A 72,089-nucleotide genomic window follows, 5' to 3' on the forward strand; every position below is an offset into this window, starting at 1 on the left:
ACCACCACCACAATCTTCCATCCATCAGACCACAACTACCACCACCACCACAGTCTTCTCTCCATCACATCACAACAATACCATCACCAAAATTAGCCGCACCACCACACCACCACTGTCTTTGCTTCACCACACCACCACCACCACCATCCTAGTCGCCACCCCACCACCACCCCACCACAGTCTTTGCTTCACCACACCACCACCACCATCCTAACCACACCACCACAGTCTTTGCTTCACCACACCACCACCATCATCCTAGCCACACCACCACCACATTCACCACAACCACCACCACACAATCAAACCACCTATGAATGACCAGTGAGCGTTAATCAGAAAGCAACTGTGTACGCATTTAAAACCCTACATGTGTACGAATTCACTGTGTGCGTATTTCTTCGGTCACATACACTCCTTCAGTTTGTCCTTAACCCATTCAGTACGATGACCTGTGTTTGTGTGCGTTTTTATGTCCTTTTTACGCTAACTTGGCCTAAAATTGCCATCCCTCCATCTTGAATACTGAGTTGTGGCAATAGATTAACACTAGAATATGAGCACTAGTCACGAAGAAGTGCTGTGGGATGGATGTCTGTTTTGATGAAGATGATGGTGACTGATGGTGAAGGTGATTTTGATGACAGTGGTGAAGATGATGATTTTGATGATGATGATGATGATCTGTCTATCTATAGCCAGACGCCATAATCCCGTAAGGGGTGGCCGTTTGAGTTAGTTGTTTTACGGGGAGGGGCATTAACCCTCCGCCATAGCTGACATGTAGGGAACACATATGGGTTGGTTATATGGTTACCACCCAACGTTGTAAATGATTTCCTGGCTTACAGAAAACCATTAGGCTTGTCACTCAATGTTAAGCCACCTGAAAAGGAAAGAAGAGTAATAAAAAGTGACAGGAAAGATGGGAGAAATAGGAAGAGAGGACAGACAGAAAAAGAATGATGAAGGTAAAGGAGGAAGTAGGCAGCACTACATCAAGTGAGTGGATGATGGTGATGAAAAACACAAGCATACTATCAAATGAAATTGTTAAAAATATACCATACCATCATTTCAACTTTCGTCCCTGTATCATATTCCCTAATGTATGTTTAGTGGCGAATTATTTTTTTTTGTAATGCAAGAAAGAAGGAACCAAAGGCCAGGATGCGTTTATAAATCCACCTCCATTGTATATACAGAGTGTTATGTCTATTATTATGACCCTCCTTTTTTTCCTGACCGTGTGTTGTAATTTGTGTTTGTTTGTGTGTGTGTGTGTGTGTGTGTGTGTGTGTGTGTACATTGACTTTATTTGTACATACAGTGTACTAATGGCTGCTTTATTACCATGTCTATTGTGCCTGCTTTCTTTACCGTTCTCCTTTACGTGTTATTATACCTATCTATCTGTATATCTGTCCACCTATCTATTTATCTACCTACCTATCTATCTATCTATAGCCAGACGCCTTAATCCCATCAGGGGTGGCCACAAACAAATCACCTCCATGTCGCCCTGTCCCCTACCATTTAGCTGCCCTCCCCCCAGCTCACACCCCCTTCTTTCATATACCTCTCCACTCCATCCCTCCATCTCATCCTTGGCCTCCCCCTCCCTCTTCCCCCCTCCGCTCACATACACTCTCCTCGTCAGTCTCTCACTCCAGCTATGGTCCCTAACACCTCTTCCTGAGCGATTTAATTTTAGATACGGCTGGTTAAAATCATACGTTATTTATGGAGAGAGTGGCGATAGGGAAGGATTTATGTAACACAGAACAGGGGAGTAAGGTGTAATAAGCAAAATAAATCGCTTAGGGGAATATTTTGCGACACCTTCCTATGCAGTCTGAGAGAGAGAGAGAGAGAGAGAGAGAGAGAGAGAGAGAGAGAGAGAGAGAGAGAATACTAGGTGAGATAGGATTCTGGTTCGTGATAGCAGGGATGTAGTAGTAGTTGTAGTAGTAGTAGTAAAAGTAGTTTGGTAGTAGCAGAAGTAATAGTGGCAGTTGTAGTATAGTGGTAGAAGTAGTAGTAATAATAGTAGTCGTAGCAGGAGTAGTCGTGGTAGTTGTATAGTAGACGTAGTAGTAGTCGCAGCTGTAGTAAAGTGATAATAGTGGTAGTACTAATAGCAGTAGTAGTAGTGGTAATATGTAGTAGTAGTACTAGTAAAAGTAGTCATAGTAGTAGTAGAAGTAGTCGTAGATGTAGTAAAAGTAATAGTGACAGCAGTAGTAGGTCCTTCCAAAATTGAATATAATTGCAAGTTTAAAATATATGATAAAATAAAAATCACTCAGTCAGTTTATAAAAAAAAAGAAAGAAAAAAAAAGAAGGTGAAAATTAATACCGTAATTTTTTTTATATATTGATATCTAAGGAGGAAGAGTGTCACCCCCCTTTTTGTGTTGATGCCTGGTGGTGTAGTGGCCGGAACACGCCACTGGGATACTCTTTTCACCTTAACTTGGCCTAAAATTGCCTTCTCTGCATCTTCGTATACTCGTTTTACTCTAACTTGGCCTAAAATTGCCATCTCTCCATCTTGGTATACTCCTTTCACTTTAACTTGGCCTAAAATTGCCATCTCTCCATCTTGAATGCTGATGACAATAGATTAACACTAGAAATTATGCTTGTCACGAAGAAGTGCTGTGGAGAGTGTAGGGAATATGATGCTATACTCTTTTCACTCTAACTTGGCCTAAAATTGCCATCTCTCCATCTTGAATGCTGATGACAATAGATTAGCACTAGAAATTATGCTAGTCACGAATAAGTGCTGTGGAAAGGATATAAGGATGTAATATGGTTGTCTAGCCTTGGCATATGAGGTGATTGAGAAGGAGAGTGAGACTGGGAACACACACACACACACATACACTCTCTCTCTCTCTCTCTCTCTCTCTCTCTCTCTCTCTCTCTCTCACGTCCCCAAGATATCAAAAATACCCATCCATAGCTCTCTCAACCCTACGTGTGTGTGTGTGAAAAAAAAAAAAAAAAAAAAATATATATATATATATATATATATATATATATATATATATATATATATAGAAATATATGAATGACAGTGAGTGAGACAAACTTCCTGTATTATTTGTGATACATAAAGGGATATTACAGTATTAAATAAAATAATGAATGAGATTTATCCTGTATTCATTTCTTCGTATCCTCACATCAACTTTGAATAAGATGTGTATTCATTTTTTCCCGTATCTTTATAACTTACGAAAAATGCGTTGTTGTTTTCATTTTCATATTTTTCCTTTTCAAATTTGAATGTGTTGTATATTCACTTTTTTTTCGTATCTTGGCTATAAGTTACGAAAAATGTGTTGTTTTTTTCGTATCTTGGCTATAAGTTACGAAAAATGTGTTTTTTTTCGTATCTTGACCATAACTTACGAAAAATGTGGTTTTGTTTTTTTCGTTTCATATATTTTCTTTTGAACTTGGAATGTGTTGTATATTCATTTTTTTTTTTTTTTCGTATGACTAACTTTCAATTTTTTTTTTTTTTTCTTTTTATTACAACTGCCCGAGTCCACTGATCGAGGGATGATGATGAGGAGGTACCAAGGACAAGTAGTGCCTCAAAAGTTCTTACGACCCATTCCAAGGAGATACCATGAGTGAGGATGAGGTTGGCTAGGTAGATGGAAGAGGAAGAGGACTAACAGAGAAGAGGAAGAGGAAGAATTAAGAGGAGGTTGGCGCTGAGGGAGGAAGAGGAGGAAATAGAAGAAGAAGAGGGGGAGGAAGAGGAAGAATTAAGAGGAGGTTGGCGCTGAGGGAGGAGGAAGAAGAAGAGAAGGAGGAAGAGGAAGAATTAAAAGGAAGTTAGCAGTGAGGGAAGAGGAAGAAGAAGAGGAGGAAGAGGAAGAATTAGGAGGTTGGCACTGAGGGAAGAGGAGGAGGAGGAAGAAGAGGAAAAGGAAGAGGAGGTTGATGTTGAGGGAGAAGAGGAAGAATTAAGGGGAAGTTGGCACTGAGAGAGGAGGAGGAAGAGGAAAAAGATGAAGTCGAGGAGGAGGAAGAGGAAGAAGATGAAGTCGAGGAGGAGGAAGAGGAAGAATTACGAGGAGGTTGTCACTGAGGGAGGAGGAAGAAGAGGAAGAATTGAGGAAGTTGGCACTGAGGGAGGAGGAGGAAGAGGAAGACGAGAAGAGGAAGAATTAAGAGGAGATTGGCACTAAGGGAGGAGGGGGAAGAGGAAGAAGAGGCGGAGGAAGAGGAAGAATTAGGTTGGCACTGAGGAGGAGGAAGAAGAAAAGGAAAAGAGGAGGAAGAGGAAGAATTGAGAGGAGGTTGGCACTGAGGGAGAAGGAAGAAGAGGAAGATGAAGACGAGGAGGAGGAAGAGGAAGAATTAAGAGGTTGGCGCTGAGGGAGGAGGAGGAGGAAAATGAAGACGAGGAAGAAGAAGATGAAGATGAGGAGGAGGAAGATGAATCATTAAGAGGAAGTTGGCGCTGAGGAAGAGGTGTTTTTTTCTACAGCGTTGGATAGACTTTTCAAACTTTAGGGGATACTATAGCCTTAATCAAACCCTTCACGTAGATAAAGATGAAGGAGAGGGTCGCCTTCACGTGGTGGCACTGATATAAATGGGTGGCTCCACTTCCTGGCTATGCAAACGTCCTTCATCTTCGTATCCCCCGAAAGGAAGCTAGTAGACTGCAAGAGAAGAGAAACTTTACTCCGCAGTCTACTGGGTTTACATTATGCCAAGCTAAACTGACAGGAGTGTAGCCAGTGTAAGATAAAGACTAATTCCTGTACCTAGCAAGACAGCAATGAGTTTTCCATCTCGAACTAAGAACCCAGCTCCGAATCAGATCTCGAGAGGGGAAGGATAGAGGGGTTCTGTGGATATTATTTCAGTGATAGGGGTGTTTAAACAGCTTCCCCGTCTTGACATAAGCATAGGTAAGTAAGGATATTGTTCATCAGTCTTTTGATAATTACGAGTTCTCTCCACCCTGCACGCCCACCCACTCATGTGCTGTGCCCAACCCATTCCATCCATCCATGCACCATCCCACTACACACCCGACCACCAAGCTCCACCAATGCGACCATTTGCAAGTACACACACACACACACACACACACACAAAGGACCCTTCGTCAAGACAATGTACATTCTCTCACCGTCCCCGGTGTGCCAAAAATTCATGGCCCCAAGAGTACATTACTTCACTTTTAGCTAAAGGGCAGGAGTTTTCATCATTCTCTCTCTCTCTCGTGTGTGTGTGTGTGTGTGTGTGAGAGAGAGAGAGAGAGAGAGAGAGATAATGTCACGATAGTCCTGTTTTCCCCAGTCCCTCGTTACGTACAACTTAAAGTCGACTGACCCCGGCTTAAAACCCAAGGGGAAAGTTACCTAATAACTTGCTCGATTTCATTTGTTGTACTACCATTATGCATTCGTCATATCGCCTTACTTTTTTACTTCTAAAAAACAGGAGAAAGTCGTGTAGCTTTCATGTAACTTTCTCATCCATCACCGCGACGCGACAAATATAATTTATAAACTTTCACAAGATAAATACCCAAGAGACCCACCTCTCTAGGCTATAAATTTCGAAACTTGTTTGTAAAAGTGTTTCAATAGTAATGTATTTGGTCGATTCTAAGTACTAAGCTATTTGAACTTATGTCTAGTAGTTCATTGTGTTTGTGGCGATGCTTTTATGTCATTTCCTGCTCTTCGTAGTGTTTATGTCAAATTTCTCGGGAAGTGAGGAGTGATGTGTCAGGGAAGCTGGTGATTTATGCTATGGTGATGTAAACTCGTCACTCCTGCTCCATGGTGATATGTAAACGAGAATATACCACAGCCCCGGGATGAACTACTAAATAGTCTTGTGAGGCCACCACTCCACCACCGCCACTGACACGCCCATTCGGTAAGCTTTCACTAAAATATTCCACCAGTCTGCCAAGTTTATCGTGTATCCTTCTCGGTGTATAAGAATCTGTAGCCTGTAGGATTTATGTAGAAGTCTAGCATGTGGGATATATGTATAGTTTCTAAATATTCTACAACATAGCTTATCAACACAGGGAAGAGAGTGTATTTTTTAGCTTTCACGATGTATAAACGTCTGTAACGTGTAGGATGTATGTGATCAGAGTGTGTAGGATGTATGTACAGTTTCTAAATATATTGCAGACTTATGGCAGGACTCTATAAGGAAGGGTTTGGATCTGTAACAACATGGCATATTAACACAAGCTACAAAGTGTATTTAGGTTTGTAAAATGGCCGGGGTATGGTAGATATGTAGAGTATGGCTCTCCTTATTTACGTGGGTTGGTTGGCTAGGCTTGATTTGAGTGATTTTCAGCTCATAAGTTGGAAGGATGCTATGGTTAGGTAATCAGATTTGCATCAGTGTTAATTATCTTGCATATGCAAAAAGAATTATGTAGTTTTCAAGAGGAATGTCTTAAAAGGAAAGCTGAAAGTGATGAAATGTAGCTATAGAAGCAAATTTTCCATGTTTTAAGGGAAATAACTTTGCTTGGTTAGGTTAGGTTGGTCTTGTGGGGTTTGGTTAGATGTGGAACCATATATTTATACAGAGTTCTCAGTGATATATGGAAAATTCTGTACAATCATATTTTGTAACAACCTAATTCTAAACTGTATTCTCTTTCTAGTGGTGTGTCTTTGGGAGCACTTCTTTAATCTTTTAGCTGTGTGTCTAAGCAAGGCAGTCACTTCAGCTTTAATAGCATAGGTCAGCTAGGCAATTGTATGGAGAGCCGCCATTAGGTGACCAAGGCCAACGAATGCAAGCATGTTGGAGCTTTTATAAATGATATAACATGGTCAGTGGTTACTTGAATGTTTTTTATTTTAGAGAAAGTAATAAGATGACAATTTCCAGGTACCAGTAGTCAAGATGAAGGCAATAATCGATACCGTTGAGTGCCAGAGGGACTCACCTAGATTTCGGTAAGTATAATATGTCCGTAGAATATGCTGCATAGATGGATACCATACTGTTTATATATATATATATATATATATATTTTCATGGGAAAGTTTAAGGAAATAAGCTTATGTATAATCTATCTATTTATCTATTGCCAGACGCCTCAATCCCGTTCGGGGTGGCCACAAACAAATCACCTCCACGTTGCCCTGTTCCCCGCTATTTCACTGCCTCAGTCCCAACTCACACCCCTCTCTCTCATATACCTCTCCACTCCATCCCTCCAGCATATAGTTAAAAAGCACTGTGTTAACCTTCCTTCATTACAGAACTAGTGTGTCCATAAGTTGAAATATTATGAAACGTATTTTAGGTGGTAGGTGATGGTGATGTCATCCACTCATTTGATGTAGTGCTGCCTACTTCTTCCTTCACCTCTTTATCATTTTTTTTCTGTGTCTACCCTCCTCTCCTCCAGTTTCTCTTATTATTCCTGTCACTTTTTATTACTCATCTTTCCATTTCCGGTGGCATTACATTGAGTGACAAGCCTAATGGTTTCCTGTAAATCCGGAAACCTTTTGCAACACTGGGTGGTAACCATATAACCAATCCACTCGTGTTGCTTACATGTCAACAAGTAGATTGGTGGAGGGTTAGTGCCCCTCCTAGTAAAACAACTAACTCAAAGACAAACGGCCACCCCTTATGGGATTATGGCATCTGGTTATAAATAGATAGATTTTATTTGTAACAGTACCATATCATATTTTTTTCCTTTATAAATGAACACAGGCTATGTTGCACCAGAACCCCTTTATTTTGTCATTGATCTATTACAACTCAGCATTGAAGATGAAGATAAGGCAGTTTTAGGCTGTTAGTAAAGTAAGTGCCAGTATAGTAATGTCTGTGTGATACCAGTGAATTAATTACTTTAAATTGATTATTCATCCAACACTGCACAGTTACCATTGATGACATTTTGTTGGTTTCAGGCAAGTGTTGGAGGAAAACGAGAAGGATCTGGATATATTAGAAGTGAAGCTGGAGAAGGTATAGTAAAAGTTGTGTTCTAATCAGTTTTACCCAAATCTACGCTCGTAAATTAAGTCCTTTGTACCTTGATGTAAAAATAATGATGCTTAATTGTGTGTGTGTGTGTGTACATTGTCAGGTAGTGAAGAACTGTAACCAGATGATGATAAAAGTGATATTGATGATAATGTTGATGACGATGATGATGATTATGCATGTTGGTCAAATGGTGTGCGTTTTTTATACCTTGTCAGGTGGTGAAGCAATGCAACCAGATGGTGGCAGCGGGAAAGCAGTTCAACCAGGAGCAGGAGTGAGTAGATGCTTGTCCAGCCTTCACTGTTTTGTTTTTTTTCTTTTTTTTATAATCACTGTCTTGCTTAGCATCATCACTCATGTTAGTGCTATAAGATGTTTTGTGATAGAACTGACTTGATCACCAGGTATAAGCAACCACATAAATTGGACCATAATCACCATATACTGGTCAGTTATATTAATGTGTGAGTATGCAATTGAGTATGGTTCGGTACATTTGCGTTTGTGTCCACAGGCAGTTGATCCACACACTGTGGGACCTGGCTGGGTATTTCCAGTGTGACACCAACGTACAGTCTGCCTTGAACCGCATGCTGGCCGCGCTGGGAGAGGCAGCAAAGCACCATGCCATACTTGTTGACCAGGCTGCCAGGGCGGTCACCAAGAACCTCTCCTCATTTATCAAAAGGTGCAGTATTATGAGAGACTGACTGGAAGAGTGTGAGTGAAGTGGTGGGAGAGAGGAGGGGCAGATCAAGGATGAGATGAGGGATGGAGTGATACATGAGAGAGGGAGGTGCAAGTTGGGGGGAGGGCAGCAACATGGCAGGGGACAGTTGCATGGTATGAAGATGTGTCTGGCTTTAGATAGCTAGATGGATAGTCATGTAGTGTGAAGATTAAACCAAAAAAGACACAAGCCAGAATGAAGGGGTGAAACAACTCTCCTCCCCATCTTTCAGTGAGCTGCGTACAGTGAAGGACTTCCGCCACTTCTTCGAGAAAGTGAGCGGTGAAATGGACAGTGTGCTGCAGCGAGCCTCGGGTGTGTCGCGCTCCCGGCACCAGGACGCCCAGGAAATGACGAACTTGGTGATTGCCACGCGCCGCGCCTTCCGCCACACCACCCTAGACTACGTTCACGCTCTGTCCGTAGCACAGGGCAAGAAGCGGCATGAAGTGGTTGATGCGGTGAGTCGATCTCGATCTGTGTGTGTGAGTGTCTGGGTCTGGGTGTGTTTGTGTGTGGGTGTGGGTATTTGTATGTGTGTGGGTGTGTGTGTCTGTGTCTGTGTTTATTTCTATGAGCAGTGATATGAGGATGTTGACGATAACAAGAACAACACTACTCAATTTACAGCTCTTGAAACTTTATCTTACTTCCCCCATTTATATGCTTGTCCCTCAGCTGCTCTCGTACTTGAAGGCCTACAGCACCTTCTATCACCAAGGCACTGACCTCTGCGATGATCTCAAGCCATCACTGGACAGGATCAGCCAAGAGGTATTGTATTTTTCCTCTCCATTAACACCTGTATTCCTGTGTTGATGTGGGTGTGATTGAAAGTGATTGGAGAAATACTCTGAGATGGTTTGGTCATGTGGAGAGGATGGAGAATGAAAGACTGACTGGAAGAGTATGTGAGTGAGGTCCAGCCAAGAGATATTGTATTTTCCCTCTCTGTTAACACCTTTTGACTCTGTCGGATACGTTTATGTGAAGCTACAGGACGTGGTGAATGTTTTTGGTGTATCCAATAGAGCCAAGATTCCGGGGACTTGAATGATGAGTGAATGGATGCGTGGCTTATTGGATTGAGCAAATTTGGGCTGTCTGGACATTGTTACTCCTCACCCTGCCCTGAGGTGGGAGAGGAGGTCCGGATGATGATGATGATTAACACCTGTATTCCTGTGTTGATGTGGGTGTGATTGAAAGTGATAGGAGAAATACTCTGAGATGGTTTGGTCATGTGGAGAGGATGGAGAATGAAAGACTGACTAGTATGTGAGTGAGGAGAAGAGGGAGACCAAGGATGAAATGGAGAAATATATAAGTTGCTACTATAGCTTAACATCCTTCCCATAGCACTTTATTACTAGCACCATATTCAAGTGCTAACCTCTTGTTACAAATCAGCACTCATGACAGAGAGTTAGTAGTTCTAGCCAAGTTAGAGTGAAATGAGTATAGTGAATGGGATAAAAAGCTCTACATCCTTCCCTTAGCACTTCATTAGTGGCACCATATTCAAGTGCTGATATCTTGTTACAACTCAGCATTTATGACAGAGAGATAGCAGTTCTAGGCCAAGTTAGAGTGAAATGAGTATAGTGAATGGGATAAAAATGAGTACAGTATAGTGAGTGGGATGAAAATGAGTATAGTGAATGGGATAAAAATGAGTATAGTGAATGGGGTAGAAATGAGTATAGTGAAGGGGATAAAGAGGCATCATCATCATTGCACTGTAAAGGTTGATGCTAAGTTGTGGGATGCAGGTGGGTATGATGCGACAGGAGGTGAACGAGTTGGAGAAGAGTCTTGAGAACAGGCACACCGACGTGACTGACAAGGACCTTCTGGTGGGCCTGGATTACAGTGACGCCAGCCGCCCCGTCACCATGCAGGGCTACCTCTTTAAGCGCACCACCAATGCCTTCAAGACCTGGAATAGACGCTACTTCACACTCCAGAATAACCAGCTCGTGTACAGGAAGCGTTCGGGTGAGGCTGCTTATGTTTGAGTTCCTGTATTTGTCATGTATTGTATGGGGATTGTATGGTGTGTGAATGAGTGTCTAGTTTGAGTACCGTACCTGTATTTATCATGTATGAGGATTGTATGATGTGTGAATGAGTGTCTGTTTGAGTATGGCACCTGTATTTATCATGTATGGGGATTGTATGGTGTGTGAATGAGTGTCTAGTTTGAGTACTGTACCTGTATTTATCATGTATGGGGATTGTATGATGTGTGAATGAGTGTCTGTTTGAGTACAGCACCTGTATTTATCATGTATGGGGATTGTATGGTGTGTGAATGAGTGTCTGAATACCGTACCTGTATTTATCATGTATTGTACAGTATGGTGTGTGAGTGAGTGTCTGGAGTATTTCATTAGACATGCTGTTGATAGTTTCCAGGGGCACAGTCAGGGGGGGAATCGGAGGGGCCTGGGACCTCCCCACTTATGAATAGAATAAGCGGAATGGGAAGGTAGTTATGTATCTTTATTCTTTCATTCAGATATTAATGATTGTTTCCTGGGATGCCTCTTGAACTATTGAATACTATTTTTTTTTTCTATTATATTTCATTCCAACCTGCAGTGTGGCAACCAAAATTCAGCCCAACCCTTCCCCCAACAATAATATCCTGGCAGCCCCTCTGATAGTGGCCTTTACTCCATACCTTCTCTCTCGTTTCCCTTACCTCATCCTTTCCTTAGGTGGGGAAAAAAGGATAGATGATGATGAGTGACAGTGGAGGGATAAAAGTTCTAGTAATTCTTTTTCTGATGCCATTCTTCTTCGTGATTGAAGGACTTATTGAAAGGAGTGGTTTTCCTTCCTCATTTCCGTTCATTATATCTTGTTTGTGTCCAGTGAGTTGTATTTATAAGTTATTTTGTTTTAATTCTTTTAGCTATTTAATACATAATCTCATAAAGGGTGGCCACAAACAAATCACCTCCATGTCACCTTGTCCTCTGTCATTTTGCTGTCCTCCCTCTCCAACTCACACCTCCCTCTCTCATGGATCTCTCCACTCCATCCCTCCATCTCATCCTTCATCCCCTCCAACTCACACCTCCCTCTCTCATGTATCTCTCCACTCCATCCCTCCATCTCATCCTTGGTCTCCCCTTCAACCTCACTCACATACACTCTTCTAGTTAGTCTTTCATTCTCCATCTCAAACAGGATATAATTATCAAGAGACAGGAAGATTTCTTTTAATTTTGGTTTTTATTTTTCATCATTATCATCATCATCATCATCATCATCATCATCATCATCATCATCATCATCATCATCAACAAGTATTCTTTTCCTGCCTAATTTTTTTTCTCTTTTTTTTCCCCTCATTTTCATTTTTGTGTCCATCATCATCATCGTCATCATCATCATCATCATCATCATCATCATCATCATCATCATCATCATCATCATCATCATCATCATCATCATCATCATCATCATCATCATCATCATCATCATCATCATCATCATCATCATCATCATCATCATCATCATCATCATCATCATCATCATCATCATCATCATCACCACCACCACCACCACCACCACCACCACCACCACCACCACCACCACCACCACCACCATCACACTTGCATAGCCTGAGTGTTAAGCTGATACAACTCAAATTAAATCATCCATATTATTATTGGCAAGAAAATAGAACTTTATTGTATGGAGGGGGGCAGGCTGTGGAAGACTTTATTTTTGTGGGTATTCTTCCTTTATTGATGTATTTTAGTTGTTTGGTTTTCAGTTTAAATGTGTGTGTGTGTGTGTGTGTGTGTGTGTGTGTGAATGTGTGTGTGTGTGTGTGTGTGTGGTTTTGGGAAGAGTACGATACACAGTGAAAGGACCAGGTATATTCAGCATATTATTTTCTCAAGAGTTCCCCAGGTGATTCTCAAAGACAGTCTTGTGTGGCATGAGTTTGAAGTTATCAGAGAGCAATGGATTTTTTTTATACTCATTTTCTGTGTATATTTCTCCATTTCCTTATTTTTTTATTTATTTTTACCTTTTTTATGCATCCTACTCTGGGCATAGGCTTAACGGATCATCACCCAGAGCCCAGTAGTCCTCCTATGTACCATACACCTTCACTTTCCACCACTTCGACGCTAACACCCACTGTGCATAGGGAAAACATACTAGGGTTGTTTCATACAGGACTGGTGTATTGGTATTATTGGGGTTGTAATGGCATGTTGGCAGGTCGTATGGTAGATCAGTGAAGTTTGCTGTTAAAATTCAAATCTTTAAATTGTTCTCTGCTCCAGCTGGGATTTGAACTCACATCCACTTGAACAGGAGAGCACATCCCTACCAACTCAGCCACAACCTTCCACAGTGGGACTTTTAACCCTCAAAATTTAGGAAGAGGGGGAGACTGAGGATGGGATTGAGTGGAGAGATATAAGAGAGGGGATGTGTGTTGGAAGGGGAGACCAAGGATGAGATTTAGGGATGGAGAGGATAGGTATATGTGAGAAGAGGGCAGTGTGAGTTGGTGGGGGAGACTGAGGATGAAATGGAGGGATGGAGTGGAGAGATGTGAGAGAGGGGATTTGTTTTGGAGGGGTAGTCCAAGGATGAGATGGAGGGATGGAGTGGAGAGGTATATAAGGAGAGGGCAGTGTGAGTTGGAGGGGGAGACTGTGGATGCAATGGAGGGATGGAGTGGAGAGTTATATGGGAGAGTGGGTGTGAGTTGGAGGGGGGACAGACAAATGGCAGAGGACAATGTTGGATGATTTGTTTGTGGCCACCCCTTACAGGATTCAGGCATCTGGCAATAAACAGATAGATAGACGTAATATAAGGTACTAAACTATGCTCTTCTTTGGTACTGTTGCTCCCAGGGTATAAGGCAAATAGAAATTACCAATATTTAACTTACTGGTGGTGGAAGGTATCTAGAATTAATATTATGCTTTGTACTGTAAATGGTAGACGATATTCTCAGGGCTGCACTAAGCTGTGTTTATAAATACTAGTTTCATCCTTACTGCTATACCCTTTTTACTCTAACTTGGCCTAGAATTGCCATCTCTCCATCTTGAATGCCAAGTTTCAAGAAGATATTAATAGGAGAATATGAGATTAACAGAAGAATGGGATGGAAGTCACAAAGAGGTGGTGTGGACGGGATGTAGAGTCATAGCATTGCCTTTTTCAGCCACTTAGCTTTGTGAAATAAACTACAAGAGGAGGAAATTCTGGGCCAAGTTAAGGTGAAAGGACTATGGTGTTGGTGAGAGGGGTGGATGTTGAGGGAAAGGAGGTCGGTATAGCAGTGCAGTGCCTTACTAACCTCACTGACAGCACTCACACACAAACACAAACACTGCCTAATTTTGTATCATCATTATTGGCAGAGTCTATTTTCATCTGCTTTTATTATACAGGGTTGTCTGTAAATAGCACTCAACTTGAAATTCACATGGCAGTATCTAATATGCTGTGGGAATGGCTCAGTTGGCTGGTGTGGGTGTGGTACTGGGAGTAGGAGATGAATAAAGGATGTAGAGTAGATACGGGTAATGCAACTGAGCTATCCCCACACCACTCAAGAAAATGCCCAGTGGAGAGGAAGTAGAGCATTATATATAGACCACTGTATTTTAAGTACATGTGAGTATTATAGAACCAGGCTTTGAAAAGTTATGAATTAAATATTACTTTTGTCAAATATCTTAGGGTTATGTACATTAATTTTAGTTTTTCTTACATCCTCCTCCCCCAAGGTTATCGAAAGTCATTCAGGAACTCGGGAGGAAGTAATCTACTCAATAGCAGCTTGACGCAATCGCACGGAGGTCTGTTTAACCCCCACTCATGTACAGCTCCCGTTTGTGTCCTGGGGTTTGGCAGTGTATGCTGGCTGTGTTAAACCCTGGACATAAGCAAGGGGACAGTCACTAGCACAATTCTGTCTAACCTCCACTCATGTACAGCTCCCGTTTGTGTCCTAAGGTTTTGCTGTATATTCTTGCTGGCTCTGTTAAACCTGGGACATAGACAAGGGGACAATCACTGGCACAATTCTCCCCCATTCTTGTACAGCTCTATATCTTTTTTACTTTAATTTGGCCTAAAACTGCTACCTCTCCATCTTGAATGCCTACTTGCAAGAACAGATTAACACTAGAACATGATGCTAGTCATGAAGGAGTGGAAAAGGAAGGATGCAGAGCCGTAGTATTGTCTTTCTGCCAGTTAGGTACATGAAATACGCTGCAGATGGAGGAAAATTTTGGGCCAAGTTAGAGTAAAAGGAGTATAGTTTCAGTCCTAAGGTTTAGCTGTATATTCTGGCTGTGTTAAACCTGGGACATAGACGAGGGGACAGTCACAGAGCACGTACAGTAGTCACTTGCCTTGCTTCACATCTCCACTTGTCTGCACCGGGGAGCATCATAACATTTTTAACCCCTTCACCACACACACACTTCATTGCCTTATTCTTGCTGCCTCCAGATGACAATTGAGGGAAGACCTTGAGGTAGAGTATATGAAGGCTCTATATAAATCTCTCCATGAATTTTCTCCCACATTGAATAAGATCATCGAGAGAGCAAGCATTAGCACAGAAATATCTCATCAAAATCAAGGGCTTTAATCTGTATTCTCATGAGTTTAGGGGGTGAATTGCCACCTCTTCCTTATTCCTATATTTCTATATTTATTTACAATTTGGCATCACAGCAGCCAAAAAAGCAAAGCAAAATCAAGAAATAAATAGTCCTAAATTCTTATTGATCACAGAATGAGTGATTGTTTAACGAGGATGTGCTATGTAAATTATGTAATTGGACCGGTGCAATTAAATTTGTCTGAAAGTAGCAGAAATAAATGAAGAAATACATCATGTGCAAGTAGCAGTAAAAAATGTGTTAAGTGGAAGTAGCATGAAATATAAATAAAAAAATACATCACTAGCAAAAATAAGCTAAAAAATACTGGTATGTCATATGGAAGTAGCAGAAAAAATAGTAGTAGTAGTAATAATAATAATAATAATAATAATAATAATAATAATAATAGTGATAAGTAAAAAAATTAAAAAAATACCACCTGTATCAGAAAGTTTATATATTTTCTTAATGCTGTCAGTGTTTTAAATATTTGAATATGCATGAGAGTAAGAATGTTTGTATTATTTATAACATGCTGAATTAATAAGGAAGAGCTGACAAGTAGCCTCCTTTGCTTAACTTATTGTCCTTTTTATTCCATTTAATTAATTAATTTATTTATTATGTATTGCCTCCAAAAGATTTTATTTATTTAAGGGGAGAATAGAGAATTAAAATTGTCAGATGGGAGTCTTAACTGAATATGGAAAAAGTATGTACTGTAATTATGTTAAGAGAATACAGTGCAACCCTTTGTCCACACACACACACACACACACAGCACAGCACCACACCACACCACACCACAATGCACACACACACACACACACACACACACACACACACACACACACACACACACACACACACACACACACACCACACCACACCACACACACACACACACACACACACACACACACACACACACACACACACCACTCTTGCATTATCCTCCATGTAAACTGTGTAGACTAGCCTGATATGTGCTGCCGTCATCCATAAATAGAGATGTGAAATTTGTACATGTGAACCTTGTAAATTGCATTGTGTATGTGGAGTATGAGATAGAAGTGTTGGGTGGGGCAGCCAGCGAGGAAAGGAGGGTGTAATTTTGCTCCTGTTGACTGCGTATTGGGTATTTCGGCATGCGTTCCGATTTTACCAAGTCCAAAACGTCCCCTAGAATATAGCTGATGTTACGCCTGGGTCCGCAGTGTTCTCTGTTATCATGTTTGTGTTTTGTCTTGGAGGGAACAGCCTTACAAGCTTCCAGGCTTTGTTTCCTTCTTCCTCGCATTAAAAAAAAAATAATAATGAAAATAAGAATACCTTTGACCCATGGATTGCGCAATTACCTTTTTTTATCCCACCCCGTGGTTCTGCAAAAAATGAAGGATTTTTTTTATTTTTTTTTTATAAACTTCAAGATAAACATCCAGGGCATCATCTTGTGAAAAGAAAAAAAATCTCTCTCTCTCTGTCTTTGTGTAGGGCCATGCATAAGTTTACGTATGGGAGTAGTGAAAAAAAAAAATGTTTATTATAAATTTGAAGGTAAACATCCAGGGCATCATCTGGTGAAAAGAAAAAAAATCTCTCTCTCCGTCTTTGCGTAGCGCCGTACATAAGTTTCCGTCGGGGTCGAGTTGTTTACGGTGATGCACGGCCAGCACAGCCTGAGCTGTGGCTCGCAACACGACGCTACCCAGCCTGAGCTGTGGCTCACAATCCACGGGTTAAGTAGACGGTCAGTTTTTACACAATCTGAATCTTCTTAAATACATCCCGCAATGATCAGCATTCCATCTAGATCCCTAATTGGACACTTGAGAGTTTTAGGCTACAGGGAAGGTTAACTACAGAATTTATTAAAGTCAGTAATTTCAACTTCGTATGGCTCCAAACGCACATGTGGCTAATCATCCCTGTCAGCCACATTAGGGTCGTTAAGGCAGACAGTCGTTGCAAAGTCCCAGCCATTCCGAAAATTTGTCTCACCACCATCTTGTTCCCTATTTGTAATACTTGGGTGCTGGAGAGGTAGGCCTTCAAGTGGTGGCACTGGTATAACTGGGCTCTGGAGTTGCCTGATTATACAGACATCCTACAACTGGGCTGTGGAGCTGCCTGATTATACAAATGTCTTATAACTGGGCTGTGGAGCTGCCTGAATATACAAATGTCCTATAACTGGGCTGTGGAGGTAGCGTATTATACAAACGTCCTATAACTGGGCTGTGGAGTTACCGGATTATACAAATGTCCTATAACTGGACCGTGGAGCCGCGCTGTCCAGTCACCTATCAAGACTATATGATCTATCAAGGCCTAGTTCGGGGAATTCAGTCCATTCCATATGATAAGAGATAGCCATTATTAGTACAGTGCTGTTTTATTATTGTTATTATTATTATTATTATAATTATTTATATTGTTACTACTACTACCACCACTACTACTACTACTACTACTAGCACCACCATTATTGTTACTACTACTACAGTATTAGTTATTATTATTACCACCATTATTGTTATTACTACTGTTACAGTTAATATTATTACATATATTATCATTATGATGATGATGATGATGATGATGGGACTCTCCATGGTGCATGCTTCTGATGTACATAATTTGGCTGCTGGCATGTGTTGGGTAGTGATGCACTCCATTCACCTTAGCTTGGCTTGGAATTTTGTCTGTTTGCAGTTCATTTCAGGAAGGCAGTACAGTGGCTCTGCACCCTTTCCATAGCATTTCTTTGTGACTAGTGTTATATTCTAGTGTTAATCTGTTGGTACAGCATGGCAGAAAAACTGTACTATGGCTCTACACCCATTCCATAGCACTTCTTCATGACTAGCACCATATTTTAGTCTTAATCTATGGGTACTCCTTGGCAGAAAGACAATACTATGGCTCTTCACCCTTTCCATATATATAAATTTTTTTTAAACTATACACAATGAAAAAATACTGTAAAAATAGCCAACAGTATCATAAACCGTATGTGCAGTAGTGTCTTGTATTATTGTAGTAGTATATCGTCTGGTGTTATACTTGTTAAATAATACACTTCATCTTCAAATACACGAGAGAGGGGGGTGTAAACTGGGGGGAGGGCAGGGAAATGGCAGGGGACAAGGTGGAATGGAGGTGATTCGTTTATGGCCACCCATTATGGAATTGAGGCATCTGGCTGTAGATAGATAAATGGAGAGAGATCTTCAAATATGCATCATTTGTGTGAGGGCTAATGATACCAACACCCTCCTGTTACAAGGAAAAATAATTTGGAAAGACAAGAGTTTTTTGGAAATTGGTTGTTTGGATTTGGAAGGCTGTACTACACTATTATACCTGACATTAAGAGCTTAGTATAGCCTGTTTATGGATTACTGTTTACGTTATTCACATATACAGGACTACTCCTTTTACTCTAACTTGGTCTAAAATTTCCATCTCCCCATCTTCAGTGCTGACTTGTAGCAATAGATTGACACTAGAATATGATGTCAGGCTTGAAGAAGTGCTATGGAGAGGAGGGAAAGCCATAGCAGCGTCTTTTTCAGCCTCTAAGCTATGCGATGTAAACTGTAAAAAGCCAGAACTCCGTGCCAAGTTAAGATGAAAGGACTGGGGGGATAACTACAGTATAGCCTTCATTAACCCATTCACTATATGGATATACTTTTAAAGCTGTATAAAGTAATGTATAATATCAGGAATGCAACAGGTTATTCATTGCAGTGAAGTAGTATATACTGTACAGTGTTCCCCATGTATAACCCTCCACTTACATTCTGCTGGGTGATATCTCATGTTTTGTGGGGATGGCTAGTGTTATCAGTATCCATCCTGCATCATTTATTCATTTCCAACCCCCACTGCCACACCCACACCCACACCAGCAGGCAGGGTTACCAGTGTCTATCCTACATCGTTTATTCATTTCCTACCCCCACTGCCACACCCATACCAGCATCAGTGTTATCATCCATCTTGCATTAGTTATTCATTTTCCCACTGCCACACCCACACTTGCACCAGCAGACAGGGTTATCAGTGTCTACCCTGCATCGTTTATTAATTTCCTACTCCCACCACCACACCCATGCCCACACTAGCCAACTGAGCCTTCTCCATGACACATAAGTTATTGCCACATTAGTTTCTATACTCCATTTACCCTAACTTGTCCTAAAATTTCCATCTATCCATTGTGAACATTGAGTTATAGAATAGGCTAACACTAGAGCGTGGTGCTAGTCACAAAGAAGTGCTATGGAAGGGGTGTAGAGCCATGGTATTGCCATTTTCTTCCACTAAGCTACAAAAGGACAAATATTAGGCCAAGTTGAGATAAAAAACTATAGTGGAGTGCAGTCTATGGGCATCCTGTATTTAACAAGGCTTCACTTTATGCTGTATTGTTTCTAGTAAAGCAGACACCTTATTTTATGGTACTTTATTTTGTGACTCGTGGCTCAACAACGTTCTGTATATATAATCTTCCGCAGACCACATGCTTATGCCATATCGTGTTAAATTCTGTGTCTGGGAGATGCATTATTTAGTGTAGTACATATATAGCCAAGTATTGTGACTAAGATTTCTAGTACACGAAGGTCCATATTATTTTCGTGTAAGGAAGCTCCCTAACACTTCTTCTTTAGTGATTTATTTATAGATGTGGCTGGTTAATATCCTTTTGTAGGTTTTTTATGCAGAGTATGGTGATGTTTGAAGGATTTTTGTAACAGAATAGGACAGTAAGGGGTAATAAGCAAAATAAATCACATAGGAACAGGTGTTAGGGAGCTACAATAACCAGTGATAATGTGGACCAAAGTCTTCAATATAGTTTGCATTTATTGACATTATTTTCTGCTTTTAATACACAGTAGGTGGTGGAGAGGGATGCCTTCATGTGGTGACACTGATACTGATGCTGTTATACACAAACATCCCTCAGCTCCACCATCCACCCACAAGAAGGATGATGGACTGCAGAAGAACGACAAACTCAGCCTGTAGTCCACTGGGTTTATGTTTCAGATGAACCTGGGACCACAACAACACACAATAACTTCAAGATAAAAACTGTTGAAAAAAATCTGTTCTTTTTAGAGTAGTGACAGGATAATGGTGACTGATTTTACTGTATTGCTTTAGTTATGAAAAGGATGATGATGATGATGATGATGATGATGAGACATGGTGATGATGTGGCTCTCGTATGACTGTAACTTGATGTGTGTTCAGGGGAGGAAGTGACCGTGATGGAGGAGGACCTGCGTTTGTGTACCGTCAAGCCGGCCATGGAGATCGACCGACGCTTCTGCTTTGAGGTTGTCTCGCCCATGAAGTGAGTTGCCACCTTGGTCATTTTGTGGAGAATAATATTAACTCTTTCATGGGTTCTTGTATGCAGCATGTGTTAGGAGTGAAATGCTGTATGGTAGTGAGACCTGGGCAGTAAAGGAATAGGATGTTCATACAGAAGTAAATGGATCTTGAATTTGGCTCTTTGTTTTTGTTTTGAGGGAAAAATTATTGTAGGCTTCTTATCTTTAGTTCCTTCTTCCTTGCAAGAAAAAAAAAAAAAGAGAGAGAGAGAGAGAGAGAGAGAAATCTGATGGAGTATTATGTTGTACAGGTGCCACATGCTGCAGGCTGAGAGTGAGGAGAGCTATGAGTCGTGGATCAACTCACTGCAGCGTGGTATTGGCCAGGCACTGCAGCTGGGTTCCCACTCACCCTCCCTGGACTCCTACACCTCCCCTGGCCAAGACTCCTCCGGCTCCCCTTTCCCCTCCTCCGCCCCCTCCCCTGGCATGGCCCCCACCACACCAGGGGACTCCTCCACTAACTCCTCCCCCGCCACACCACCCCATCAACAGACAGGCCCTCCCAAGGCTCAGTAAGTAGTACATAGTGTTTGCTCCTTATGAAACTAATTGTATTATTATTATTGCTATTTTTTTATAAAGCATTTTCTGTACAGTAGTCATACCCTCCACCCTATCCCATTAATTGACTGGCCTTCTCAGGGTTCAGTACTGTAATTGTTTCTGAATATATTGTCCTTTTCATACAGAATACTGTATAGTACAATAGGTTTTCATTGTATAAGTTGTATTTTGGGACATTCCTTGCCTCCAGCCTCTTCCCCAGCCTGGGTCCCACAGCACCAGGGGGAAGGCCATGACTGAGCAGGTAGAGTTGTGTTCTGATCCAGTGGACACGGTTTTGAATCCCAGCCGGGGCAGGGAACAGTTTAAGGATTAGAATTCCATTGACGCAAACTTTACTGATCTACTCTAAGACCCGCCGACATAAACACCCCCCCGCTAATACCAGTACACCGGTACTGTATGAGACAACCCAAGCATATATTCAGCAGTATGGGTGGTGGGTGTTAGCAGCAGAGTGATGACGTGTGGAAGTGTGTGGTGTGTAGGTGGACTGCTGAACCTCAGGAAATGGGTTGTAATGACTATGCCCCAAGTCACACACACAAAAAAAAAACAAGGGGGAAAAAAAAAAAAATGCCAGCCCCGTGATAAGTGTTTGGCACCACTTATAAAAATTCAACCACAGACAGATTTTCCATACTACACTACAGGCGTATGTGAACAGAATTGAAAAAGAAAAAACACATTAATGTACGTGCCAACGTTTGTACATGTTGTGGTGTAAGTAAGGATTATGAAGGGCTGGAAGATGTGTGAGTGATTATGTTTTTCACTTCTCTGGATATGCTGTAGATTGTTCAGCCCCTTGCTCTGTATCCTGTAGTTAGGTAGGGCTGGGATGGTGATGATGAGGATGACGATGACGATTACGATGATTATGATGATGATGATGATGATAGTTCTCCCACATGCTCTGAATCCTGTAGTTCGGTAGGGCAGGGATGGCGATGATGATGATGACAATGACGATGATGATTCTCCCACTTGTTCTGAATCCTATAGGTGGGTACAAGGGTTGAGATGATGACAGTAATTCCTGTTGTTCCTTGATACGCAGGCTGTGGCAGGAGATCATGGGCATCCCAGGGAATGACCAGTGCTGTGATTGTGGCGCCAATAACCCACGCTGGGCCTCCATCAACTTAGGAATTACCCTCTGTATAGGTAGGATGCAATTACTCTCTCACTCTGTCGGTATGCTAATGCCCAGGATAATGTGATGAATGTTTACAGAATACTTAGGAGAATATCCTGTAGTGGATGTTTGTAGAATACCAGTACTGAAGACAATGTATTTGGTGGATGTTTACTTTCATCTGAAATGCTCACTCTCATCTTAAATATCAGGACCAACTTGCCCAGCTCCGGGCTCCTACGCTTCTCATGGGGCAACATAGGATTGGATGATGGATGGATGGATGGATTTACTGAATGCCTGGTTAATGTGTTGATGTTTACAGAATGCTCGGGAATCCATCGCAGCCTGGGTGTGCATTACTCTAAGGTGCGTTCTCTGACCCTTGATGCGTGGGAGCCGGAGGTGGCAAAGGTGATGAGGGAGTTGGGGAATACGACTGTCAATGCCATCTACCTGGCCACTCACTCACCAGGCTCCACCACACCACCCCCAGCCAAAGCCGACAGCCAAAGGTACAATATAGTCGCCTAATCACTGTCCCATTCTCCATCTTCTTCCCTTCCACATCTTTCACATACACTCTCATTCTCCATCCTCTTCCCGTCCACCTCACTCACATACCCTCTTCACATCACTCATTCTCCATCCTCTTCCCCTCCACCTCGCTCACATACCCTCTTCACATCACTCATTCTCCATCCTCTTCCCCTCCACCTCACTCACATGCCCTCATCTAATCACTCTCTCATTCTCCATCCTCCCCACGTGTCCTGACTACTTCTGCCTAACCACAACCACTTTTCTGGCCATAGGAATGTGCGAGAGGATTGGATAAAAGCCAAGTATGTGGAGCGGAAGTATGTGAAACCACTACTGGCCACACACGCCGGGTCACCTTCTCCATCTCAAGAGGTGTGTTGTGGGCTGTTTGTAACGGTATGTTATTGATTTTAGAGATTGAAGGTGGTGTGTGGGTGTGATTTTTTTCTCCCCTGTTCAAAGTATTTGCATTTATATGAGCCTGACAAAGACCCCTAACCCCTTCCAGTTCAGTTGATGGTAAGATGCAGTCATACTAGAGGGTTGATTTGACTAGTAACTAAGGAGATTCATGCCTGCCTTAGTTTTGTCAGAGGAAAGCAAGTTAACCAGACTAAAGTGTTTGGTGTTGTGTTTAATGCTGGTTCGTGCAGGGTGATGGAGGGAGGCGATGGAGTGTGAGCAGGAGGCGACGCTACACACACAGGCGGAGGAGCACCAAGACCCAGCCTCCCAGTGCCATCAGTGAATCTCAGAAGGACAGTCAGACTACGTAAGCATTTAACGTTTCTCCAGCTGAGTGCAGAAGAGGCCAGTGTCCAAAAATCCCAGTTTTGAGTTTGATCCATAGAACATCATCTCAAGTTGGTGAGAGAGTTCAAATGCCTGGGCACAGTGGTAGCAAAGAGAGGAAAATGTGCAAAAGAAGTGGGAAAGTAGAGTGACATTAAGGAGGAAGGTAGCTGGTGCAATGAAGGCCTTGCAAACAGAGGCTTGAGTGTTGCAGCTGCATGAGGCTTACTTGAAGGAGCATTAGTGCCAACTTTAATATATGGATGTGAGACTATGGTGTGGCATGAACATGAAAAGTCAAGAGAGAGCAGTGGAGATGGGACTGCTGAGGAATGTATGTGGAGTACAGAGAGTGGATAGGATATGAAATAATGTGATTCGTGAAAGATGTGGAGTGAGGAAGTCTGTGGACGCCAGAATCGAAGAGAGTGTACTGAGATGGTATGGTCATGTGGAGAGAATGGATAACAACAGTGGTGAAAAAGGTATATCTGAGCAAATTTGAAGGAGGGAGGAGGTGAGGTAGGCCAAGGAGAAGGTGGAGGGACATGGTGGATGAGTGTGTGAGGAAGAGAGGTTTGGAAGTCGGTGAGGCTAGGGAACTGACAAGAGATCGAGCTGGCTGGATGAATGTTGTGAGAAGAAGTGCATGATCAGGGATTTGGCACCCCTTTTTAATGTGACAGTGTCCGGATTGACTCTGTCGGATATGTTTAAGTGAAGCTACAGAATGTGGTGAAAGTTTTTTGGCGTATCGGATAGAGCCAGGATTCCGGGGGCTTGATTGATGAGTGAATGGAAGCGTGACCCATTGGAGTGGGCAGATTTGGGCTGTCTGGACATTGTTACTTCTCACCCTGCCCTAGGGTGGGAAAGGAGGTCCGGATGATGATGATGATGATTATTATGATTTTTAAACTTTGGGAAAATGCTTGTCTGTATAGCCAGTACAGTAAGAAGCATGAGGGTAATAAGGTGAAGTGTTATTAGTGACTGTGTGTGTGTGTGTGTTTGTGTGTAGGTGCGGTGATGGCAGTGGTGGGTCGAGTGATGTGTTACTCCTGGACGTCACAATGCCTTCCCCAACCCCCAACGCTGCAGACGCCCCCACACCTGCTGAAGACCTCGCTGGAGCCAGTGACGACAACTCTACAGACACGGAGGAACCCACAAGTCATGGTAACTTTTATATCTATCTACTGTCTGTCTATCTCTGTACTGTATTTATCTATCTATTTATCCATCTGTCTATCTGTGTGTTTATTGCCAGACATACATCTTCATCTTGTAAGTGTCACCCTGTCCTCCACCATTTGGCTACCCTTCCTCCAACTCAGACACGTCCTCTTTCATATATCACTCCACTCCATCCCTCCATCTCATCATTGGTCTCCCCCTCCACCTCACATACACTCTTATACTCAGTCCCTCATTCTCCATCCTCTCTATATGACCAAACCATCTCAAAGTATTTTTCTTAAACCTTTGAGTCACATCCCCATTAACAGTTCTATCTACCTGTCTATTGCCAGATGCCTTAATCCCATAAGGGGTGGCCACAAACAAATCGCCTCCATGTTGCCCTGTTTGCCACCATTTCACTGCCCTGTTCCCAGCTCACACCCCCTCTCTCATAGACCTCTCCACTCCATCCCTCCATCTCATCCTTGGCCTCCCCCTCCCTCTCATCCTTGGCCTCCCTCTCCCTCTCCCCCCCTCCAACCTCTCCACTCCATCCCTCCATCTCATCCTTGGCCTCCCCCTCCCTCTCATCCTTGGCCTCCCCCTCCCTCTCCCCCCCTCCACCTCACTCACATACACTCTCCTCGTCAGTCTCACTCTTATCAGCACTTAAAGTATATATATATTTTTTCAGTAACAGAAGAGCCGGTGTCCAGTTTAACTCCCGACGTGGTGCTGTTTCGTGCGAGTGAAGCCCATAACCTGCCAATGATGAGTCACAGTCTTGCTCTTGGTGCGAACAAAAACTGGCACAACCCCTCACACATGGGACGCACACCACTACACCAGGCTGTTACTAGTGTGAGTATGTCAGGGTGGCTTTCCTCTCTCCCCTGTGTGTGTGTGTGTGTGTGTGTGTTTAAAAAAGTGTCGCATTCTGTTGTATCATTTTTGCTTGGCCATAGGGATTGGACTGTTAAAACTATATGCAAAGTGGGAAACATTTAGAGAGAGAGAGAGAGAGAGAGTCTGATATCCGATCTTCGTTGACAGGGGTCGGTGATGGCGGTACAGTATTTGCTGATCAACGGAGCCCGGGTTAACGAACAAGACAACAATGGCCGCACTCCACTCCACCTCGCGTCACTCCAGTCAAACATTGGCCAGGTGAGATGAGTGTTGCTGGGACCCTATTGAGAGGATCAGTAGTGTAGAGGGAGAGCAGTGGAGATTGAGTGAGAGGAGCATGTGGAGTTACAGTGGAGAGACAGACAGACGCTTGAAGATGTGAAGGAGCATTGTGGTGTGGAAGGATCAGTGGTGAAGAGTGAGAGCAGTGGAAATTGAATGAGAGGAGCATGTGGAGTTACAGTGGAGAGACAGACAGATGCTTGAAGATGTGAAGGAGCATTGTGGTGTGGAAGGATCAGTGGTGAAGAGTGGTGAAGAGTGAGAGCAGTGGAAATTGAATGAGAGGAGCATGTGGAGTTACAGTGGAGAGACAGACAGACACTTGAAGATGTGAAGGAGCATTGTGGTGTGGAAGGATCAGTGGTGAAGAGTGAGAGCAGTGGAAATTGAGAGAGAGGAGCATGTGGAGTTACAATGGAGAGACAGACAGACAATTGAAGATGTGAAGGAGCATTATGGTGTTGGTGTGATTGAAAGTGAGAAATACTTTGAGATTGTTTGGCCATGTGGAGAGGATGGGAAATGAGAGACTGACTAGAAGAGTGTATGTGAGTGAGGTGGTGGGAGAGAAGGAGGAGACAGGATAATATGGAGGGATGGAGTGAAGAGATATATGAGGGAATGGGGTTGTGAGTTGCAGGGATGGCAGCCAAATGGAAAAGAACAGGGCAACATGGAGGTGATTTGTTTGTGGCCACCCCTTGCAGGATTAAGGTATCCGATGATAGGTAGATAGGATAAAATTAGTGTAACTGGAGTGAAGGGGTTAAATAATACGACGCCTTTGCCTGCCTCCCCAGGTTTGTCTGCTGCTGAAGCACCGAGTGGACCTCAACTTAGAAGACAAGGATGGTCACAAGGCGATTGACCTGGCCTTGGAGAGCAGTGAGCCGGATGTGGTGACACTGTGAGTACTTTTTTTTTTTTTTTATGCAAGGAAATGGGAGACAGAAACTGAGAGATGGCAGTGTTAAGCCAAGTAGAGCAAAAAAGGCAGTATTTTATTTTTTTATTTATTTTTATTTTTTAAATGCAAGGAAGAAGAAACTAAAGGCCAGGATCCCGCAGACTGTTCCTTCCAAGAAAAAAAAAATACAAAAGAGAGTTTGATGTCTTGCTTTTTGGAGGATCATGAACACTTTACTCCATACTCTCTAACGTGGGCTAAAACAGCCATCTTTCCATCATGAATACCGAGTTGTAACAGTAGATGAATGCTGGAATATGATGCTTGGCACAGGAGTGTTATGGAAAGCATGTAGAGCTGTGACTACAGTTCTTTGCCCTCAATTTGGCCCAGATTTTCATCCATTTTGCAGCCTATTTCACGTAGATCAGTGGCATAAAAGGCAGTGCTGTGGCCCTACACCCTTTCCATAGCACTTCATGACTTGTTTAATTTTCTGGTGTTAATCAATCATTAATGTTCAGGATGGAGAAGTGGCAGTTTTAGGCCAAGTTAGAGTGGAAGGAGTATAGTCAAAATTTAGAGTGGAAGGAGTATAGTCAAAAGTTAGAGTGGAAGGAGTATAGTCACAAGCTGTATTAACCAGTCAGAAGCCACACACACATGATGGGTGGAGTTAAGAGGTACATGAGGTGGGGGGGTGAGCTGAAGGGAGGACAACCTTATAGCAGAGGACAGGGCAGTTTGGAGGCACTTTGTGTGTGGCCACCCTGTATGGGTTTAAGGCATCTGGCAGTGGATAGACAGATCATGTAATGTGAAATTCTGTAGTATGTTTTTGCTTGACGATAACAACAACAGTGATGATGCCGATGATGATGATGATGATGATTATGAACTGTTTACCCCTAGGCTGCGTGTGGCGAGCTTGAGTGAGCACATTGACCGTGACGGTGGTGGGGAGGACAACAACATGCTGACAGACATCCTGCGCGACTTCCAGGAGAAGATGGTGAACCAGGGACACAACCGCTCCCGCCACAACGACGAGGCGCCCAGCTGAGTTGCCGGTGATTTTAGGCCGAGAGTTTTAGTATGTCTGTGTGAGAGGGACAGGGTGGCTTGTTGTCACTCACCTATGTTTGTATTCTCATTGGTTAAAACATAGGCTCCCATTCTCATTGGTTTGTATATTGTCATTGACTATAGCATATATTCTCATTGGTTAGAACACACACAGGGTCCCGTTTTGCAAGTGGGATATGTTAATGGAGGTTTGCATGGATAACAGAAACTTGTAAAATGGATTTAAAAAGAACAGGATTGCAAAACTTGTGTAACAGCTAAAATAAAATGGATGGTGGAACTCATATAGTGGAGTACATAACTTGTGGGAAAAATAAGGTTAACTGACTCTGCTTCCATCACCAAATTTGGGTCTAAAATGCCCAATCTTGTATCATCAATTCCCATAACGTGAATGCTCTTAGGACCTGTCTGTATTATTGGTTAAAATATATTCTCACTGGTTAAAACTTCGCTCACATCCTCAGCAGTTAAAACATACATACTCATTGATATAAACACATAGAGTATTCTGATTGGTTAACCCCTAGGCTGCAGCGGCCCTAAACATTTCCTGTGTCTTTGGTGCAGGATAACCGGTTTAAGTGAATGTTTTTTCATCATGTGCTTTGACCCACTTATACTAAAATGTCAGGACCAACTTGCCTAGGCCTGGGTTCCTATGCTCCTCATGGGGCAACATAGGATTAGATTATGGATGGATGGATTTACCTAACCAGACATGATAACATTTTAGTCAAAGTTTACACTCCACACTGATGATTCGCAACCCACACATCAAACATAAGCATGCAATAGGCGCGAAAAATGACCCAAAAGTTCACAGTATTTCATGCGTCTCTTCCAGATTGTACGACAGACTGCCAATTGACGTTTCTGGGATTCTATACGCAGCCGAGGGGTTAAAACATATAGTCTCCTTATATAACATGTAGACAATATCCTCATCAGTTTAAATATGCGTTCAAATTCTCGTAATCAGTTTGCTGTTGGATTTTCTCTCATCTTGCTGTTGTACTCAGCTTAGGGAGGATTTGTAGGATTGATTTGGACTCCTAGTGGATTTATAGACCATGATTTATGGTAATTTTCCCCAACATTCAGTCGCATATATATCTCAACCTTGCTTCTTCTGCTGATGTATATATGTGCATTTTTTTTTTTTTTTTTTTTTTCATATATGTCTCTTTCTCTTATCTGCGTATTTTGATCATGTATTTCTCTGCTAATATCTTTACGTACAATTTTCTGTGTGTGTGTGTGTGTGTGTGTGTGTGTGTGTGTGTGTGTGTGTGTGTGTGTGTGTGTGTGTGAAGTCTCTCATTTGTATTTTTTCATATTCTTCCACAAGCTTTTAAATCTTTTTGTCACAGATTACAATACTTTTTTATGTTCTCCCATGTGTATATCCATCTATCCATCAATCTATAGCCAGATGCTTTAATCCCATAAAGGGTGGCCACAAACAAATCGCCTCCATGTCACCCTGTACCCTGCTGAAAGTACTGTACATGTAAGCATCACATTCTTTCATTTCCATTTTAGTTTCTTCTATCTTTTTTCCCTTTTTTTATTCTGCATTCCTAATTGTTGGTACTAGACAGCATATAATACTCAAGTAAGTCCACATTGCCTGTCTATCTATCTAACTATCTATCTATCTATCTATTTATTGCCTGACACCTCAGATTTGTAGGGGTCTTCGTTTTGCTATCTCAAGTGGATGTTATTAAGTGTAAAGCGAGAATTGTGTAACATATACAAACCTGCTCTTTTTAACTCTCTCCTGATTTTTTTTTTTCCCTTTCAAGTTGACTAAAATTGTCCAGCAGCAGCAAGAACAAGTTAGCTCTAGATCCAGTCCATAGCACTTCTTCATGACTAGCATCATATTATAGAGTTATTTCATGGCTTTTATCCATTTCTGCAGCACAGCATACATGATGGAGATGGCAATTTTAGACCAGATGAGAGTGAAAGGAGTATTGCTGGTGAGTGAAGCTGACTGGAGTGGAGAGTCAAGTATTGTTCCTATAGGTTGTATCAAAGTATTATAAAGACTAAGGATTGTACTGGTATAACTTACAGGGTGACGTGGAGGGGATCAGTATGGCCACCCCTTATGGGAAGAAGGAGTCTGGCAATAGATAAACAGATAAGATAGTTTGTAGAAGGCATCTGGCAATAGATATATGAACAGATAGATAGTTTGTAGTGGAGCCTTTATACGGGCGACCCTGTGTATACTGTAAATGTAAACTGACCGGAGTGTGCTAAACTCTGTGCCTCTGTATACTCTATGCCTCTCAGTATAGCCTATTGCTTGTTGTGTGTAGACTCAATGTGGGATTTACTCGTGTGGATTCATTGGGACTTTACAGCACCTCTTGGGATTAGATTTTGCGAGAGAGGGAGAGGGAGGGAAAGAGAGAGAGGGAGGGAAAGAGAGGGAGACTTTCCAATACATTTATAGTGATTACAGCTTAACATGCCTGTCTCCTCTTCTCCTTCTCCCCCCTCCTCAATAAATGAATAACTAAATAAATCAATAAATAGGTGCTGGGGCCTCATAATCCCACAATATCCCTGTGTTACCATACTGTTTATATATATGCCTTTCAGACTATGCAAGAGGGTTGTATATGTGGTATTTAATAATCAGAAGGGTAGGGGGTCCTGTGAGTGGCTGTGTGGGTGATATACGACCTCAGTTTTACGAGATTCCACGAACAGAAGTGACCTAGAACAACTGTGACCTAGAACAACAGTGACCTAAAATATGTGACCTAGAACAGCACTGGCCTAGAACAACATTGACCTAAAATAGCAGTGACATAAAATAAGTGACCTAGAACAGAAGTGACCTAAAATAGCAGAGACCTAGAACAGCAGTGACCTAAAATAAGTGACCTAGAACAGCAGTGACCTAAACTAGCAGTGACCTAGAACAAATGACCTCTAGAACAGCAGTGACCTAGAATAGCAGTGACCTAAAATAAGTGACCTAGAAATGCAGTGACCCATCAGCCAGTTACCATACTAGAGTTATTTGCTCATTGGAGGGTAACTAACTTATTTTTCACACTGTATGGAGCAAAACCAAGTGGATAGTTTGTATTAATTTTTCTTGTGGCCACGAAACGATTTTATTCAGTGTAGGAAAGGCCTCACGTGTCAAAGGGATGTGATACTTGTTCATCTAGTTCAGCCTAGTTCCAAGCTGGTCCTAAACTCTATATAAGTTAGAAAATGTCTGGAATACAATGAAAAAAATGTTATACCCACAGTGAATAGGTTAAGAAACAGGAATATGCCCCCTCGTAAGTGTCAAACGGCTTGTGTGAATGATCGTTAAGTCATTCAGTAGTATGGAGTGGTTATCTGTACGATCATTAAGTCATTCAGTAGTTTGGAGCTTTTATCTGTACTCAGCCAGGCCTTATTCATTCCCATCATAACTTTATTGGGCCATTGTGTCTTTTAGTAGGCCAGGATCCCTATAAAGTAATTCCTATCAGTGTCCTTTATTGGGCAAGAGACATATAAAGTCATCATGTAGATTTCAGAGCTGTCAGGTATCTTTACTCAGCCAAGTCTTACTCGTTCCTGTTCGTGTGCTTTATTGGGCCAACTTTCCTTTATTGGGCCAGTGTCCTTTATTAGGCTAGGATCCACATAAAGTAACACCTCCTTTATCGGGCCAAGAGCCATATAAACTCATCATTTAGTAGTTCAGAGCTATCAAGTTTCTTTACTCAACCAGGTCTTACTCATTCATGTTCGTGTGGTTTATTGGGCCAAGATCCATATAAATTAATTCCTTCTTTATTAGCCCAAGATCCATAAACATTTGTAATCAGTTCTGCCATAGCTGGGATTTGCCTTTAGAAGAATAAGAGGGGAATATTCTGTAAAACTGGCTCCAGGTATTTCAAGACACGTTTACCAAGGTCGTTGAGCCAGGATTCCGGGGGCTTGAATGGTGAGGGAATGGAAGCGTGGCCCATTGGCTTGGGCAAATTTAGGCTGTCTGGACATTGCCACTCCTCACCCTGCCCTAAGGTGGGAAAAGAGGTCCGGATGAAGATGATGATGATGTTTACCAAGGTTGTGGCAACCAACATCTTGCCGTATATGATTGAAGAGTGGCTGGTTGTTGATTGGTGTGTTGGAAATGACTTAGGCTTCATTAGAGGCTTGTGTTGTTTATTTGTCATCCTGCAAACCGCACATCTGACTCTGCACAGTATATATTCAGTGATGCCACAGCCTTGGTCAGTCTGTCTAAAAGTACCTGGTGTCAGTTCGTATTATGTGTATCATTTATAAAGACTCCAACACACTTGTATGCATCTGCCCTGGTCACCTAATGACGGCTGTCCTTGCTGCTGTGCTCCCTAATCAGTCAGTTGTACCATCTTTCCGTGTCCCTTCTGAAAATGAATCATGAGAATATTCTTTGCCCTGGCGGCTTTCCATGCTGCTTAATCTCTGGCAGTCTCCCTATTCAGTCAGTTGTATCGTTCTTTCCTTGTCCTAGAAAGACGAATCATAGCTATGGCAAGGCGATGACAGCAGGTCTGTTGTGAATATCCTTCCCATACTTTTATATTGCCGTGGTTTCACTTAATGCATTGTTAAGTCATCTTAGGTGTTAATTTACCAGGACACAGTCAGGCTTGTCATAGATGCACTGCACTGCCGGCCGCTTCCACAGTTGATTTCTCTGCATTACAAATAAATGAATAAAATAATCATCCCATCTGTGGTAAATTCTTGGGAAGTATGGAGCACTCCTAGGACTGAAAGGCAATCATCATATTATTGTTTACATTAATGGTTAGTAAGCTCATCAGCATCATTACCAAAGGTGACAATGAATGGAGGAACAGAGGAGTGAATTTCCATTGGTTGAAACAGAGGAGTGATGTGTCATTTCTCAGCATCTTAACACAAATCACTGTGGGAGCGGCCATGTTGTATCCTATAATGCTTATATACTCGTGGTTGATTACACACAGGGAAATGCTGTCCTCAGACATGCTCAAAGGTGTTCTGCATTCATCTCATTGGACATAGTTCCACTCAGCACCAAAGATATACTGTATTTTACCTGTTGTAGATAAAACTTGGAAGATATTGCAGTAGGCTGTGTTGTATACTATATTAATATATATACCATATATATAGATATATATATAAATGAAAGTAAACATAGAATGCTTACAGAAACTATGATACTGTAATTAAACTTTATTGCAAGCAAAGTTTTATACAATGTATATTTCCTTATTATCATAGCTGATGTACACAATATGTAACCCATAAACTAGTGTCTTCTTTTTAGACTGCCATTTTTTGCTTACTTATTATTGTACTATTATGCTCTGTATATTTAAGTGAAGAATATTGGAAGACCTTCCTGTAAGAGCCAGCTGTGCTGTACAGACTGTGCATAAAATGAGATTACAGAATATGATCATGTTGGTGACTGTAGACAAGCTGGTGTGGGTTGTTATTAGGCTTCATTCATGTTGCCCTTCATCACTCCCCATGTTTCACAGAGGGTGGGCCATGTACAGTATTACACAACCCAGTTCTTGTCTGTTGTAAAGATAGCTCAGTCAGTGTTAATGATGCCTGCCCAGTGTCATTTTCTACTTGGCATCATCATCATCTCATACCTCCTCTTCATGTTTTACAGTGTCTCCTCCTTTTCATGTCCACTGATTGCATGGTTTGCCAATTTTACGAAGCAACCAAACTGTGTGCATTTCTCAAATCAGACGAAGCCCTCCCCACACCTTGAAAATTAGGGTGTGTGGTATATGGCCCACCCTGCATTTTTTTTACTATATTACTGGTATGATAAATTACTTACTTCATGGTTGGTGTATTTAAATCTGTGTTCTGGCATAGCTGTGTAGAAGGGACGACATTGTCACTATCATCAGATCATACGGTGATTATCAAAGCAATGTTACCTTGAATCTGGTGCTTATTTTATGCAGGTATAATATTTTGCTTCACCAGGAACTGCTTTAGTGAGAAGTAATTTAGCTCATAAGCATATACTGCCAACAACTACACATAGCTTATTTTTTCACAGGTAGGTGCATTGTAAGCTTGATTCCACAATATCCACATTCCTCTTTTCATCCAGTAATAGAAGCTGTATATAGTAGTACTTTTAGGTTGTAGATGGGTGGTCGCCATTGATCGTGGAGGGACTGCCATGAGTGAAGAGTGGCTACAAGTAATAGCACACTTATCACCCATATGCAGGACACATTCATCCACAAGTACAGTCACTCGGTTGTATTTCTTCCGGGCGTCCGAACATTGAGTCAAAGTCCAGGCTAAGACTCACTGTGTTATATATCTTGTTGCACATCACAAGTACTGTACCGTAGCTCTTTCCCAACATCTTTCAGCAGCTGTTGGGAATAATTAGCTGGTTTGGGCACCTGGTTTAGCTCCCAGTCCAAAAACATCAGCTGTATCATGGCCAACCCCAATACAGGAACTCCTTGCAAGAAAGCCTGGCATCATTTTTATGTATGTGTCAGTTTATGTATATAGTTCAGTAGCAGGTTTGTGTATGATGTAAATGATAGTGACAGTGTAGAGGATTCATTACAACTAGTGGAAATGGGAGAGAGAGAGGGAGACAGGATGGAGTTTGAATTCTTTGTTTTATCTTTTTTGACTACACAGAACCTGGACTCTCTGAAAATGGGTTCTGTGTAGCCTGAAAAATTAGAAAAAGTAAAGAATTCCAGTTCTAACCTATGTGTCTCTCCCACTCAAGATTCCCGATAGTGACAGTGTTGGGAAGGCTTTGTGAGGTGTTATACTGTGATTGTCGAGCACTGTCTTATAGCATGAAGTGGAAATCCTCAGTGACCATTGTGTGAGCAGTGCCTTTTCTCACTCAGAGGCTGTGTGTGATGGAGGGAAAGATTTTATGGCAGGAAGAGCTCATCACAAGAATTATATGTCTTCCTGTTGGAGATCATTTTCTTAGCTTTTGTAGGTGAAAAATGTCAGTGTATCATTGAATTTTAAAATGGAATAAAAAGAATATACTGTATAATGAATCTGCCTTCACTTATTGTACTGTATACATGATTAATTACAGAACATATAAGACTCATTTTTAAAGACTGAGAATCACGAGAGACCTTTCCGAAGTTGAATCTGGCAGCAGCAAGAATAATTAAAATGATGTCACCTCAGTTTAAATGTTAACACTCCGCACCAATCTGTCTTTCACCATTCATCTGCACATCAGGCACACTGAGAATCACGTTCTCTCTCAACAACCATCACTTTACTCTTACCTATATATACTTTCAAGCCATGACACATAAACTAAACACAATACCACTTTGCAAAGCTCTTGTTCACAGAGTAAGTACCATTGCAACACCTGCAGATGTCAGATTTGTGGGGATTATGCTGATGTTAACTCATCTCACAGGTGGAGTTGTGAAATACAGTACTGTACAGTTGAAGTTGCATACTGGTAGATTATTAAGATTTTCATATAAATAGCTGCTACATATTGTACATTGGGTATGCGGCTGGAGCTGATATCCAGCTCAGGGAAGATGGACGTCCCTGCCCTGCATAGTCTCAGGTCACCCCTGGGCAAGATGTAGAACCCAATAACCCACCATAAGGTAATGGGTGGATACTACTATCCCAGGAGGTACTACCACGGGAGTGATGTAGGGCCATGGGATGGTAGCTGCCCTAACACAACACTCCCAAGTGGGGAACTCAATCACATTTACCAAGTAGTCGAAGTCCAGGCTGAGACGATGATGACTACACATCAATACACAGATCATCCTCAAAGGGGCTATGCCTTTTTTTCCTCTACGCCTTGCCATGTGGAAGGATCCTGTTATGACCCTGATAAGGTGCTGTCTGCCACAGGATGACGGCTGCTTGCTTGTGGTTGATGAATCTACTCGGCCAGAGTGGCATAAACTAACATCAGATACATACAGGTAAGCATTAATTTGTCACAGTAAAAAATATTGGTAGGACTTTAATAACATGAGTAGTTTTCATCTTTTTTCACTTCTTAGGGTCCCATTTAAATGTCTCAGAAGTTAGTTTATGGTTTTATGAAAATCCAGTTTTTGACTGATATACATATACGGTACTACAACATAAATGATTTCATTCTCTGCATAGTTTTTACAATGCTAACTTTACAGAAAATAAAAAACTGAATACCTGAAATACATTTATTTGTTGCCAGTCAAAAAGATTTAGGAAAAAAAATGTGGTTGGAAATTAGTCATTTTAAATACAAATTAAGGGAAGAAACAGTTGTTGGTTGCAGATTTCTCCTAAATAGTCTAGTTCACAGATATTTGATAGGAATTTTTAAAACGTACAAAGTAGCTATACCATGGAAACCCACACAGTAAGGGGATTAAATATGTTAAATAAATGAAGTAGTTAAATGCTTGTACTGAAATTGCTCCACACTACCCAGGGAGTCATTTCATATACTTTTTTTTTTTTTTTTTCCCGACCGGCGTGTCCCCAGTAGGTCTGATCTCCGGTGTACGGATGGTCTCATGATCTAAGCCAGGAGCCAGATGAAACAATGATCTTTCTCCTCTTCCTCTTCAACCGTTCCTTCACTGCTATCAAGCCGCCAAATCTTTAGTACAAGAATCGGATGAACTTCTCCCCTTGCTGTGAATTAGAAGCCACCAGAAATGTGATGGGGTGTTTTTTTCATGACTTTGTGATGGTGGAGGAGATATAGTTGAAGGGTCATCACCAGTATTTGAGGCGTGATTTACTATCTATCTTCGTTCTTCGTGGTATTGTCTCATCCTAGCTGACATGGCAGCAGCTTGTATTGCCCTTGAACATGAGACTCGCGGCATTGTAGGTGAAATGGCAAGGGGAATCCCAATCTTAAGTGGATAACACCCAGTAATAGTCGTATTCTCAAATGAAGCTTCTCTATTGAGTTTGTCAGACCCGAGTTTCTCCGGGCCTGGGTCAACAGAGGATAACTGATAATTCTTAATGAGGCAGACTGTGACCCTCTGAAAGCAGCACGTATAAGAACCGCATCATCGTAGTGAAGGAATCAATGGTGGGTTGTCAGGTCGCTTTGGGTCAGCTGAGGGCACTCGTGTCCCCCAGTTAGACCCTTGGCCTCCCCACTGCCCTCTCCGCTCTCCCCATTTAAAATTTCGGACCAAATCAATACATCCTCGGCCAGCTTAGCATCGAAACTTTCATAACTTTTGAGATCGTCCGCTTTGTATTGACAAGTTGGTCGTTCGGTGCGGATCTTTACTAGTTTTATACAACAGACCGGAAGGTGTTCTGTAGCTCACCATCCTCCTGACTGGTTGTAGTCTCACAGATATTCAGTCTAAGTCGACCTCAAACCTTGCTTACTAACATATGGTAAGTACTCCGTGACGCAGTACTTAAGCCAGTTTACAGCCGTACGGTAGTTGGGTTCAGGCCCAAGAAGGTCCAGAGAGAGTTGGGGAATGGGGTGGCATGCCATCTTCCACGTCCTTCTGTCCCCACCACCGAAGAGCCACCACACCTTCCGGCTGAGACTCCCGTCCAAGAGGGTCTCAGGGAGGTGGGGTATGAGGTGGCCTTGGCATTCTCGTCACTGCTGTCCTCGTTCCCATCCCTGAAAGGTGGGAATAGTGGCGGGAGTGTTTTTTAATCCGAGTGCTGCTAATAGTCTGAACCTCCTCCCCCACTGGAGATAGGGGGGAGAAAAAGAATACTTCCCCAGTATCCTTGCTTGTCGTAAGGGGTGACGAAAAGGGATCTTTTTGTCTGCAATTTTCTGTCATTATTGTCCTCTTCTTCCCTTGTGTCCTACCTCTTTTCTTGATTGTTGCATGTTTCTTCCGGCCTTTATTATTCCCTCTGCACCTACTGTACCATATACCCATCTTTAGGCTTGGTGCCAATTCTCCATTATTATCCATATTATTGCTTGGTGCCAATTCTCCATTATTCTTCCTTCCCTCACCATCCTTCTTTCATGGAATACGGAGGGGAGATGAAGGACGTTTGTCTGGTTATACTGGTGCCACTCCATGAAAGTGGTCTGTATCAGTACCTACCGTGAGGCGGTTGACGGATGATCATGTTGGGAGTGGCACTTCAGATGAAAAGTAATCATTAGCATCATCATATTCTTTCCGACCCCCTCCCCTCCCGTTTGTTTTAACCTAAGGATGTGATGGACAGTACTCTCATGATCTAGATAACAAGGAAAATGAAAATACCGGTAAATTATGTCCTTTTATATAGCTAATGAAATAGGCTGTGTTGTCTTTGTAACAAAGCTTCACGTTGCTTAATATCCGATACTGAAATAATAGTTGATCTTTATGTATACCTGTAGATAACAAATTTTTTCCTTTTCACATATCTTTACCCTTCAAAGAAGCACATCCGTTTCACATATATTTACCTTTCAAATACAGTATTACGCAATACCTTTACAGAAATTATATACCTTAATATTAAGTTTTCTACGGCGCAAAACATACAATCAACTAACTTCATACTGATCCTTTTTATCAGTAGGCCTACGTTATCAAGCTCTAGAATATTTTGAAAGACGGTGCGTTAAGAAATGAGTTATATACAGTCATTTCTCCTTGCCATCACATTCTCGTATCCCTTATCAAAAGCGATCTTCAACTGATGGGAAACCTCAAGCATAAAGTGATCGATTTTCTGAACTCTGACCAAGGGTTTCAAAATTTCCTCCAATTCCTTCTCGTCCACATTTCTCAACTCGTTTTCCATAAGTGTGAGGAAGTTAGTATGAAGCTTCCTCTCCTGTTCCTCAGTCATATTATCACAGAATGACTCGGGGAACTTGGAGGTGTAAGTTTTGTGAAGCATTTTGGCTAGAGCTGAGGTGAGGGCGTGTGTCAGTTCTCCCGCCATAACACCCCACATACAGTCCTTCACGGCGTCCTCGAACTTTTTGTAGGATTCCTGTGTTTCCCTTTCAAGTCTCAAAAATGGCGGGTTTTGTTTTGGTCGTGGTTTTGGTTTCGCTTTTGGTTTTGGCTGCGGTTTTGGTCTTGGCTTCCTTCCCCTCTTTTTTGGCGGTTCTTTTCGGTTCTTCCTGATCACTGATACGTACTCATTCTTCCCTTCAGGCAGAATGATATCTTCGTCTTCTGGCTTTCCTACTGGGATTGCTTTCGGTGCCCTGTCCTTCCTGGCCTTACGTGGGTGGATATAGAAAGGCCATACTGGGTCCTTCTCCATCCTGGGAATAGGAGATGCGATATGGACACGTAAAATATCGTCATCACCATCATTTTTACCATCACCATCATACTACCACCACCACCACCACCACCTCCTCCTCCTCCTCCTCCTCCTCCTCTAATATTATACAGACCAACTTATATTTCTCTCACCATTCATCTAACTCCGTCCTGTCTTCCTCCATTCCAGTTCGGTCTAGGGCAGCAAGCATATCCATTTGTTCAGCTGAGAGGGCGAATTTTTTGAGTTTCTGAAAATTTTGAGTTATTGTTTGAGTAAGTTTAGTAAATTCACACACCCTGCTCTCTCTCTCTCTCTCTCTCTCTCTCTCTCTATATCTATCTATCTATCTATCTATCTTATGTATCATTCCCCCATCTCACCCTCGGTCTCCCTCTCCAACTCACAACCCCCTCACTCGTATATCTCCACTCCATCCCTTCTCATCCTTGGTCTCCCCCTCCATCTAATCCTTCGTCTCCCCCTCTTAGTCACACACCCCTTTATCATACCTCCATCTCATCCTTGGTCTACCCCTCCAACTGACACCTCTCATACAGTACTTCATTCCTCCATCTCATCCTTGGTCTCCCCCTCCAACTCCCGCACCCTCTCTCTCCCCTCGAACTCACACACGCTCTTTCATACATCACACCATCTCATCCTTGGTCTCCCTCTCCACACCTGACCTACCTTGAAGACGGTGACCTTCTTGTAGTGCCTGAGGTCAAACACAAAGGGGATGTCACACTGGCGGAGGTACTGAAGCAGGACTGTGCGTGGGTTCAACTTCAAGGCTGCGGCGATGGCGGTGACGACTGGGTGCTTCGTTAGCAGAGGACGACCTGGCCTGAGAAACAAGAGGTATGACTTAGAGGACGACCTGGTACGACTTAGAGGACGACCTGGCACGAGAAACAAGAGCGGGGACTTGGAGGACGACCTGGTACGACTTGCAGGACGACCTGGTACGACTTAGAGAACGACCTGGGCTAAGAAACGAGAGGTACGACTTAAAGGACGACCTGGCCAGAGAAACGAGAGGTACGACTTAAAGGACGACCTGAGCTAAGAAATAAGAGGTGATTTCAAAAACATGACCATATCTTAAAAAAAATAAATAAATAAATAAATAAATAAAAATAAATGTCTCACCTTTCCACATCATTGGGGTTGCCGAACGGATGGATGGCCACAACAACAATATCGTTCGCGTGGCAGATCCGACGTAAATCCGCCTGCATGTTGTACGCGTTCAATTCCACCTGCACCACCTTTGGCCTCACCGTCACCGCTGTACAGTGAAATATAAACAGTAAAGAGTACAGTGTAATGTGAAGCAGTAGCAGAATGACCGTCCTATCTATCTGTCTATTGCCAGACGCCTTAATCCCGTAAGGGGTGGCCACAAACTAATTGCCTCCATGTCGCCCTGTTCCCCGCCATTTCACTGTCTTGCTCCCAGCTCACACACCCCTCTCTCATATACCTCCACTTCATCCTTCCATCTCATCCGTGACCTCCCCCTCCCTCTCCCCCCCCCCTCCACCTCACTCACATACACTCTCCTTGTTAGTCTCTCACTCTCCATCCTCTCCACATGGCCAGACCACCTCAATGTGTTTCTCCTAACGCTGCCTATCACATCCACACCACAACGCTCCTTTATATCTTCATTTGTCAGCCTGTCTGTCCATGTGACTCCACAGGCTCCTCTTAAATAACTCATTTCCACTGCTCTCGCTCTTGACTTGTGTCCCTCCAACAAGGTCCAAGCTTCACTTCCATACGTTAGAGTTGGTATCACAATACTGTCATGTAGTAGCTTTTTCACTTTCCTGTTTCTTATCGCTGCTTTCAAGGAACCAGCAACCTTTCTTCTGTGTTGTACCCTTGCAAGCACTTCACCCTCTAAACTTCCATCCTTACTCATCACACTACCCAAGTAGTTAAACGCACTCACATTTTCCATTTCCTCATCATCCAATCTCACTGTATATTCACTGACTTCAATTCTGTCGAAGATCGTCCTCTTTTCAAATGTTTCAATTCAATTCATTTCCATATCCATCCACCTGTCCATCCATACATCCATCCATTTTTCTGTTCATTCATCCATTCTTCCCTCCGTCCGTCCATTCATCCATCCATCCGTCTGTTCGTTCATCCATCCATCCATCCATACGTCCATCCATCAATCCATCCATTTTAGCGAAACCGTAAAAACACATAAATAATAAGTGTGTACCTTGCACCATAGCAGTAGCAGTGAAAATCTACCCCCTTCTCCTCCTCCTCCACTGAATAAAAACATATGGTTCTTGGATAATAAAAAATAAAAAAAACAAATAAAACCTCATCTTTTCTCTTATACAGGTAGTGTGATGAGTTAATGGGGAGTCAGCGATTACAATAGTCGAAACTCACGAAAGAATGGAGGCAGGATATATTGAATCCGATAATAGCTGGGTGAGGTATATTAGTAATGTTCATGAAGGGTGGTGTAGCGTGTAATAGAGAGGTGTGTATATAGTAATGTAGATCAGTGTATATATATAGTAGTATGTATTGTATGTATAAAATCATGAAGAACTTTAACCCTTTGCAGGTACACCTAGTTCTGACAGACGCGGGCCATTTTGTCGATGGTATTCTTCAGTAACTTACAGATGCCTGGGATCCCTGGCCTTCTGAATAGCTGCCTAACTTTTTGTGTCCCTGTAGGGTGTAGTGGGTTACTTTCGTATCTCTGTGTTTTTGCAATATATCACTCAGAATTGTGCCCCTGAAGGTGTAGGGGTTACTTTCGTATCTGTCTATGTTTTATCAATATACCACTCAGAATTGCATGTCGGGTCTGTGAGACCCAGGTGTACCTGAGGAGGGGGGAGAATTTTTCACTCCGAGTTAACATGTTTTTATGTTGTGTGGGATCAGCTGTGCCCATAATGAAGGTCCTCCAGCCCTCAAATGGTGACAGAAGTGATAGGCTCAGTGTGGTCTTTGTTTTCGTGTATGGTGACTGAAAAAAAAAATAGTTTGGCATTTTTTTCATATATATTTTTTTACATGTGGAGTTCAGTGAATTAAAACTTATTCACGTAGTTTTGTAACTGATAAAACCTAATAAAGTGTAGGATAGTCAGGAATTCATTGTATAAAACATGTGTGACACTACAGCACTTATTTAAAGCAGAGTCTGACAGACCCAGGTTTACCTAAGTTGTAAGCCAAACTGTAGGTCTGCCTGAGGAGGGATAACGTGTCACGAAAAATAAGATTGTAGAGAAAACATTTGAGAATGAAATACTTCCACTAAAAGATAAATAGACAGACTGACAGATAGGTAGATAGACAGACAGAAGTTTAGATCTGGAGAACAGAATATGAAAGAGAATCGAAGGATTATGGAAAGATTTACACGTACAGTCTCCCTAAGAACTAGTGCCACACAGTTCATTATTTTTATCTGAATCTTACGTCACTCAAAAACGCGACTGTATATGCCATAGATTTGAAATGGGGGGATTTTATTATATTATCTCTTTAATTTACCTTTAAGCATGGCCTTTATTTGTCCCAATGAGAAGTTGCGGACGCCGATGTGATGCGCTGCTCCTCTTCCATCCCTCACCTGGATAATCATCATCATCACCATCATCATCATCGTCATCATCATCACCATCATCATCATCGTCATCATCATCATCGTCATCATCATCATCATCATCATCATCGTTATGAAAATAATAATACATGTAACAGATTCCATTAAACATTACCTCAGCGCGCTCTCTCTCTCTCTCTCTCTGTACAACACACACACACACACACACACACACACACACACACACACACACACACACACACACACACACACACAGCCAGAATCTAGGGTAACCATCCTCCTCCACAGATAACAACAAGAAATAACAAAATACCTCATAGATAAGCTTTTTCCAGACTGCGCCCAAGTTTTGAGGGAGCCTGGGTGTAAACTTGAGTGTGGGACGGTCTGCTCTCCGTTCAAATATGGCGCTGAGGCTTGGGTACTGGCCATCTTTGTTTGGTTTGTATATGGAGGTGATATCTGAGCCTGAAATTGGAATGGAAATAATACTGTGTTAGTCATCATCATGGTGGTAGATGGGGGCGCTCACCATCCACTCACTCGATGTAATGTTGCTTTGGGTGTCTGCCCTTACCTCTCTTCCTTCCTTCCTCTTCGTCTTTCTTTCCTTCATTCTTTCCTCTTCCTTCTGCCTACGGGTGACTTTACACTCCCTCTTCTGTCTGTCCTTCATTCTTTCCTCTTCCTTCTGCCTACGGGTGACTTTACACTCCCTCTTCTGTCTGTCCTTCATTCTTTCCTCTTCCTTCTGCCTGTGGGTGACTCTACACTGAGTGACAAGCCAAATGCTTTCATGTACACCAGAAAACCATTTACTGTGCTGGGTGGTAACCATATAACTAAATTATCGCGCCTGGTGGTTTAGTGGGTATTTAAGACCCTCCAATCGGATTGAGCCGGTGAAGGTTTATATCCAAGGGGTAGTTGGGGTTTATTGCTCATGTAATGCCACTCAGGGATGAGTGAGGCTGGTCACTCTCATCTTAAATGTTAGCACCAACTTGCCTGGCCCCGGACTCCTACGCTCTTCATGGGGCGGCATAGGATTGGATGTTGGATAGATGGAGTCAACATCATCATCGCCATCATCATCATTATCGTCGTCGTCATTGCTGGTATCATTATCATTTTTATTCTTATCGCCGTCGTCATCATCATCATCATCATCATCAATATTCTGTAGCCGCCTTGTCCCTCTCTTATATCTGTCGTAAAAAAAAAAAAAAAAAAAATCGGAATTTCAATCTTTGCTGCACGTCTCAAAACAAAAGCTATGGCAAAAGAAACACGGTGCCACTGATGTACTCTTACTACTACTACTACTACTGCCATTACTACTACCACTGCCATTACTACTACCACTACCACTGCTATTACTCATTGTATCGTCCCTATCGTTTATAAAGGGTCCAACATGCATACCTGCGTCGGCCTTGGTCACCTAATGGCGGCTCTCTATGCTGCTCGATCTCTGTCAGCCTCGCTATTCAGTCCCTTATCCCTGAGGCCACACTCTATGACCTCGTTCCAGGTCTTTTTTGGTCTGCCTCTCGCAACCCTACCACCAACGTTCACGCCTCTCACATTCTGCACCTAACTGTCACCCCCCATCCTCTTCACATGCCCAAACCATCTCAGTCTACCTCTCCTCATCACAACACCAACACACTCCAGTCTCATCCCTCCTCCCAACTCTTCCACCGTAAACCTAGCCTCCCCAGGCCTCGCATTCAAGGACGCACTACACATCCATCTAACCAAAGTCATTTCTGTACATTTGACCCAGCGAATATCCTCTTCCTTTACTGCCTCACTACTGTACAGCATTACACTCCATCCTCGTTTACGGTACAAGTCAAAACCGATGCTAACGCTGGGAAGTAACCATAGCAAACGTGGCGCAACAAATGTCACCTCTTAATCCAAAGGGGTTTTCCAAAAAGATGACATCCACATAGTCCCTGCCCATGTGCAAGGGGTGGAAGGATCGGATGATGGAGGCAACATCAGGAGGCTTGACTGAATTGAGATGTATCTGAAAGAGAAAAAAAAAATTGTTTGTCTGCTTATCTGTTTGTTTATCTGGCTATCTATCTATCTGTCTATCTGTCTGTCTATTTATCTGTCTGTCTGTCTACCTATCTATCAGTCTATCTGCCCGTGTCTATCTGTCTATCTGTCTATCCATCCATATCAATCTGCCTGACTGTCTCTATTATCCTGTCTATCTGTTTATCTCTGTCTGCCTATCTTTTAATCTGCCTATCTATCTCTTATCCATTTGACTGTCTAAGTATAGCCAGACGCCCTAATCCTGTAAATAGTGGCCACAAACAAATCGCCTCCATGTCACCCTGTCCTCTGCCATTTGACTGCCCTCCTTCCAACTCATATCCCCCTCTCTCTCATCTCCCTTCCATCCCTCCACCTCATCCATGGTCTCCCCCTCCACTCCGCACCTTACTCACATACTCCTAGTCAGTCTTTCATTCTCCATTCTTTAACATTTTTTCCACAGACCACATAACATGGTGGTGGTGATGGTGGTGGTGGTGATGATGATGATGATGACTTAGGTGGTAGTGGCAGGGATGATGATGATGATGATAATGATAATAATAATGATGCAAAAGTTACCGTCGTGGTGATAAAAAGCTGTTCACTGATTTTGCTTTTTGGTTTTCCACTCATGGCCGCGTTCTGGTGGGGTCCCAAGAGATCCTTCCTGGCCACAAATTTCTGAATATTCAACCATAGCTCCTTATGTCCTATGGGGATTTCAAAATGCCTCGCCCCAAGTTCCAAAGCTTCCACGATTTGAGGGAACGCGGCCACATTCTCCTAAAAAATTAAATTAGGTGAGTTAGGGCTGTTACGTTTTCTTTAATGTACGAATAAGGTGAGAAAGTCTATACAGTATACAGAATAGTCCATATATACCGTCCTTCTTTCCACCCAGCCACTTTTACGTGCTCAAGGGGCGGGTCAGTTACTTATCAATATTTTCTACACCATTTTGTACTTATTTTCAACTCCCAGTGCCATACCCACGCCCATACCATCAGACTGAGCCGTCTCTGCACCATATAATTTAACTTTTGGTGTGTTTCTAGGTCAGCGCTATGTATGGATCACCCTGTATGTTCATAATCCACCCCAAACAGTTTCCAGTAACTGATTTAACTAAGCATCGCACTTGAATCAATCTTCATTATTTTATTTTTGTGATTTTCTGTCTTGTTCCCGACCTCCTCTACCCTGTTTGTAAGAAAGAGGGTTACGATTATCAAGTACATTATCATTACTGTCAAAATTATCTATGACCTAAGCAACTGAATACTGAATTTGCCAAACTTACCTTTTTCATGGTTAAGCCTATTTTCTGCATCGGTATGTTATGAAGCATTATGAAATCGTCCATATTAAGGGGTGTTTGGAGTGTATGAAGTGAGGGGTTTGAGGTCTTAGCACAATGTCACACCCTCACCTCTTCTCAGTCCTTTCCATAGCACACCGCGACTAGCACTGATTCAAAGATAGTGTAAATTTTGTTTCAACTCTCCTTTCAAGATGGAGAGGTGGCACTTTTAGGCCTAGTTATCATAAATTATGTTTGTCCAAAGTTGATTCTGGTTGCAAGGATTTAAGATACGTTTAAAATACGCTCTCATTCATAGGGATTTTGAAAGTGCAAATTTGACAAACCAGTGTATGCCCATCATTCATAGGGATTTTGAAGGTGCAGATTCATAGGTAGCAGATGCCCCTATTTGTATCTGTTATCGTGTGTGTGTGTTTTTTTTTTTTTTTTTTTTTTCATATTCGATTTTGATAAGTGCATCTTTTGCTTGAGAGGTTTAAAAATTGGTGTCGCTTTGACAGTTTACCATTTTTCAAGTAGTCTAGTTTTGATAGAGCCTCGATTCAGTCATCCATGGGTTTGAAATTTATCAAAGTTCATTATATCATGTAGCATCGAACTGGCATTGTTTAGACAACCATACGTAGAAAAGGGGCGGATATACTTTGATGATTTAATCGATAAAACTGAATTACAAAGAACAGTGAGTTTTGGAAAATAAGAAAAAAAGATACTACAAACTAAAAAGGGCACAATAAAAAGAAATAACCAAAAGGGGGGGCCGTTGGAAAGGCTTTCTTTTCAACAGGTATTGTTCTGAAACTACTGTTCCTTTTGCGGAGAGAGAAGCAGACAACAGTGGCTATCATTTAAACAGGCATCATTCTGAAACTTCTGTTGGCGTTGCAGAGAGCCAGGCAGGGAGCAGTGGCTTTCTTCACAACAGTCGTCTTTCGCAGGCTAACAGAATTGAAAGCTTTCAAGATGGAGTTACTGAGGCCCATTCTATTGCCTCTGTTCCAAATTCAGTAAGTCATTGTTATATGTTGCCCATTTTGTATCCTGTTTTGCAGTTAACCCCTTGTAAATCATAGAAACACTGCATATTACAGTTCCATTGCTACCTAAGGCTGATTTACCAGTTTCCAGTACTGTGCCCTAACTTGGCCTAAAATTGCACTCGCTCCATCTTGAATGCTGAGTTGTAACAATAGAGTAACACTAGAATATGTTGCCAGTCATAAAGAAGTAGTATGGAAAGGATGAAGAACCATAGCATTGTCTTTTTCCATCTCTCATCTACGTGAAATAAGTTGCAAAAAGAAAAGTCTGGGCCAGGTTTGAATGAAAGGGGTATAGTTGTATGGAAAAGCTGTGATATTTTTGTAACACACCCTTGACACTGATGGAAGACTAACGTATCATTTTTACCTCAGGCTGTGGAGGACGAGGAGAAGGAGGACATCCTCAGCAGTGACCCAGATATTATAGAGGGAATTTCCGTCAATAGGCACAAGCATCATCACAAGCACAGGAGGCCACAGGGAATTATATTTAGGAACCCTTACACTGGCCGTAAAGGGAGGGTTGTCTGTATCGTTTTTCCTCCTCTTCCATGGGCAGGGCAGTCCCAGCATCCCTACAGCTTGCACACATCTTTAAACAGAGCTGCTTCGCGGTCAAGACTGCCAGTTATTGAGCAGTTCAGGAGTACATATGGTCTGAGCACATACCCGCAGTTCAGGAGTACATATGGTCTGAGCACATACCCGCAGTTCAGGAGTACATATGGTCTGAGCACATACCCGCAGTTCAGGAGTACATATGGTCTGAGCACATATCCAAACAGTATAGTCAGTGGCAGAATGTGTAATGTTCCCCATAACACATATTTGTACAATCCTCTATATATATTGCAACTTCTCATGTACTGCCACAGAGTACAAGATTCTGTAATGTTCCCCAAAGTACATATGGTTTGTACACTCCCCTAAATAGTGCAGCCTCTCATGAACTGTCCCAAAGTTCAGGATTCTGTATTGTACCCCAGAATACATATGGTTTGTACACATCTCTAAATAACACAGCCTCTCATCAGCTGTCTCAAAGTTCAAAATTTTATAATGTACCCCAGAATGCATATGATTTGTACACACCTCTAAATAGTGCAGCCTCTAATGAACTGCCTCAGAGTTCAAGACTATGCAGTGCTCCCCCAAATACTTGTGATCTGTACACATCTCAAATGAGTGCAGCTTCGCAGGAGGTGCCTCAAAGTACATCTACAAACACTGCAGCCTCGGATAGGGTACAAGCTACAGTGAAAAGATATGTGATTGATAGGCAACAAATGAATTCCTCAGTAAAGCCAGGAGTGTGTACCCCATCCAGCAGTGCAGTACAGGAGAAGGAAGACTCAAAACAAGACGAGAAGTATTTAGATAAATTAGTAGCCAGCCATGATTTTGATGTGCTAGATGACATGCTTCATGATTATTATGACCATCTACAGAGAGACTCTCTTGCTTTTGATTTAACTGATAATAACCTTCAAGACAGTAGTAATCAAGACCCAGCAGAGAAGTGTAATGAGTCCTTACCTGATGTGGGGAATGAGGAGTGTAGTGAGTCAAGTGATTTAAAGAATGAGATGTCAGAACTGACAGACAATAAGAAGAATGATCCAGGCCACTGCACTGAATCTCACATTGACTTGTGGGATGTACTGGAGGGTTGGAAAGAGAGCATCCCAGTGGTGGCAGTAGACAGCATATCATGGCAGTTTATTACCATCCCTCCACATTTAGCATGGCAGACTTCAATACCCTGGGATCAGGTGCTGAGCCCTAATTGGAATGATGGCAGAAACAGTCAGAGCAGAGCATTACCTTGCCCCACACCTAGCTTACCCTCCAAATTTTTCAAGGTGAGTTGTATGCATCAACCTAGTGGGTAGCTAACTGTATACAGCTATTACCCCATTCTTTAACCATGTAATATGGTAGCAGTGTGGCATTGTCACTAACTTTTGTCACCTAAAAAAAATGCAGCAGCACCACCATTACAAGCTTGCATAGTTGTAAGTGATGTAACCGCCTTGACTACTTAAGGAGGGGTACTGTAACCTTCTTTGTTTGATGTTGCCCTGCTTGATACATTAGATGCATTCTGTAAGGCCCCTGCAGTGATGATGAAAGTGAACAATATCCACTTCCACACATGTTGCACCATCATTACACTGGAATCTTTGACTGTTACTAGCCCCCAGTGGATGTCAGCATGTTGTATCCCCATCATTCATTCATTCCTCATCCAGTCCTCATGGGGCAATGTAGGATTGGATGATAAATGAATGAATGATGTATCCCTGGGGCTCATAGAAAGTGAATCACAACTTGCAGTTCATTCTTTCTTCATTCATTCAGTATGGTCATCATTGCTAATTTGACACTGACTGAGAAAACATTGCCTACACAGTTTAATACCCCTTATGTCTTGTCCTTGCTGACTACAAACTGACACCAGAGTCAGTGTTGGAAGCCTCGTTTTCATGGGAATAGATAACTAACCTTATTTCATGATTTTCTTTTGTTTAAATACTATTGCCTAATATACAAACTTACACGTGGAACCAAATGTCAGCCTTTCAGAATTTAAAGTGCCATTAAAGTAAAGTGTACTGGATATTTACCTAATCCTTGTATGGTCATTGCTGTGTCATAGGAACCCCCAAAATATAAAATAGCTTGTTTTTGGTATCTGAGATACCTTTAACCTTGCAGACAAAATGGAAGTGAGGCAGATCACGTGTGGGGAAAGCAAGAACTGCCAGGTGAGTGTTGGTCCAGGTAGCAGTCATCACCCTCAGTTCCTTTCTTCTCTTCTACCCATTTGCCCTCCATACTTACTTGCCTATGATGACATCCTCAGTTCCCTAGGTGCCTCACGGCCCTCATCAGGAAAAATGGATTTTATTGCAAAATCCTGTTATTACCTGTATTGATAATATGCATGGAAGAATCACCTGCTGTTCTGTTACAATTTCTACAGAAACTGACCTTTGTTGGACATAGTAGGAGGGCGGCTGCCATTGACCCTGGGAGGTAAAACCATGAGAGTGAAATATGGCCACCAGCTGGGTAGTTAGCCACACGATCATCACTCTTAGGTAGGAAACTTTTAGCCACAGATACGGGCACTTGGTGATATTTCTTCTGAATGTTTATACAGAGTCAAAGTCCAAGCTGAATTTCTCACATTTTTACAAATTTTATGGCACATTAAATTTCTCTTTTTTTCCCAACAGCTTCGAGCAACTATTGTGAAGTAACTAGCTGGTTTTGTACCTTGCCTTAGCATTTAGTTCATAGAAAACTAGCTGTACTTGGTTTAGCTTTTAGTTCATAGAAAACTAGCTGTACTTGGTTTAGCTTTTAGTTCATAGAAAACTAGCTGTACTTGGTTTAGCTTTTAGTTCATAGAAAACTAGCTGTACTTGGTTTAGCTTTTAGTTCATAGAAAACTAGCTGTACTTGGTTTAGCTTTTAGTTCATAGAAAACTAGCTGTACCATGGCCAAGAGGGATTTCTTAACTGGAAGCATGGTGTCATTTTATGTTACCTGACCATTGTGATGCTTCCATTCCTCCAGTGTGTACACATGACTGGTGTGTTAATATAATGTACACTGAGGAAGATCTGTTGTTCTGGCCAATATTGTAGGCTGAGTGTACTGATTTATTGTGCACTTTTAACCTGCGTGTGTTCCTTGATGCCATAGGATGATATGTTGATTGATTGATTTTTTTTTCTGTGTTTATTTTTCTGTTCTGTGCTTGTTGTTGTGAATGATTTGTATTTTCTTTACACTGTACAATTCTTGTTTAATTTTAGTAATATAGGACAGTATTGTGCATTAGGAGATAAAATTCCTCATAAATACTGTAATTACTTTTTGTGGTAGGTGGTGGCGACCATCATCCACTCACTTGATGTAGTGCTGCCTACTTCCTTAGCTTTTATCATTCTTTTTCTGTGCCTGCCCTCCTCTCTTCCTATTTCTCCTATCTTTCCTGTCACATCTTATTCCTTTTCTTTCCTTTACAGGTGGCTTTACATTGAGTGACAAGCCAAATGGTTTCCTGTAAGCCAAGAAACCATTTACAAAGCTGGGTGGTAACCATATAACCAAACCATACGTGCTCCCTACGTGTCAACAAGTGGGTTGGTGGAGGGTTGGTGCCCCTCCCTGTAAAACAACTAACTCAGTGTCAAATGGCCACCCTTTGCGGGATTGTGGTGTCTGGCAATAGATAGATAGATTCTATTTCTATTCTATTGCCAGACGCCTCAGTCCCGTTTGGGGTGGCCACAAACAAATCGCCTCCAAGTCGCCCTGTCCCCCGCCATTTCACTCCCCTGCTCCCAACTCACACCCCCCTCTCTCATATACCTCTCCACCCCATCCCTCCATCTCATCCTCGGCCTCCCCCTCCCTCTTTCCCCCTCCACCTCACTCACATACACTCTCTTCGTCAGTCTTTCACCCTCCATCCTCTTCACATGGCCAAACCACCTCAGTATGTTCCTCATAACGCTTCCTATCACATCCACATCAACACCACAACGCTCCTTTATATCCTCATTCGTCAGCCTGTCTCTCCATGTGACTCCACAGGCTCCTCTTAAATAACTCATTTCCACTGCTCTCACTCTTGACTTGTGTCCTTCCAACAATGTCCAAGCTTCACTTCCGTACGTTAGAGTTGGTATCACAATACTGTCATGTAGTAACTTTTTCACTTCCATGCTCACTTCCCTGTTTCTTATCACTGCTTTCAAAGAACCAGCAACCTTTCTTCCCTGCTGTACCCTTTCAAGCACTTCACCCTCCAAACCTCCATCCTTACTCATCACACTACCCAAGTACTTAAACGTACTCACATTTTCCAATTCCTCACCATCCAACCTCGCTGTACATTCACTGACTTCACCTCTTTCAAAGACCATCACTTTACTCTTCCCTACATTCACCTTTAGATTCCGTTTCTTACACACTCTCCCAAACTCATCCACCAAGCCTTGCAGCTCCCCTTCGTCTTCACTCAACAACACAGTATCATCTGCAAACAATAGCACAGGGAGTTTCCAAACACTATCCTCTCTCACCAGGGCCACTCCAACATCCACTACCCTACCTTGTACTTCTTTTATTACCCCATCCATGTACAGATTGAACAACCATGGAGACATGACACATCCCTGTTTCAACCCAACTTTCAAAGAGAAAAATTCACTTAGTTCACCATCCACACGCACTGCAGCCTTCGCACCATCGTACATACTCTTCACAGCATTCAACAACTCCCCATCTACTCCATATATTCTTAACACTTTCCACAATCCTAGTCTATCCACCCTGTCATATGCTTTCTCCAAATCCATGAAAGCCGCATACAACTTCTTTCCCTTCTCTAGAAACTTTTCCACTAAAGATCTGAGAATGAATATCTGATCTACACAACCTTTTCCCTTCCTAAAGCCTCCCTGTTCTTCTCCAACTAATTCCTCTGTTCTTTCTCTAACTCTGTCAATAAGTATCCTACCATACACTTTTCCTATTATACTAAGAAGACAAATGCCCCTATGATTACCACACACTTCTTTTTCCCCTTTTCCTTTGTACAAGGGAATAATTATACCTGACTTCCAATCCTCCGGGACTCTACCTTCCTCCCAGGCCAATCTGCACATCTTCCACATCCATTCTACTACTATCTCTCCCCCATGCTTCAGCATTTCACCACACACTCCATCAATAGATAGATAGATAGACTTAATATTGGTTTACAATATTACTGTGTTTTACTGTATGGTGTGCAATTTTACACGGAATTTTCTTTATGAACCAACACTTTCATACACTGCATGCTGGGGTTACTGCTGAAATTTTACTTTGGTACAGTAATTATAATAGATGTCTTGAAGAAAGGAACATATAAACACATCACCCTTCTCATATGGGTCAGTTAAGTATTTATGTTCCACAAAAATTGAATGTTAAAGTTCTCAAACAGTGAATTCCTTAATATATAGGTTGTGAAGAAGATTTGACCCCTCCCCCTTTTCTTTAGACAGGTGTTGCTAGTACAGGATGTCCATAATTTATCTTTACAAGTTTTAAAATACACACACAAAATAAATCACAGTTTGTTACCTATTAAAGAGACTTTTTTTTTTTATGGTCCTCCATGTGTGATATCAAAAATTTACTCAAGGCCTCAAAGTACAGATTACCAAAAAGTGGAATGACAATTTGTGGACACCCTTACCTCAGTTGCTTTGAAAACGTGTTTTACATTGCTCTGAAAGCACCATTTAACCATATTCTTTTGTTTTATGCTTATTCAGATATCATTAGAAATGCAAAGGCACAGCTGTTGTGATGGAGTTGGTTTGTGTGTACAATACCTCAAGGGGATGAGGCTTTGCGTGTGTGCGACCGTCATACCGGATGTATGAGGGTTGTCAATGAAAGACTTGTAGCTGCAGTAATTGTCCTTAGTCATGTAGGCTACATGCAGCCTGTGCTAAATGGACGCTGGCAGTTCTGGCACTGGTTGGTGATTCCACTGGCACTTGGGTTAAGGAAGGCTGGGAACTGTTAGACTGGGTGTGGGAGGCTTTGTGTATTCCCCTCCTGCGGTGGTGTTGGTAATGTATGGCAGTGGTAGCATGAGTTTGAAGGGTGTGGAATGCTGGCCTCCTGTTCCATCTGGCAGTGACCACAGGAAATATCTGTAAACTTGAAGTGAATACTTCATGAGACCATGTGGATCTTTCTATATGTGCTGTATATGGGTGCCCAGGATGTGTCCTGGAGTGAAAGTGCGAGCTACTCTGGTGCACTGCAAAAGTGTCTTAGTTATCCCTATAGTCCAGCTCTTCTTGGCTTGCCATGATTCCTGTGGCTGACCTGATAGTGACCCCAACTCATGCAGGAGAAAACTCCCTAGCTATAAAGAATTTGCAGTGATGTTACTGTTGCATTCTTTGTCATTTGATAGAATCCAAATTGTGTGCACTGTGCAGTTTTTCTTATTTTAGTAGTCATTCAGTTTTCTGCACGTTACAGGAGTGTACAAACGTTCTTCTGTCTTCAGTAATCATATTTCATCATGATATACATAATTGTGTTGATGGCCGCTTTAGAAGGTGAGGAAAGTAGAATGTATCATTGTCGCATTCCTGTTGACCCCCCAAAAGTGCTAGAGATACTGTATACGGACAGCAGCTGTAATGAGAGGGATGGCTGGGCATGCACTCTTCACTCTCAGTTTATTAAAGGTAAGTTTAGTGATCCTGTTATCCATCACCAGTGTTCAAAATAGGGTAGTGTATGGGTGTTGGGGGAATTATTACCGTCGACAGTGACTGATCTACTGTAATCTGGGATAGGGGACAGGGGAGAGCTGAGCAGAGTGAACTTTTATACCAGGAGCTGTAGGCCTTCTGCTGGAAAAATACCTGAAATTTTATTTGACACCGTATGCAGTGGATGATGAACAGAAATTACTCTGCTGTTCAGGATGCAGTATTCCCAGTATCAATTATTTTTTTTTTTTTTAATAAGCAGGTAATGCAACACTGTGTTGTCCTCAGGCCCAAGTGTTTCTCAGGCCCTGATCCTAAATAAATAGCCAGGAAGAGGTACTACGAAGTCTTACCTGGAAAATGGCCTGTACACATGTGAAGGTTGGTCTACCTTCCATGATATATACAATATGGTACTTATAATGTACTCAGTCAGTTTTCTACTGATTATTTTTTATGATGGTACCTTTATTTGCTCAGGAGTATAGGGGCCTGGGGCTAGGGTGCTCAGTCCCTCTATGTAAGGTAAGAATCAGCATTTGCTCGCCCAAGTGGCATTACACGAGCAGTAAACCCCAGCCAACCCTTGGATTTAAGCCTTTCACAGACTGCCCTCTATTATATTTCCTTAACCCACTAGCCCACCAGGTATCTGTTAGCCATATGCTCACCACCAAACCTTGTAAATTGTTCCCAGTGTCTAGGGAACCCTCGCCTACCTCCAATGAAAGGCAGGAGTGATCAATTGCTTTGCCTCAGTGGCATTTCTGCAAATAAACCCTAAGAACTCGGATATCAACCCTCATGAACTATACCAGTCACAGTGCCTAACTCCTTTACCCACTAAACTACCAGATGTCCATTTGGTCACCTGGCTTTATCTTTGAGTACATCGAATGTGGATGATGGATTCCCTCACCTGCAACTTTCAGCCAGAAGATCTAGGTTTGCTGTCTTTATTTTTAGAATATGGCTTTTAAACACTCGTTCCTCCCATACTCGTATGTTTTCACCGCGACTTTCCTGTCATTCCTGCTGTCATGCATTGTTGCCTCTCAAGTATGACTCATGGCAGCAGGCGACCGTAGAGTGTGTGTGTGTGTGTGTGTGTGTGTGTGTGTGTGTGTGTGGTGTCCAATATATATGTATATCAAGTTTCTTTACTTTACTTTTGCATCATATTTACTTTCCTTATACGTCATATGTCCAGATATAAAATGTAATTGCATGAACCATGAGCTTGTTAGGTGCGGTCGCGAACAGATGTTCTCCCGAAATTATTTTGTATATAATGTCGGCCTTAATGATAATTAATGTAAAAATACTCCAGTGCAGTAATATACATGATGTAAAATGTATTCAAAATGTTAATGTATAACAAGAGATTGTATATGTATTTTCAATGCGCTCTTTTGCGGCAAACTTAGAAAGCTTGGATGTAAACAACACTGGAGCTCGCTTACGGTACTTTGACACACCTCAATTCTCAAGTATATCAAACTTTCTACTGATAGTTCGTCTTAGTTGCTTGTTCACATCTTGGGAATGAGCCTTTCTGTGCATTTTTACGTATTTAATATTGTTATAAGTGGTATTGTATGAATTTATATACTTCGTCTGGCAATTGAGTTAGGACTCATTATTATTTCTCCAGGCCATGAGTCATCGTTTGATTTATTATTGATAGCCGTAGTTAACTTCTCATTACATACTGGCAATCTTCCTGGCAGAGTTTTGTGGAAGAAGTCAACTAGCAATCAACGGTAAAGCAAATGTCACAGGATTCCGACGATATGTCCACTAATAACCAAAGTGAAGAGTACGATGAACCTACGATAGAGTCCGACCCAGACGAAGAATCAAGAGGTATGTATGATGGTAGTCAGGCTAGATAGTTGTAAGAGGGATAGACAGAATTGGAATATTGAAGATTGGACTGTTTCAAGACCATTGACAATAATCAAATGGCCTAAGGTAGTCAGGATGAGTTCTATTCAGTATTTACTGAATATTATAATTTACATACAGTATACTGTATTACCCTGCTACCACCTTGTACTCGGTACAGTTTTCGATATGACAGTTTCACAGTTCTTATAGTGTATATTGGTATGTACGGTATAAGCAATCTGCATATGGCACACATTTCTGCCCATTGTACATGGTAGTACGTTCATTGTGGATTGTTTAATAGTGGGCTGGGGTGCCAGAAGTTCTGGGCTGCTCATCTGTATTGTCTTGACATTAGAACCTGACTGTTGAAACTTGGGGTAGCTAACCAGGTGAGTAACCCAGTGCAGCCTTAGTTTTCACTACATGGAAAACTCACCTGCTGGTACGAAGCATGAACCGAAAGCTGGGTATAGCTTTAACTGCATCATTCTGTTGATTTATCACACCAAACTTATATACTGAGTTGTGGCAATATTTTTTCATGCAATAAGGGGTGTTCGCATTTGGTGGTAGTGCACCAAAAGTGAAATAGAGAAAATGGAAGATAGAATACAGAAATTTGGACACATGATGCCATTTATCACACCTTATATTATTATATGAGAGAGGGGGGTGTGAGTTGGGAGCAGGGCAGTGAAATGGCGGGGGACAGGGCGACATGGAGGCACTTTGTTTGTGGCCACCCCGTAAGGGATTAAGGCGTCTGGCAATAGATATGTAGATAGATATTATTTTTACGACTGATCGATGGACGCACTAGGAAAGCAGCCTGGATAAAATTAAAATGTGTTGTTTAGCCTCTGGGTCTTGGTTTGATGAGATTGACATGTTCGGAGTTACCCCATAGAGCTCCTCATATGCCCTTACACATGCATATCTGAAGACAAAGTGTATTTATGGTCAGGTATAACAACAGATTATATAAGTGGTACTTCATTATATTTACTCTTCATGGTACTGTTGGCTATTTTTTATATGATATTGTTATTATTAAGATTCTTTCCAAAATATTTCGTTTTCCATAAAGCCTCAGGAACCAAACATTTCCAATTTGAGCGTTGGTACTTTATTTCTTGTTCTGTTTTTGCCAGTTTATGGATTAATTGGTAAATGGATTGTTGTATTGTTTGTCATAATGTGGAGAGGATGGAGAGTGAGAGACTAACAAGGAGAGTGTATGTGAGTGAGGTGGGGAGGGGAGAGGGAGGGGGAGGCTGAGTATGAGATGGAGGGATGGAGTGGAGAGGTATATGGGAGAGGGTGTGTAGGCTGGAGGGAGGGCAGTGAAATGCCAGGGGATAGGGTGACATGGAGGCGATTTGATGGCGGCTGCCTCTTATGGGATTGAGGTGTCTGGCAATAGATAGATAGATAGATTGTTGTGTTGTCAGTTTGTCAAATAATAAACTAGAATAATTGTTGAGTTCGTACTATGCTAGCCTTCAGTTCAGTTAGCCTCCTTGTGGTTTAGTTTAGTTTAGTTTTTTTTTTTTTTATTATGCAAGGAAAAAAGAACCAAAGGCCAGGAGCCTACGAAGCATCCCCTCAAAGAAAAAAAAAAATACAAAAGAGATTCAAATTCAAGAGATGCTGTGATTACCTCTTCAAACTTGCATTTTATCCAAGTGTTTGGAAAGACATACTGTGTATTGTACCATTTAATCCTTTCACTACAAGGACGCCAAGTAGATTTTATTTTTGCTACCACCAGGTGCTTCCATTATGTTCTGGGCTGACTTCTGAAACTGGAGGTGTCAGGTGCAGCTTTCACTAACCCCTTCAACATAAGAGGTCTTCCCCTTATGCCGATAATAATTACGTGATAAGAACAAAACTAACTATGGTGTGTTCGGGCTGAAGGGGATATTTTTAAAGGAAGGCTGGCTGGATTGTTGAATTGTCTGAGGCTGTACCATTTTTTGGGGGTGGGGGGGTAGTGGCATAATATGACCTGTTACTGTACTCTATATTGGGTGAAGTGTGGGATTGCATAATGGTATTTATTTATTTTGTTATATAATTTTTCTAGATAATGTGGATTTGCTAACCATTTCAGGGGATTATATGAGATTAGCTGATCCTGTTTTTTTTTTTTGGGGGGGGGATAATACAGCATTGGATCATTAGTGGTAGCTTTGTGTGTGTGTGTGTGTGTGTGTGAAGAGTGATACAATACATATTATTTATGTGTGTATTTATTTATTTTTTTTCAGCCGACCCTGATGATGGTGAGACCGAGGACCTAGTTATATATTTTTTCCAGATAATGTGGATTTGCTAACCATTTCAGGGGATAATATGAGATTAGCTGATCCTGTTTTTTTTTTGGGGGGGGGAGGGGGATAATACAGCATTGGATCATTAGTGGTAGCTTTGTGTGTGTGTGTGTGTGTGAAGAGTGATACAATACATATTATTTATGTGTGTATTTATTTATTTTTTTTCAGCCGACCCTGATGATGGTGAGACCGAGGACCTAGTTATCCTCGACCCTAATGCAGTGGTGAGTTTAAAAGGGTGTCAGCTTGGCTCAAATTTGTGTCCTTTTTGTGTGACGATTAGATTTTTATTTTTATTTATTTTTTTGAACCGTGGTACCTCGAGTTCCGTGACAGAGTATCACTATAGAATGATATGAAGCACTCAGTGGAGGAAGTGCAAAGATGCCATTGGTCCAAAATTCAGCAGTCTATCATCCATTTTCTCATAAACTTCCATAGTCTGTCATCTATTTCCTCATAAACTTCAGTAATCTATCATCCATTTTCTCATAAACTTCAGTAATCTATCATCCATTTCCTCATAAACTTCAGTAATCTATCATCCATTTCCTCATAAACTTCAGCAATCTATCATCCATTTTCTCATAAACTTCAGTAATCTATCATCCATTTCCTCATAAACTTCCATAGTCTGTCATCCATTTCCTCATAAACTTCAGTAATCTATCATCCATTTTCTCATAAACTTCAGTAATCTATCATCCATTTCCTCATAAACTTCAGTAATCTGTTGTCCATTTTCTCTGTTTTGATTTTGGTACATCCAGTGTTACTTTATGTACCTCCACATACAATCTGTTAGGCATCCATTAAAATATGTTTGTAGTTCCTGTCTGTACCATACATAGCTTGCAATCACACCTCACTTACATATCATCTATACTCATTTTTTTTTTATTGAGGCAAAGATGCACTTGATAGGTTGGTGATGATTGGCTGAATGCAAGAATACTTCATAATCTCTTTACTCGTTAGCATTATTCATTGACAACATATATCTGAGGGGGAAATTTGGGCTAGTAAATGTTATTCAGACAGGTTGCACTCAGCCAGTCATCAGCAGCCTGTCAAGTGCACCTTTGCCTCTTTAAAAAAAACTGAGTATAGGTAAAGATCAGGTCAGGTGGACATTTAAAATCCATTTATTGCTGAGATCATGGCATATGTAACAAATTCTATCTTGTTCGGACAGGAAGTGGACCTAAATCACCGCCGAATAGCCAAAATTGAAAACCTGGAATCACTGACATGCGTAGAAACCTTGTGCCTGCGATGGAACCTGATAAAGAAAATAGAGAACCTGCACACCCTCACCATGCTGAAGGAGCTGGAGCTGTACGATAACCAGATCACCATCATTGAAAACCTCACCGCTCTTGTTAACCTGGAGTAAGTCCATTAAAGTGTTAGGCAAATGGAGAGTGAGAGACTGACCATAGCATTATTACTGTATCCTGGCAAATATTCCTACTTGTTTTCAGCTCAGTTTTTGTCCAGGAGAGTCATATTAGAAACCAAGGAAACTCATTCCTACCTCATAATTAAGTCTCATTTATAATGTGGTATGGAAGAAGAGAGTGGATATCTATTGGTGAAAGTAGGAAGAGAAAGAGAAATGTTTGAGAGTGAGAGTGGTGTGTGAGGATAAGGTAGCCTGAGGTTACTGTATTTCTGCCACAGCCACCCCTCGTTTGGGAGTAGTTAACATTTTCCGTACTGTGATGAATTTTAAACACAAGCAGCTGTATATGAGGGAGGGGGGGGTGATTTGGGGGGAGGGGAGTCAAATGGTGGGTGACAGAGTGACTTGGAGGCGTTTTGTCTGCAGCCACCCTTTGCGGGATTAGGGCGTCGGGCTATAGATAGATAGATAGATAGATAGCTGTATAACCTTGCTGCCCATGGTGTTGACTCTTTCTTCCCTTTACATGTAAGTGCTCTTTAGTCTCAGATGCTGTCCCCTCAGTAATAAGAATAGATATACGCTAGTGATGTTAAGGACTGCAGGGTAATTGTTTTAATAATGCACATGTTAATGATGGAGTTGAGAGGTATATGAGGGAGGAGGGAATGAGTTGGCAGGAGGGCAGTCAAATGGTGGGTGACAGAGTGGCTTGGAGTCATTTTGTCTGTGGCCACCCTTTGCGGGTTAAGACGTTGGGCTGTTGATGGATAGATAGATGTTAATGGCCCATATGCTTGCCAACAACACTGCTAAAAGGGACTGTGGAATCGGATGTAGAGGACAGAGGTTTCAGTGGTTAGCGTTTTACAACACTTTAAACAGAATGTCACTTATACCCCTGTACTATATTTTATCTGTACTGTCCCCTGATGATTCAGTGTTTGTAAGGTGAAGTAAGAATGATACGTGAGTGATTGTGTGGTCTGTGTCACTGGGCGTGCTGTTTCTACTTCTCCCTCTTTCATACATTCACTTCCTACCTTACTTCAGCTTTATGTGGAGAAAAGACAGACCATGATGATGATGATGATGATAGTATTTCTCCAATTTTCATCCTTTCTCATTCCATGTTTTTGAGTCCTACCTCACCTCATCTTTATATTGCTTCGTGCTGTTGATGATGATGATGATGATGGTAGTTCTCTAGTTTTCATACTTTCTCTTTCCTTGTTCCTGGAGCTTACTTCACGTCATCTTTATGCTGTTCTTGATGATGATGATGATGATGATGTACTGAAATTTTGTTTCTTTTACAGAGTGCTAGACATCTCATTCAACCGCATTCGCAAGATCGAAAACTTGGAAGGCCTGACGAAACTGAAGAAGTTGTTTCTGTGTGCCAACAAGATCTCACGCATAGAAAACCTCAACCACCTCAAGAGTCTGGAACTGCTGGAGCTTGGTGATAATAAGATAAGGGTGAGAGAGAGAGAGAGAGAATGTTTGTTGGAGAATATGCCAAGATGATGATATAGAAAGAGCTTTTATAGTTAGGGTAGTGAAAATGACACATATGAATGAGTTTAAATATTGGAGGGGTAGACTGAGAAGAAAATGGATGAATGTTGGAAATGAGTGTGTGATAAAGCAAGGTATGGAAATAGGTGAAGCAAAGAATTTAGTAACAAGTAGTAGAAATGGATGAATGAATTATGTAGCTACAGATAGGCATTGGAGAAGGAATGCACTTTTTTTTTTTTTCTTTTTTTAATGGAATAACTGTCTGAGAGATGTTTGCAAAATTTATCAATAAACAAAAATACTGTACAAAGATATACTCCATTTGAGAGATTTAACCAGGATTTCAGTGGCTTGAAAGATGTGTGAATGGTTATGTGGCCCATATCCTTGTATGTTGATTGTTTTCCCACATCCGTGTTTTGTGTTGTTCCTGGATTTGTCCGTATCTCATCTTTTAAGTGAGAATAAGACTTAGAATAATGATGATGATAATGAGTGATGATGATGATGAAGATGATGGTGATGATAATGACGAAGATGACAACGATGATGATGATGATGAAAAGCAGTGATGGTGATGATAACAAAGGTGATGGTGATAATGATAAAAAACGATAATGGTGATGATGAAAACAAAGATGATGGTGATGATAATGGTGGTAATGGTGATAAAAAATGATGATGATGATGACAGAGATGATGGTGATGATGATGATGATGATAAAAAATGATGATGATGGTGATGCTGCTTTTCCTTCAGACATTTAAACATCATCATCCCCTTTTCCACAGGTCATTGAGAACCTGGACGGAATGACGAACCTAAAGAGCATCTTCCTGGGCAAGAATAAGATCACCAAGCTGCAGAACCTGGACTCCCTCATAAACCTGGAGATTCTGGGTGTTCAGGTGAGTTCTGATGTTGTCTCGTTAACTCTTTTGGCTTTGGTGAGAGTCTGTCTATCTATCTATTGCCAGATGCCTTAATCCCGTAAGGGGTGGCCACAAACAAATCGCCTCCATGTCACTCTGTCCCCCGCCATTTCGTTGCCTTGCTCAAAGCTCACGCCCCCCTCTCTTATATGCCTCCCCTCCTTGGTGAGAGTCTGTGAGCTGAAAAAAATTGTCCACTGTATTCTGGAATGTAATGCAGGTCCTCCCCCACTTACGAATGGTTTACGGTCTGAGAAACTGCTTGTAACTTTTTCGTGAGTCTAAAATGCACCTAATACACCTTGCCAACCGAACATCACAGCCAAGCCAAGCCTCCCAAGTCTTTTAAATGTGCTTAGGACACTTACATTAGCCTGCAGTTGGGCAAAATCATTAACACAAAGCCTGTTTTGTAATGAAGTGTCGAATATTTCATGTAATTCCATGCAATTTATTGAATATTTTACTGAAAGGACAAATTTGTAAGTGCGAAAATTTGTAAGTCGATCGTTTGTAAGTGGGAGAGGATCTGTACATAGTTCTTTTATTACAAGTATAGGTTAAAATGCCAGTTGTGATAATTTTAGCATGCAGGTGTCCAAGGTTTCTCAGGAACATAATAACAGTGTGGATTGTCTTTGGCTCCTTCCTTGCATAAGAAAAAAAAAAGAAAAGAGAAAGAAGAGAGAAACTAAAAGAGGAAGAAAGACACTAAAATGCATGTATCTTCCCACCCCACAGAGTAACCGCATCACGAAGCTGGACGGTCTGGGTCGGCTGGTGAATCTGGAGCAGCTGTACTGTTCCCACAATGGCATTGAGGTCTTGGAGGGGCTGGACAACAACGCTAAACTTCAGACGCTCGATATGGCCGTCAACCGGATAAAGAAGATCGAGAACGTGTCCCATTTGACGGATCTAGAGGAGTTCTGGGTGAGCCATGATGTGTGTGTGTGTGTGTGTGTGTGTGTGTGTGTGTGTGTGTGTGCTGCTGAATATAAAAGCTTAAAAAGTGGCCTATTATGATGATGATAATGACAGTGATGATGATGGTGATGATAATGGTTAAACTTTTTGATGGTGATGAAAATGGTTAAACTTTTTGATGGTGATGATGATGATAATGGTTAAACTTTTTTGATGATGATGATGATGATAATGGTTAAACTTTTTTGATGATTGTGATGATGATGATGATGATGATGTCCCAATTTTTCCGCTAACTCATGCATGTCTTCACAGTTTAATGGGAATCAGATCAGCGACTGGGGTGACCTTGCACAACTAGAGAACGCCAAGGGTCTGCAGACGGTGTACCTCGAGGGCAACCCACTACAGCGCGACCCGAACTACCGCCGAAAGATTAAGCTGGCCCTCCCATCACTCACACAGATCGACGCCACTCTGTGCCGGTGAGGGGGCTGTGGAATTCTCTCTCCCTCTCGTTTTATCCACCACTTTTTTGTTTTTTTTAGCCCCTTTAACGTGTGTGTGTGTGTTTATGTGTGTGATTTTCTTCATTTACGGTAATATCTTGATATATATTACCCCTAGATGCGATACCCTGGCTTAATGATGGGGGTAGAAATACCACCATACCCCACCTAACAATGGCCAAACCCCGGTTTAACGATTGGTTTTTCTTTTCTTTTTTTACCAATTTTGATGATATACTAAATTTGTGTGTTTAGGCTGATTTATAAACTGTTTTTAGACTTAGATTAATGTGTTTTAGCCATAGGTGGGGTGAACATTGTCATTTTGAGGTACAGTTTACTAAGCTTGATTTTTTTCCAGACTTATATTTGATTATTATTTCCCGCCTTATATTTGACGATTCCAAATTTTATTTGTTGGTTTTAGTGAGTTATTTACAGGTGTTAGGCATAGGTTAGCTTCCTTGACAGCTGGTAGGCCATGTAGATTGGCTTTAAACTTGTTTTTGGGCTCATTTGGGTGGGCTTTGGGCTTGGTTTGTGGGGAAACCCAAGGCTGGTAAATGCTTCACATTACTTTACATGTTAAAAGTACCCCACTATACAATGCCCCTCCTAATGATGGAGTTTTACCTAACCAATTACACCATTAAACCGGGGTATGCCTGTATATTGTGACCATATTACCAAAAAGACTGCTGTAAGATTTAAAAGACTAATAAACATACATTTTCCTTCAGGTAAGAGGTGAGGCGCATTGAACGTATTCCCCATATCTTCCTCGAGGCCGACAACTGCCAAATTCATTTTCAATTACCTTTGCTGACTGTAAGTGTCATATGTCCTGTGTTGCGGTTTGTGTGTCTCGTGCAGCTGTGATTTTTTCCTTTCATCCTAACATATTTGCACCATGTCTTTGGGTAGCTTTAACTGTTTGAGTCTGAGGGATGGTTTTGCAGTCCGTTCTTGCTGCACCCAGGCAATTTTTTCAGCTTAGGAAAGGCCCCTGGTACTGAAGGGAGTAATTAAGGCTACATCAGACCTTATAGCTTTAAAATTCTTCTCTGAGTTGAATTGTATTGTTTGGTGATGGCAGGAACGTAACAAAGAAGACATCCCCACACTCAACAGGCCAAGTAATCGTAGTTCACTTTCATACAGTACGTTTGAGCTCAGTTGTTTGACACACGTAATTGGTCTTCCTACATTTAACATCCTGTAGTTTGAAGTACTGTACTGTACTGTACGTGCATATGCTGTGTTTGCCTATTCAATTTTGTGGTACGTCTACATTAAGATGACACTGAAAACAAGTACAGACTTTGATTATGTGTATGTACTGTTAGGATTAGAAGGTCACTGACACTTCCCGTTGGACTATAGCAGTGGAAGGTGCTACATGAAAATTTCTTGTGTGATAGCAATAGGAAGCACACAGCAAAAGAATTAGAGAAGGGAGGTTAATCATAAGTTCAGAGAGGCATGAGAAATTTGGAGGAAAGACTCTGACCTTTAGAGAGGAAGGAGAAATGTGGAAGAAGGACTTTCTGAAGTTTAGAGAGGAACGAGAAATGTGCAGGGCAAGACACAATTTTGGCAGGGTATTGTCGGCCAACTTTTCCTCATGATGGTACATAATTTGAAGTATGTGAACACAGGTGGAAGGCAGGCCCAGCAGTTGACTATTACAGGTATTGGTAAGTGTTGTCATTGGTGTGGTTCTGGTGATGCAGCTTTCAATTGTGTGTTTAGCTTGAACTTAAGCTTGTAAGGAGTGTCCCAGTGCACGTTATTCATTGTACTTATTGAGCGAGTCTTTGAAGAGTTGAATGTTAATATGCAATATGAATGTTTTGTGGTTGTTAATGTTTTGTATTTTAATAGGCCAGTTATGTATGATGAAATGAGTTTTACAAGTTGCTGGTTTACTAGTATTGTACTGAGTACAGCAAGACAATTTTTTAACAGATATTGATTAAGTTTTGTAGTATCTTCCTGTGTCCTCAATTTTGTAAGCTAGCCTTCCAAGTAAAGACTAATTTATAGGTAGATGGGAAAATAGAGTTCCCATTTTTTGCTTACTGTATAAAGATTAGGTATTTTTTCAGAAAGCTATGTCTTACGTGGAGAACAATGCTACAAAGTGAGTCAGGTTGTGATATGTCTGTAAATCACATTTGTAACTGAAAGCTTTAGATAATCTTAATTATTTGAGCCACAGTATTTATTCCAGGGCTGTTGTAAAAACTTTTCTTTACAACAGGAGTGATGCTGGTCTACCCCGAGTTATTTTTCCAGGCTTAATATTCACCCTATTCATAACTAATTGCAGTACAGGAATTTATCAATAGTTCTGTCACTGCTATTAAGTGGATAAAACTAGTCTGACACCGTAATGAAGACAGTAAATGTGAAATAAACAAGGATGCCCAACTCCAAGCTGCCCTTTTAGATCGGTTTCATTCCATCCTAGTGATGCCTGGTGGTTCAGTGGGCCAAGGCACCTCAACAGAAAGGTTTAAGTCTGAGGGTTCATTTGAGTTTTCTTGCTCACATAATACCACTCAGGGTAGAGCAACTGATCACCCTCACTTTAAATGTCTGTCCTGAGCACCGATGCCAAGAAAGGGGTAAAAAAGGATTGGATGATGGATGGATGGACTTGACTCCTCTTATTCTAACTTGGCCTAAATTTACCATCTCCATCTTGAGTGCTGAATGATGACAAAAGATCAACACTAGAATTTGGTGCCGGTCACAGAGAAGTGATATGGAGAGGATATAGAGGTATAGCACTATTGTCTTTGCCAATAAGCTAAATGAAATATAGTGTAGAAAGGACAAAATTCTGGGCCAGTTTAGAGTTATCAAGTAACCCTGGTCTGTTGGACAAACCAGAACCATTGACAGCAGTCAAGCAGCTGCCCCTACAGGGCCATCTCACACAGTAAACCAATGTTCCCCTGTGGCAGACAACACCATGCCACAGCCAGGCCTGAGAAGAGTGTGGAGGTTTACTTCCCAGATGGACACAGCATTTGTGTCTTTCCACTCAGTCTACTGAGGCACCATAGTAGACTCACCCTGTTATTTGGTTATATGGTTACCACCCATCATTGTAAATGGTTTCCTGGGTCAGAGGAATCCATTAGGTTTGTCACTCAGTGTGGAACCACTTGAAATTGAAAGAAGAGTAATAAAAAATTATATGAAGGATGGGGAAACTAGGAAAAGAGGAGGGTAGACACAGGAAATGAATGATAAAGGTGAAAGAAGAAATAGGCAGCACTACAGTATATCACAGGAAATGAATGATAAAGGTGAAAAGTAAAAGGCAGCACTATATCATGCGAGTGAAAAGAGTATAGCCAGATCTCGAAACGGTAGACCAGATGGCAACCTAATATCCTCAGAGGCAGTAAGCAGAATCAGGTAGTGGTGAAGTATTATTGTAGTCACAAATGCATATATAGGGTGGCCCATATATGACACTCCTCCTCCGCTGCACTGGGTGACTTCTTGTGTATTGAGGGGATGGCTCAGCGTTATCAGTCTCCTTTTCGTGTGTCATTTATTCATTTCACACACCCATGCCCATACCAACACACAGAGCCATCCCAACAACACGCAAAACACCACCAGATGAGTTTTAAGTGGAGTGCTACTCTACATATGGCCAGGATATATGTTTTATATGAATGCTTAGTTGGGAACCCTCTTAGTCACATAGAAAAAATTTGTGGAACCATTTCTGGAGTCACAATTTTTGAAACCAGCTTGGAGTCGTATAGATATAATTTGTGGAACGATTTTGGGAGTCACATAGATATAATTTTTGAAACCTTTCTGGGAGTCACATAGATATAATTTTTGAAACCTTTCTGGAGTCACATAGATATAATTTTTGAAACCTTTCTGGGAGTCACATAATTTTTGGAAGCGGCTCAGAGTCACATAGACATAATTTGTGGAACCATTTTGGAGTCGTGTAGATATAATTCTCGAAACATTCATTAGGCTAGTCATTAACCCACTCACTGTTACGATTTACCCTCCTCAAGTATGTTATTTTTTATTTTATTTTTTTGCTGTCTACAGATCATTTTACAAAGCTTGGGAAGGACTATATAAGCTGGAGGTGTTATGTCTCTCCTTCATTAGCTTCCTCATGTGGTCCTGGAGAGAGAGGCCTTCACGTGGTGGCACTGATATATCGAGGGCGGCTCAACTACCTCTCTTTGTTATTGTTATTATTATTATTATTATTATCATCATTATTATTATTATTATTATTATTATTATTATTATTATTATTATTCACTCCTCTTAAATGTCAGGACCAACTTGCCTGGCCTCAGGCTCCTACGCTGCTCATGGGGCAACATAGGATTGGATGATGGATGGATTATTATTATTAATATTATTATTATTATTATTATGTAGTTTCAGTCCCAGGCTCCAGTGAATGTGAACCCAGTGGACTGAAGGATGAAAATTTCCTTTCTTCTGCAGTTTACTATCTTCTTTTGGGGGGATAGGGAGAGATTGAGGGATGTTTGTATACCCAGGCAGTTACCATACACCTCCCAGTTATATTAGTGCCACCACATGAAGGCATCCCTCCCCAGCACCCCTCTGGTACTGAAGGGGTTAAAGAAGGTAATGTCTAACCCCTCCAGCTTAGAAAATCCCTCCTGACGTAAATTAAAGATAGCAAGAGTATCGTTAAATCTTCCAATCGGAGAATGTTTTTAAAGAAATGTTGTTATTTTTATTATTTGATAGAGCCTTTGTAAATGGTACGAACAATACTCTTTTTTTTTACTGTTATTATTATTATTATTATTTTTATTATTATTATTATTATTATTGTTATTATTATTATTATTATTATTATTATTACTGTACGTTCTTAAAAACCGTAGTAGCAACTCTAGATCTGATAATGCAGTGCTGAGTGTTTGTAATTTCAGTAGCTCGTACCTTTGATATCTACTGTGGTTTGCAGTGAATGGGTTAAGAATAGGTACTAATATTTAATCCTAATTTATAATATTGCTATGTAGTTTTAAAATAGGGTGACACATTAATAGTCATACATGAAGAGTGCCATTTATTTGTGGAAGAATTACCCTTTTGGCAGGTAGCTGTTTTTTAATTCAATAAGACACAGAAACAGGAAGTATGGTGAGAAATTAGCACTGAAATAGGAGACTTGGTAAATTGATATTGCACTGATGTATGGTAGTTAAGTCCGATGCATTCTTGTGTATGATTATAACTAAGACTATTGGTAGAAATACAGACTAACTTATTCATTACTTGTGTTGTTTAGCACCTCAAGTTAATCGGCAGTCAGAGGTACACCCGTGGCTCTTAACCTTTGGGACATGTACTCTATATATCAGAAAACTTTTTGCATCCTTTGCCAAAAATTAGTGGTACAATACTGTAAATATTTAGCATTTTCTGTTTTTTTAGTACACCCGTAAATGCCTTAAACCCAGAATGGTACAACATATATAGGTCACATTTTGTAGTAAACCCGTAAATACCCTAAACCCAGAATGATACAACATATTTAGGTTATATTGGCATGGAGTACAAACATTTCATGAACTTTGGCAACAGCAGAGACAAACAGCCAGCCATATGGAAATGTTATAAGTGCATGGGCAGTTGAGGCTTTTGTTCTTGATTTAGTCTGATAATGTTCATGAAACAAGAAAGGATTTAAAAATGTAATAATACCAGGGGATTGACTGAAAATTGTACATAAGCATGGGAGTAAGACAAATAAGCTTTGCAAGGCCAAAACCCATTTTTTTTTGTCAGTGGGAGATTTTGGAGGTATTGTTACAGGAACAGGCTTCAGACCTCTTCAGACACAGCACAGTCAATAAAAAAGGTGATGGGAGGAATGCTTGTGTAGCTGAGGGGGTGCTTGAATGGACAAGTGATCATCATCAGCATTTTAGGTGGAAGGTTTTCATAGATCGGGTGGCATTCTAACTGACCACAACAAGCAACACACCCACTCCTCAGTTTTCTGAATCTGGGATAATTCCTCCTATCATCTTCTCTAATACATGTACCTGTGTGGTGCAAGTGGGCTGAAACCTGTTCCTATAAGGATGTCTACAAATGAAGGAGTACAGAGTAAAAAATAATCCATACAGTAAAAAAAAAAAAAAAAGTAACAAAATTAACATGTAATAACTGACTGGCATTTCTTGAAACCCTTCAAATGACCTTTTGACTCGATGGTTAAGAACCACTGGTGTAAAATATCCTCAATATGGGATAAGTACGGTATGCCATGGATTCCATGGGTCAAATTAGCAACTTACTATCCACAACACATTATCCATTACTGATAATGTATGGATATTCACTTATTTATATCATTCTATTAGTCCCTTTTAAAAGGAAACATGGTCATTGCACCTGTAACATTGAGCTGTTGTATTATATTATGTAGCACCGTCACATGCAACAAAAACATTTCATTTTCGTCTCTTCAAAAACTTCAGCCAATCTGTACACAGTGGCTTTACCTTACTTTCCTGAAACATACTTGTGAATCATCTCAACTGCATGGAACAAGGTCTTTGCCAGAATTTTTGTTCATGGTGATAGTTCAGCCAATACTTGCCAAAATGACTCAAACACTTGTAGCAATATTGGAAAAGACAGTACGATGTGATACCTGTAACAGAGGTATATCCAGTCTTCAAACAGAAGAAAAATCTTTGTGTCGATACCTACTTTCTTCGCCTTGAATACCAAGCTGTGACAGCAGATTGATACTATGGTGCTAGTCAAGAGGAAGTGCTGTGAAAAGGATGTAAAGTCACAGCACTGTCTTACTTTGCCATTGAGCTACATCACATAAATTGCAAAAAGACAAAAATACAGGAATTAAGGTAAAAGAACTATAGTGAGGAAATCATTAGTGAAAATAGATGGCTCTAAAAAAGTCCACTGGATGAAAGGGCTAAGCATTACCCGTACATTGTTGATAAAATTTTTGTGATCAGATTTTCCATTCATCTTAAGCTATATTGAATGTCTTTCCACAAAAAATTGGAATCTCCCAACATCCACGCCAGTTGACTGTTGAACGGATGGTAAAATTTCTGAAGTGCGTTTAGTGTTGTGTTGAGCATCTTGCCAATCTCGGACTTTTTCCTGTTTCTGTTGCGAACTGGGGCAGTGTTCACTCTCTTTTCCTCGTCTGCAGTGAGAGGCCCTGCAAATGTTATGAATAAGGACTGAAAAGTTCAACCTCTACTTTCCAAGATATTTTTTCATGTAACTGATGCTGTACAATGATCCCTTGGTTATCTCGCATAATTGGTACTGAACATAGTGCATGACAGCGAATTTGTGCAATAACGAATACACAGAACCTATGGGATATATCCTAATTGGTCCCAGGCACCCCAGGCTCAAACCCCAACTTTCCCTGTTATGACAGTTTAGACCCAGTAAATGCATACATAATGTTTGGTAAGTACCAGGAACACACATAGGCATGGTTACGTTGATAAAGTGATGAAAAGAGCACAGTAAGGAAGAATATTGAATCTGTTACTGGGCACACACACCTTGGAGAAAT

The 72,089-nt window shown here is 41.5% G+C and overlaps 3 protein-coding genes across 4 annotated transcripts in view; 2 read left to right on the plus strand and 1 right to left on the minus strand.

Moving 5' to 3' along the window:
* Positions 1–5,864: 5,864 nt before the first annotated feature.
* CenB1A (Centaurin beta 1A) lies at positions 5,865–28,271 on the plus strand. Its single transcript, XM_080269293.1, has 20 exons — positions 5,865–5,931; positions 6,919–6,986; positions 7,965–8,022; positions 8,259–8,317; positions 8,558–8,731; positions 9,006–9,234; positions 9,452–9,547; positions 10,546–10,771; positions 14,554–14,625; positions 20,716–20,818; positions 21,110–21,373; positions 22,486–22,592; positions 22,889–23,078; positions 23,379–23,478; positions 23,760–23,878; positions 24,920–25,077; positions 25,775–25,941; positions 26,134–26,247; positions 27,072–27,178; positions 28,091–28,271. Exons 2-20 carry the CDS (start codon positions 6,934–6,936, stop codon positions 28,239–28,241), a joined length of 2,547 nt encoding a protein of 848 aa, XP_080125419.1. The 5' UTR covers positions 5,865–5,931; positions 6,919–6,933; the 3' UTR covers positions 28,242–28,271.
* Positions 28,272–56,395: 28,124 nt separating this feature from the next.
* Positions 56,396–66,919, plus strand: sds22 (protein phosphatase 1 regulatory subunit sds22). 2 transcript variants are annotated; one of them, XM_080269294.1, is made up of 8 exons: positions 56,396–56,428; positions 56,669–56,804; positions 59,339–59,394; positions 60,366–60,562; positions 61,895–62,057; positions 62,892–63,008; positions 63,774–63,965; positions 64,275–64,448. In XM_080269294.1, the coding sequence occupies exons 2-8, from the start codon at positions 56,711–56,713 to the stop codon at positions 64,446–64,448; spliced, it is 993 nt and encodes a 330-aa protein (XP_080125420.1). In that variant the 5' UTR covers positions 56,396–56,428; positions 56,669–56,710. The 2 variants fall into 2 exon arrangements, with proteins under 2 accessions (XP_080125420.1, XP_080125421.1); XM_080269295.1 differs by lacking the exon at positions 56,396–56,428 and adding an exon at positions 65,209–66,919 and having other exon boundaries at positions 56,660–56,804; positions 64,275–64,444.
* A 3,391-nt stretch (positions 66,920–70,310) lies between these two features.
* Positions 70,311–72,089, minus strand: part of LOC145395892 (carbohydrate sulfotransferase 15-like) — a 7,964-nt gene continuing 6,185 nt past the window's right edge. The window contains exon 8 of the mRNA XM_080269415.1: positions 70,311–71,720. Within this exon, the coding sequence (XP_080125541.1) occupies positions 71,518–71,720 (203 nt within the window). The 3' untranslated portion in view covers positions 70,311–71,517. The remainder of the gene's footprint in view (positions 71,721–72,089) is intronic.

The sequence above is a fragment of the Coenobita brevimanus genome, chromosome 33 (genome assembly GCF_032717465.1).
Source record: "Coenobita brevimanus isolate Jiangsu-jjx chromosome 33, ASM3271746v2, whole genome shotgun sequence".
NCBI classification, from domain to species: Eukaryota; Metazoa; Arthropoda; class Malacostraca; order Decapoda; family Coenobitidae; genus Coenobita; species Coenobita brevimanus.

What these genes read in the sequence shown, in the direction of transcription:
- CenB1A (XM_080269293.1), top strand. Translation starts at nt 6,934, where the DNA reads ATGAAGGCAATAATCGATACCGTTGAGTGCCAGAGGGACTCACCTAGA. An exon ending in CTCTCCTCATTTATCAAAAG is followed by an intron (nt 8,732 to 9,005) that starts GTGCAGTATTAT and finishes CCCATCTTTCAG; the next exon opens with TGAGCTGCGTACAGTGAAGG. An exon ending in GGAGGAACCCACAAGTCATG is followed by an intron (nt 25,078 to 25,774) that starts GTAACTTTTATA and finishes ATATTTTTTCAG; the next exon opens with TAACAGAAGAGCCGGTGTCC.
- sds22 (XM_080269294.1), top strand. Translation starts at nt 56,711, where the DNA reads ATGTCACAGGATTCCGACGATATGTCCACTAATAACCAAAGTGAAGAG. An exon ending in CCCAGACGAAGAATCAAGAG is followed by an intron (nt 56,805 to 59,338) that starts GTATGTATGATG and finishes ATTTTTTTTCAG; the next exon opens with CCGACCCTGATGATGGTGAG. An exon ending in TTGGTGATAATAAGATAAGG is followed by an intron (nt 62,058 to 62,891) that starts GTGAGAGAGAGA and finishes CCTTTTCCACAG; the next exon opens with GTCATTGAGAACCTGGACGG.